This window comes from Mytilus californianus, unplaced genomic scaffold (assembly GCF_021869535.1).
Source record: "Mytilus californianus isolate M0D057914Y unplaced genomic scaffold, xbMytCali1.0.p SCAF_5, whole genome shotgun sequence".
In the NCBI taxonomy this organism is placed as follows: domain Eukaryota; kingdom Metazoa; phylum Mollusca; class Bivalvia; order Mytilida; family Mytilidae; genus Mytilus; species Mytilus californianus.
In genome coordinates this window covers 85794764-85866852 of record NW_026262701.1, presented here as the reverse complement: position 1 = coordinate 85866852, position 72089 = coordinate 85794764, and the positions used below count along the sequence as shown (strand labels likewise).

Below are 72089 nucleotides of genomic sequence, written 5' to 3'. Positions count from 1 at the left end.
ACAAATTAAACGATTATTCTTGTGTCTATAGGTCTATGGATCGCAAAAACTTGTCGTTAGTCAGTTGAGACATCGACGCTTTTTATCAGTAAAACCGAGACGGCGACTACAAAATTTATGTACAAAAGGATAACTAAAATACCAATTTCCAAGGACAATTTAAAATGTGAGGTCAATAAAACTGACAAAATCAAATGTTATCAATCAACGGAACAAGTGAAAACCAACAGTCATATTCCTGATATGCTACAGGCATTTTCCGAAAACAAAATGGTGGGTTAAACCTAGTTTTGTAGCTAGCTAAACCTACAACTATACCCAAGGGTATCATCAGTACTTCGACAATGACATGGTTTATATCAAATCCTTCTATTAATTTTAAAATTATAAAGAAACTAAGATTTCAAACCGCTCAAGTAAACGTTTGATTTCATTTGTTTGCAAAGTAGTAAAATCTTTAAGTGTATTATTTTGCAGTACTTAACTTGATTTTGCTTTTGGAAAATTAATAAAAAGATAACAGTAATGGGAAATCATGATCCCATATCCTGTCGATAGACACTGTGTACTTATATTATGGCATTGCACAAGGACATGGGTTTCTCAGGCTAGGCTTTTAAATTTAAACTAAATCCGTTGGAGATGCACTGATTGATACTTTAGTCTGTGAGAACATAAATTGTTTATAGGTTGTAATTGGCTTTGAACTAGCTTACAGTATCTGCGAATACTCGGTGCTTTGTGTCTTTCATCTGTTGTAAGTGGCTTCTGAATTTCTGAATGTTTTTAGTTAAGCCAAATTGTAACTCATTGCAACTGATTTTTTTTCGTTATTATGTTTAAGTTGTGTTATCCCTTTCCCTGGTTAGGAGAGAGTTGAAAGCTCACGAACATGTTTAACCCGACCACTCTCTTTATGTGCCTGTCCCTAGTCTCAAGAGCATATAGTTCAGTGGTTGTAGTTGGTTCATGTAGGTCAAGTTTATATTTCGTAAAATGTCTTTTTAAATTTAGGACGTCAGTTTTCCCGTTTCAATGGTTTCACATTTTTCATGTCGGGGCCTTTTGTAGCCGAGTATACGGTATTCATTTGGCTCATTGTTGAATGTCATTCGGTGACATATTATTGGTAAAAACCACTTCGTTTAACTCTGGTTGATAGTTTTTTATCATTGGCTGTCCTTCCACATCCCTTTATTTAATATCATAAATTGAAAACAAATTACTGAATAAAGCAACTGTATCAGCGAATAAAAGATAAGTATCTGTATAAATTGGACACTTGTGAATTTACCTCTAAGTTCTTGCGCCGATTGTATATATTTTTGTTTTACTATTTCCAATTTGATATGGATACTGTTAGGAGACTGATTTTGATACTCATTTACCTACCTAAAAATCTCTTACAAAGGTTATATTTTAATATTTACCACTTAAACACATCATTACGCAAGGTTTAATCACTTTATTTATCATGCTTATGAAAAAAAAATCTAGTTTTCAATTAAATCATTTACTTTGATATGTATGTGTTTAATACTGTTCAAATATGTGTTTTCCATATGAAAGCATATATATGTATACACTTCTAGACAGTTGTTTATAGTTCTCTTTTATTGAAACACTGGACGTTAAGCAACCAACAATCAATCAAACATGTTGTATTGAAAAAGATTATTATATTTGAAAAGAAGAAACATAAAGATGTCTACATGCGTTCTCTTCCACTTTATTTTTACATTTAACATACATTCGTACTATCGCAATGACATCGTAAATATAATTTAAACCGGCCTACTTCACGCGTATTGTTGCATATTGTAGAAGATATAAAACCAGTTTAATCCACCATTTTCCACATAAGAAAATGCCTGAACCAAGTCAGGAATATGACAATTGTTATCCGTTCGTTTGTTGTATTTGAGCTTTTGATTTTACCATTTGATTGAAGACTTTCCGTTTTGAATTTTCCTCGGAGTTCGGTATTTTTGTAATTTTAATTTATAATCTGTGTTTTGGAAATTTTTAAATCCCTTTATAACAGCATTCATTTATCAAATATTCTACTCCGGATTCTATTTTACACATTATCTTTCAATAAAATATCTATATATTTGTGCATTAGGCCAAAAACAGTATAACAAACATACTGAATTAAAAACAAACCATTAGGTACTGATGATCAAAGACTTTTAATAAGTCGATGTAATGGATAGACAGAATCATGTACTTTGTTATGTTTGTTTTAATCCAAGATTAATTTCTTTTGCTGCAAATTTTCATAAAGGATTGTTAATGATTTATTTTATATGATCTTTTTTTCAGTTTTGAAAATTAGATAAGTACATTCATATCATTTCTTAGATCATTTGTTTCACGCCTGCAAGATAAAACATATTGCAAAACAGGCATCGTAGGAATGGATGTCATACATAACTACACACATTGGTACATGTACTACAGTATTCTATTTGTCTTCTACAATTTACAAAGAGCCATTGTGGAATAATGACAGTTTTATCGTTAATAAGTCAAAGGGTCAGATAAAACTGACGTATGTACATATGACCAATTTTAGATATAGCTCTAATCGAAGGAGAAAATAAAAAAATCATATTGAGGTGTTGTATCCCATTTTATTCTACATATTTGCTTATTTGAATTCATATCCATTCGCAAGTTAATTCATGCCCAATTAAAACGTTTTTCTCCAACTTAATAATAATAATAATAATAATAATAATAATAATAATAATAATGATGATGATGATGATGATGAATTAGTTTTATTATAATAATGATAGTAATGGTAATAATAATAATGATAATAAAAATAATAATAATATTCTAATATGACGACCTATTATCGTCAACCAGTATAATCACAATATATCTACCTTTAGCGCAAAAGCAGTTGTACACATAAACGGCTGTTCCGCGTTACAACCAATTTATTTATACTGCCAGATATTCTCAATTTTCGACATCAAAATCCCCAGTTTACGAAGGTCAAGCTTCAGATACAATATATTTATCTCTATTCTACAGCAAAATAAACAAATCAGTCAATCTCAATTTATTGTTCATGGTAAAATTTCATAAAACGAAAATTCCGCGAAATGATGTTATTGTCTTGACATGGTAACGAAACAAGGTGACGTCACAAATATGTTTCCGTAAACAATAAATCAAATTTAAATTCCGGGCGTTTTAAAGCTTCTTGTACGTCTCAGAATGAATAAAATTACATTGGAAGAAAATATATAAGTGAAAATTGCAATTAAAAACAAATAATCATTGAATAATATAATATTACTAATATTATCAAAATTGGGTAAAACGGAACAGCCAAAACAGTATCGTATGTATAGGACTTTCACGGTTAACAAAATTATTTTAAAATAATCGGATATAAATGCCCAATCCATAGTTAAATGAAAACAAATCTACGGCTGCCATGAATTATTTCTCAAATAATCATAATCCTAATAAGATTAATGAAAATAATCATAATCATAATCATAATCATAATAAAATTAATAATAATAATAATAATTATAATAATATATTGTTGAAAAACAAAGGATAATAAAATATAAACAACACCAGTATTAAACAAAACAGGTTTCACTTAATGTTTTCATACCAATGGTTTATTCTAAGACATTTTGATGTTCATCAACTTTGAACTAGTGTGAAATTGAGATCTTCGAATTTTGTTTTTACTTGTAATCCTGCACCACTAAAAGGATTAACGGAAACATGTTGTGTCAATGTGGACATTTGTTTCATCCTCTGTACGAGTAAATATTGTATCTTGTAGACCTGTAAGGATTTTCATAATTAATGAAACACCAAAACGGTAACTAGTTTAAAAATCTGACAATGCTATAGATTATTGCATTTGACAAGGTATCATGTTGAATGACTATTTTGTTTTGTGTTTGCAAATACAGGAAGAGCTTATTATCAGCAGTCGTTTTACAGAATTGATCATACTTGTATATAAATATATGAATGGAACAGCACACTTTAATCTAGATAACCTTTGATAATGTTTTTTTTTTTTTATTTTATAGGTAAATTACTCACCCCACTTACCATATCATCAAACATTTTCCTACTTTATACAATATTTCTAGATGTAAGTCAAGATATATGAGGCAGCTGTTTTATCCTTTATTAATAATTCAATGGGATAGATGCGTTCAACATAGTTACCAAACTTTGAATTATTTAGTGAGAGAGAAAAAAATAAAAACAACAGAATGAAAATGAGAGGATATCCTATTTCTAAATGAACATGAAGCTAAGGGATAATCTTTTTCTCGTTCCTCCTAATAAGCCCCTGTATAAAGTCAGCTTCATAAGAAAAGAGGAACAGACAGCAAGATGAGGAGCACACTTACTTATCATGTGTGCCACATGTGGAGCAGGATCTGCTTATCCTTCCGGAGCACCTGAGATCATCCCCAGTTTTTGGTGGGGTTCGTGTTGCTCAGTCTAGTTTTCTATGTTGTGTTTTTTGTACTATTGTTTGTCTATTGGTTTTTTTCTTTTTTAGCCATGTCGTTGTCTGTTTATTCTCGACATGTCCCTCTGGTATCTTTTGCACCTCATTTATCATGGAAATGTTGATTGTTTGTTGAATAACACGACCTCACGTAACATATATGTTGTCAATAAAGAAATCACGCATCTTTCTAATGTCAGTTTCAGAGAATTTGTTGTTTGAATCAGAGTTATTTTTTACAAAGTACGATTTATATCTCCCTACGACAATATACATTTATCTACGTTGGCTTTTTTAAAAGACAACAAAACAGGTAAAATTATTTCAATTTGTCTTCAAGTTTAAATTGGAAATACTTAGGTAGAGGGTAGAAAAGACGAATGTTTTGATAGGATTGCAAAATTAAAATGAGACTTAGATTTTATGCTCTCTACAGATCATTAGAATTTGTATTTCCCATATCGTACTGATGAGCATTTTTCTGGATCTACTTTCATCGGGAACGCTCACAACTATATATTTGAAAGACAGGAATGCATAAACCAGATTTTCTACCTAAGGAAAATATTACCTTGGCTGTATATGGCAAACCCTTTTGAATTTTGGATCTCCAATGCTCTTTGACGTCGTACTATATTTTACCTTTTTAACTTTTCCCATATACCTCCATCAAGTATTTTAATCCTGATTTTTTCAACAACCGCAAAACCCTAGCCCATACAGAGAACCTATTAACGTATTTTTTTTCACGTTTACCGTATTGTCTGGCATAATTCAGGACTGAATCAGTAACTACATGTATTGTAACGTTCTGTTTCAAGTTATGATTTCTAGGTATTTTGCCTGCTTGTTTGAAAGTGTTGTTGACAATGTTTATACCACCAGTTATATATGATTTAATTTAAATTTGGAACTTGCAAACATGCAACTAGGTGCTTTAGACCCAAAGTCGTAAAAAATAAGAGATGATTGGTGCAGACGATCTTTGAAATTTTACTGTTTGATATTGAAATATATTGACCAATCCACTGAGTAATTCGTATCTTTAGTTTGATGTCTCATTGTTGAATACAATGCAACCGCTTTTATTCATACTAGGATATTCTAAAATAACAGAGATATACATGTATTCCGATTTTTTCATAAAAACTGACATATTTAAGAAATTCATTAAGATAGTATCTGTCAAGGTAACGAACACAAAGGAGAGGCTAAAGATACCAAAGGGACATTAAAACTCATTCAAGTCTCAAATTAACTACAGGAATTGCATGAACACCATAAGGTGAGACTATTTTAAAAGGACTGCTGAATCCAGATTTTTGTTTTTTGTTTTAATAAATATACTGAATGTTATATTGTTTATATTCATATAGATTTGACCCATCGAATTTAGAGTTACGACAGACATCTTATCATTAATTTTGGAACGACCGAAAACAAACAATATTTGATATTTTTTTTCAAAAACTGAAGCTACATCCCAGCAAACACAAAAACATCTTTAAAATGTTTTTAAAATGTTGTGTCTAATGTCATGAAAATATCACAAAAAAATGTGAGAAAAACATTAAATGTATGGTAGAATATATATCGCTAAAACGTTTTCTAATATATTTTCTAAAATATTTGCATAATATAATTAAAATGTTGTAAAGAAATATCATGATAATGTGAAAAACAATGGCGTATAAAACATTTTGATAATCTTTTAATAAATATTTTCTAGAAATATTTTTTGAACGTTTGAAAAACATCATGAACATCAAATAATGTTATAAAAATGTTTTTTGGATGTTTTCTTGCAAGTGAGACTGTGCCTAAAAAATGTTTTCAAAATGTTTTAGGTTGATATCTAGATCATATCAATATAAAAATTTCTGTACTTTTGATTGAGTTTCCTGCTTTTTTAAATAACAAATCATTAGTTAAATTAATTTATACACAGTGATTAATTCTATATACAAACAAGAATAAATCAGTTGTTTTGCTAAGCATATGAAATTCACAATTCAAAGTCTCTAAAAACAAGAAGTATCTACAAATTTTGACACATCTAAAATGGCAGACACAACTCATCATGGTCAAGCCACTTACCAAATATGAAGTCATTCTGTTCATCAGCATTACTAATTAAAGTAATGAAAAATTTGAGAACATTCAACATTTTGAAATACAATGTATAAGCAAACAGGAAACAGGTGCCAGATACAAAAATGTTCACACATCACAGTTCATCACTATCAAGCAGCTCATTAAATATGAACTCATCTTTATCAGCAGTTTTGGGAAAAACAGTGATGAAAATATTTGTTGAACAAAATCCGACAAATATAGGTGGACAGACGACAGACAGTGCAAGAAAGCCCACATTCCAACCACAATGGTATAATGTTTAGTTTTTCACTCTAAACTTTTATTACCTATCTTATACACATCATGCATATGTCAACCTGAACATGCATGACATATATGCCATTGGACATTATGCAAACATTATACACATTTTTAAGTTCAAGTTACATTGACTAAAACTTGTGTCCCAAATTCAGATTTTTCAATACAACTTCTCTTTCTAAACTCAAACGCTACACTTCTAATAGGGTTACATCTTTAGTCAATTATCATTGATAATTGGCTGACGAGATGAGAACAAAACACCATTTTACATCAACTATTTGATTTATTTAAGAATACATTGAAAAAGTCAATCAATTGTCTTATTCAGAATCACTTGGAATGTCTTGTAGTGTCTTATATCTTTTTCTTGCTGTGCCATGCTTCTGAAAAAAAAAATAATCTTACATTCATATATAAACTTCTTGCACATTCCTTTATTATAGAACGATTCACGTTGCCTGAAGGATATACATCCCCTCCCCTTTAAAGTTTTGAAACAAATAACGATGATAGTCTGTCAGAAGGGGACGATAAATGGCTGACCGTGTTAAGAGAGAGCAATATGCCACGCTGAACTTCATTCAGTTATTAAAAAAAAACACATAAAAAACTTTAGACTAGATATGTGTCCAGTCAAGAGTCTTATTTTATTATACTCGTTGATTGTTGTCTATCATATTTTTTTTCTTTTATTGTTTTGTATAAATCAGGCTGTTGTTTTTCTTGTTTTTTTTTTAGTTTTCAATAAATGCATTGTATCATGTAGGGGCCTTTAAAAGCCCTGCTACATAATGTCATTAAACATCTTATTGTCCTTTTTAAGTGTTAAACTCTGTAGAGTGACATAGTTTATAACTTGTCATTTGTATCTAAGGGCATATGATACAGTCCTAGAAGTATACTATAGGCACATAAATAACTTATCGAAGTGTTATGCATTGTTTTCGCAATGATGATAATAATATAACTTAACTTCCGAGAAACACACAGATGTCATTAAATGAGTTGTTTATATGTATTTGAAATACTTCAAAGGAAAGCAAATATGTTGTAAATGAAAGCACACTGTTGGACTAAAAGATTGATTTAAATAAACAACTTGTTTCTATTTTGTCACAAAAAAAATTAATTTATTCAAATATCCAGATATCTTTTCTGTATTGTATGCCCTAAATCTTGAATGTAATGCATTGTTTAGGCTAAATATTTGAATTAAATATGGAATAACAGTAATTCTGTATGAAAATCTTACTTCAAATAAAATTCTCCTGAAAGGTTGTAGACATTCCAAAGAACCTGCGCCACTTCCAAATTGTAAACCTGCATATTGAACTTGACCTTTTCTTTTAGCTCCTGTTAAAAAATAAAAGATGCATCGTATGTACATTGTGTGTATGAAGCAATAAATATAATTTTAAGCAACAGTTTATATTATCTTGCTTGTACTGAAGTCTTACATAGTCTTTGTAATGTTCATTAAGCTGTTAAGGGAAATTTAATTTACTGTTTTGCAAATACATACATACACTGATTTTACTAGAAAAAAAATTCTCCATATTCAAATGGTGCTTATATTAGTGTTATTTTAACTTGTTTGTGTGCCTCGGAAACAAGGTATTGAGTCATGCTTATTGCAATAGTTGTTGTTGGTTTAAGTCTGTCAAATTTCTTTTTCATAATGTGTATTTAATGTAGGCAGTTAGTTGTTTTGTTTCAATTGTGTTGAGAAAAATTTAACATTTGTTTGTCAAGGCTTCAAAGTGGACTATATGGCATTGGTTTTCTCAGTTTTGAAAGCCGTACAGTGACCTATAATTTCTTTTATCCAAGTCATTTAAATTCTGGTGGATAGCTGTCTCATTCACCTTATCTCTATTTCAGTATTTGGAAATCTGTCCTGCTTGAACTTTTTACGTCAGCATACGTCATACAATAATACACCTTATCGCTATTCCCACTTGACCCGAGAATCTATCCTGCTTGAACTTTTGACGTCAAACAACAATCACTTTTCCATTGTGGCATCAGATATTTTTTATGATGACGTCAAAATTTTAAGGGAACTTGTGACAGTTGTGAGATGTCCAGTAATGGCGGACAAATAGCGATAAGGTGTATTACTTCAATTGTGGTGTCAAATATTTTCTAATATGACGTCAATATTTTATGGGAACTTTTGTGATGTCCATGGCCAGTAATGGCGGACAAATAGCGATAAGGTGTATTGGCAATCAAACACACAAGCCACATATCCTTATAATTTTTTTATATCAATGAACAAATTCATAATTGGTGTACGTAGATGCTTGAACAGTGGCGGATTTAGGGGCCCCGACCCCCTTATGGAGCTACTTATAAGATAAATGTATAAGACTATTTACAAGTATCACTCCAAACGTTTGCTTGCCTTGGGCAGGGGCCTCCCTTTTTTCAAAACCTTGATCCGCACCTCCAGAAACAGATGTAATTTGGTTCCGATTATGATTGAACACACACAATGAATGCACAAGTTTCATCTTAACAGATTAATCATTCTTACAAAGTGAGTATATATCGCGTAGCAAACAATTTTCTTGGCTCTCTTTGTTGATATCCTGTCTTCGTTTCGAAATTCAAATTTCAAAATCATTTCCGGTGATAAAACAAAAGTCGATTCCGGAAATGGTCGGTTTTCCGTAAGTCATATAAACGATACGAAAATTGAACTTAGTACAGTTACAGTTTTCATTTCTTAATTTCTAAAATATACACGAACGAAATGAATAAACATTAAAGAAAGGTGATTGTTTATTAATACATTATTGCTTAATTTAATGTTGACTCTTTTGAATTTTAATATAAGAATGAATAAAATCTGACTTCAAGGATCTTCAAGATATCAATTAAGGATTTCAACCATAGTATCTTGCTTGTCATGATATTGATGAAATGTAGTACTATATCTCATCCTAAAAAAAACGAGCTAATTCCACAAAACGTTGTTTGTGGGGTTTTGAATAAAGTTTAAATAAAATGTTATATTTATATCCGTAAAATGTTGAATAAAATATCAGTAAGACTATTAAGTAATGTGTATGTCAGAACATTTTATAGAAAACATTTAACTGATATTTTTCAGATGTTTTATGTAAAACATTTTAATTTTACGTTATAAAACATTTTATGCAAATAGCAAAACTACATTTTCTGTAAAACATTTTTTTGCAGAATGTTTTTTGGATATTTGGAAAATATTTACTTTAAATGTTGTTAAAATATAAAATACCAATTGAAGAAAATATTATTTTTTTATATTATAAAATATCTACGGGATATTTTAGAACAATGTTTGAGAACATGAATAAAAGATATTTGCAAATAATATTTAGCTAATGTTGTAAAACATTTTACTTAAATGTTAGATGTAAACATTTCAAAAACAATAAAATAAACATTTTTTTTATGTTTAAATGATATCTTATTGAAATATTTTGTGAGAGACGTCCATATGACATTTAAAAAATGTTTTTAAAATGTTGTGTGTTTACTGGGATGTTGTGATACGGTATATTATATGAAACAATCAACTGACAAAACATATTAAATCATTAAACATAAAACACTGTTTGAAAAATTCAACACATTATATGTATTGTAATTTATATTCTTCTCCATGCCTCAGTGTGTGTCATGGAGTGCGTGTTAAATCTATAAGGCTATTGAAAAACAAAAAATATTGTTTCGAACAAAATCAATAATCAATTAAAAGAAGACTACTAATAAAATAAGTATCCTAACGAGATTGGAGATTATATATTTCTGCATAAGCTTTTAAACCTTCATTATCAAATGCATACGCAAACAAAAGAGGCGGAGTATACCAAAGTAACATTCATAGCTGTCACGTCCAAGAAACCTATCAGTATAAAGACACCGTATAATAAAATTGAATATTGATTGTTTAAATTTCACTTGTCCAGAGACGTTTTATTTTAAACTTTATAGTGAAAAACACTAGGTGATCATGTTGTACGAAGATGTTTTAGGAGTTTTATATTACTTACTACATGTACTTGCGGTATTTTTTTCCTAATGCATATTGATTGTTTATGACTACTTAATTGAGCTCTTTTAACTTCAACCTTCCTTTGTAACAAAATGTATATTAAAAAAGAAGCGAAAGATTCCACCGGGACGTTGATATCCCAACGAGACATTTGTAACTCATAATTCGTTTTAACAATAACAATCCCATGGCAAAAACGAATAACGACGAAAACATTCGACAAAAAAATAGCAACACGAACACCACCAAAACTTGGGATGAACTCAGGGGAACTCAGGAAGGGAAGCTATTCTTCCATTAACTAGTATGATGCAATTTCATCACGAATGAATTGAAAGATGGATCGAAATTTTTCCCATGTGCCCTACCTCAACTTTCGACACAGATATAAGGATATGACCAATTAATCGTTTTAATTAGTTTCTTGTTGAATATATATTTTGTTTTATTATCTTTTATTTTTATCTGAAAAACCCCAAGCATAGATGTATACATAATTTATAATGTAAGTATTAATATTAAATTTTTCAATAGCAGTTTTTAGCTAAAGTGTTACGCTAATCCTATGCATATATATGGTAATTATTTACTAAATCTTACTTATCTGTTATCACTTTGGAATAAAATACGTCTAAAACGTTAATGATGGCGCTGGCCTTCCCCTCTTACCACATGCATCCCTGTCAATACTATGTATCGAAAATGGGAGGCACCAGGAGAGGCCACCAGATATCATTAACATACAATGACGTCTTCCACACATCTTAGATGAAGAGTATGAAAAATAAATGAATCATAATCCATTTGCAAACAGTATCATCTTATAGAATGTTTCTTTTGGTATAATTTTTAAATTACAGCTATCGGGATTTAAATTATTTGTAGTTGATGTAAATTGCCAGGGAAAAATGACATCAATCAGAATTTAAATTTTTTTATAGTAGCTGTAAATTGCCGTAACTGGTAAATGACAAAACATAAAGGATGAAGTTTTCATGTCTTCGCAAAGTGTTCTTACTTAATAATTCCCTCTGAAAAATATATTATTTTTCAAGCAGAACCAATGATGATTTCATTAAGGAAATCCATAACTCTTGAAAATAATAAAGGTTATTTATATACTGCTAACACTATTCAGTACATCACTATCAACCAATAAAAATTGAAAAGCTGTATGATTAAAAATATATTAAACAAACCCAGAACTCCAAGGCAAATTCAAAAAGGGGTTGTTCATGGAAACTGACAAAATCAATGCAAGCTTTCAATAAACGGAATAAATAATAAACAATTATACATAGACTTAATTTATACTCTTCGACGTTTTGTTTTGTCAACTATGTAGTGGATACAGCTAGGAATTATGTTAGACAAAAATATTTTAGGATTGTCATATCTTTTTATGTCGTGGGGTAATGTATTATTTTTATAACGTACATATTTTTTTAAGATGGCTGTATTCTGTTTTGGTAGTCTATCAGTATAGTTATAGCACCATTCTGTACCTAAACATGTATGCAGAACATTAATCGAGATTTAATTGTGATACAATATTCATCGAAACATCACAAAAATACTTCGAATGAAGAAATTTACCCATTAAACTTGTATCGGTATTGTTTTTTAAAATCAGCGCAGTATTCAAATCCCTTTTCTAAAACGTCTATTAGATAACATCAAGATGGGTATTAAATTCGAAGATTTATTTCAGGAAAATACGTTACAACACCTATTTATGCACAAAAAAAACATTTGTTTGGGTTTTTTTTCACTCTACAAGTCCACTAGAAAATATTTTTTTTTAGAATATTTTCTTGCCATCGTATTTTTGAAAATGAAGAACATAAATGAAATTAAGGTATCTTCGAATACTAAAATTCGTAATTAACCATCATTTCAGAAGATATTTCTAGTTTCACAGTGTTCAGCTGGCCCCTAAACAAATATGTATACTAGTTCAGTGATAATGGACGTCATACCAAACTCCAAATTATACATAGGAAACTAAAATTAAAAATGATACAAGACTAACAAAGGCCAGAGGTTCCTTACTTGGGACAGGCGCAAAAATGCGGCGGGGTTAAACAGGTTTTTTGAGATCTCAACCCTCCCCCTATACCTCTAGCAAATGTAGAAAAACAAACGCACAACAGTACGCACAGTAAAACTCAGCATAAGAGAAGTCCGAGTCCGATGTCAGAATGGGAAACAAAAGAAAATAAACAAAATGACAATAATACATAAATAACAACAGACTACTAGCAGTTACTGACATGCCAGCTCCAGACCTCAATTAAACTGATTGAATGATTATGTCTTCATCATATGAATATCAGGCACAATCCCTCCTGTTAGGGGTTTAGTATTATACCGTCATAAAATATATGAGAAGAACATAACCCGTGTCTTGCCAACAACTGGTTTTAAAATAAATGTGTTTAATTCCGATTCAAAGACCCTATAAGTGAATCAATATTTAAGCCAAAATATGCAATCTTTAATGACCTGACAACAGTATCGTAACTATATCCCTTCTTAATAAGTCTGTTTAAAGGTTTTGTTAGCTTTTGAGGTGAATACTAACATTTTTGTGCTTTGTAAAGAATATTACCATAAAAGATTTGATGTGAAATACCCAAACGTATAAGATGTCTGCATGTTGAGTCATATTTACGAATGATGTCCTTATACCGATGAAAAAATTTAGTAAATGTTTTGACTAGTTTATGATATCGAAAACCCTGGTGTAATAATTTTTCAGTAATACATAAATTTCTCTCGCTAAAATCTAATATGTTGTTACATACACGAGTGAATCGTACAAGTTGAGATATATAAACACCATAAGATGGTGACAAGGGAACGTCACCATTTAAAAATGGATAATTAACGATAGGAAATGAAAAATCATCTCTTTTATCATAAATTTTTGTATTAAGCTTCCCGTTAATGATATAGATATCAAGATCGAGGAAAGGACAGTGGTCATTGTTAGTATTAGCTTTATTTAAAGTAAGTTTAACAGGATTAATTTCTTTAGTATACATACTGAAGTCGTCATTATTGAGAGCCAATATATCATCCAAATATCTAAAAGTATTGTTAAATTTTTTTATCAGATGTTGTTTCGATTGGTCTTTGCTGATTTTAGTCATAAATTGTAACTCATAACAATACAAAAACAGGTCCGCAATAAGTGGTGCATAATTAGTCTCCATTGGAATTCCGATAACTTGACGATATACGGAATCTCCAAAGCGAACAAAAATGTTATCAAGTAAAATTCAAGGGCAGATATCGTATCAAAGCATGTCCAATTGACATAGTTCTTTTGTTTGTTGCTACTAAAAAATGACCTAAAAGAGTTTGAACATATGTATTTGCATTCCGACTTTTTAAATGCCCATTTAATTAGGTGTGTGAATTTTTTCTTAATAAGAATATGAGGCAAAGTGGTATATAGGGTAGAAAAATCAAAACTTTGAACAGATTCAAAATCTCCAATATATGCATGCAATTTATCAAGTACTTCCAACGAGTTTTTGACACTCCAAAAGTAATTAATTCCACTATTTTCAAAGGCCTTATTTGAACAATTTATTATCAGGTTTTTGATTGTACCAAGTGTACTAGTAAGTAGAATAGACAATTAAGTACTGGAACAATGACTTGAAGACGAAATGAATCTATTTTTATAAGGTGATTTGTGTAGCTTCGGAAGCCAGTACATAGTTGGGACTTTCATTGTATTTGGTTCTGCTTTTAAAGAAGTAGCTAATAGTTTATTTTTGTTACAGATATCGTTTTCTGAAAATGAATTCAGTTGGAATGTTGGTGAATTGGTGATTTCCTTTTGCAGAACCTCAATGTAAAATTTACGTCAAACTATAATGATATGTTTAGCAGCTTTATCAGCCGGGACAAAAACAAATCCCTTGGCTAGTTCTTTTAGTTTATGTTTGATACGAGATATAGGATTTTTATGGTTGTTGTTAAAAGAGTAAAATGTTCTTTAAAATGTTGTATACGTATATCAACTATCTTCATTACTGAATTAAAAAAAGAGTCCAAAGATTTTTTGTCAGCTTTTTCCCGTTTAATCCATTTCAAACAGTAAGCACGAAGTGAGTCGTGGATGATATTACGACACTCATTCCAATTAATAATTGACGGGGGACGATATTTAGGTCCTTTACTGAGGAATGATTTTAACTCTCGGTCGCGAACGATGTTAAGGTCTCCTGTTATAACATGGGAAATGGGGCGATAAGTGTATTTGGAATTACTACAATTACATGACGTAGGTGTATTTTCACTGACATTTACATCTTTACAGACTTGGCTATAATTAAACACAAATTTACTAAGTATCTATGATATAAAACAGACGTGTTTCAATGGTTATTTTTCTCTGCAAAATACCATTTTACTTTTTAAAAGACATACCATCAGTGACATGAAATCATAAATAGTACCAATATTCCAAGCATAATCCATGACCTGAAAAAGGTCAGAAAGTATACAATACTGCTACAAAATTGGGACGTCTGTAATTGATTGGTTGACTTTCTATGACAGTCATTGTTTTACAGCGACAAAGTATAACTTCATTCATTTTTATCGCGAGAACGATATTTAAAGATACAATTTTCTCTGTAAACTTTATACTGCTTGTAAACTAAACAACGAATTAAGAAGTCCGAAAATATATCAATAGTGAAATACAGATAAGTAATACTAAAAGTACAGAAAAAGATAAACATTCAACGACTGATTTATAAATTTGAATAGCAGAATTTATTTTGTTTTTGTTCATCGGTTTCGTGTACATTTTGTATTTCGAAAACACATCAGAAACTTTATAAAGAGCAAGACAAAAGATACAAAAGAATCATACATTTTGAATGAGTTTTATTGGAAAGTATGAGAAATAAAGAAATAAAAACTGTTTGCAAATAGTATCATCTTATAGAATATTTCGATTTAAAATAATTTTTAAATGAAATCTATCGGAATTTAAATTCCTTATTAGACTGTAACATGCCGTAACTAGTACATTCTAAAACATAAAGGTTACAGGTTGCATGTCTGGGCAATGTTTTCCTACTTAATAATTCCCTCTGAAAAAATATATTATTATTTTCTAAGCAGAATCAATGAGGAATTTATAACGTCATTATCGAAATAATAAAAACTTGAAAATAATAAAGGATTCTTTCTATACTGTTAACACTATTTATTACACCACTAGCAACCAATCAAAATAAGAATGCTGCATGATAAAAAAAAACGTATAAAAAACAGATCTCAAGACAAATTCAAAAAAGGGTTAGTTCATGAATAAAGACAACAGTAGTATAACGCTGTTCGAAATTCATAAATCGATTGAGAAAAAAAAACAAATCCGGGTTACAAACTAAAACTGAGGGAAACACATCAAATATAAGAGGAGAACTACGACACAACAGAAAAACAACATTAAAATGTAACACACGCAGAAACGAACTATAATATAACAATGGCCGTTTTCCTGACTTGGTACAGGACATTTTAAGAAAAAAATAGTGGGTTGAACCTGGTTTTGTGGCTAGCCAAACCAGCCGCTTTTATGGCAATGTTAAATATAACATTAAAATGACAACATTACATGACAGGACTACAATACAAACAAATGGGAGAACATATAGGACAGAGAAACATACGAATAATAGCTAACAAAAGGTACCAGGTTTAAAATTTAATACGCAAGACGCGCGTTTCGTCCACACAAGACTAACCAGTGACGCTCAGATCAAAAAAGTACGAAAGCCAAAACAAGTACAAAGTTGAAGAGCATTGAAGACCAAAAGTTCCAAAAAGTTTTGCCAAATACGGCTAAGGTTATATGTCTGGGATAAGAAAATCCTTAGTATTTAGAATAATTCATACTTTTGTAAACAGTAAATTTATAAAAACGATTATATAATAGATATACATGATAACACCGAAGTGGTGACTAACTACAGAATAAAAACGGATACATAAAACAACATAAACCAGCACATAAAAATTCACAGCCGAGTTAGCCAAAGAGATCAACGCTAAAAAAAAGGTGACGTCACATTTGAATTTCTGAAATTTCCCCAAAATAGGATAGAATTCAAGATTTGGTTTATAATACTCATATAACATTTATCAATAACAATGAAAATTACAATACTAATTAATATAAAATGTGGTAGTAAAAAAGATAGTTGATAGTATTATCTAGCTATGTCGGTGCTCTTCTAAATCAAACTGTAAACCAAATATATCGTATAAATTTAGTTGACCCAAACTAAAATCTAATTAACGAACAGGGTGATTAATAATCTTTAATAACACACGAGTACAACAGAAAAAAATAAAATTTACAACTACAAACGATAAGACATTTGACAAAATCCGATGAGAATAACAAATAAAACATCAAAACTAAATACATGAATTTGGGATAGAAAGGTCCCGTGACACGTCTCATAGCAATGCGAATTCACACTCAGCAAAACAGTCACAATCGGGAATAAGTCACGTTCGGTAATTAAAAGATCAGACGACGTAATGTCAAACCACAATCTAACACGTGGTAAAAATGTCATGAGTTAGTTTGGACAAAGACACATCGTATGGATCGACCAATTCGTGATGGTGTCCGTAAAATTTACGGAGTGTCATTTTTAATCTGTCCTCTTCATAACTTTGTTGGAGCAGTTTCTGCGTTAGGAGCACACTCCTGTATATGAAGTCCGTATGAAAACTGACAAAATCAAGCGCTGTCAATAAACGGAACAAGTGAAAAACAATTATACATATACTTTACTTATACTCTTCGACGTTTTGTTTTGTCAACTATGCAGTGGATACAGCTAGATATTATATAAGACAAAAATGTTTTAGGATTGATATATCTTTTATGTCGTGGGGTAATGTATATTTTAATAACGTACATTTTATAGAATGGCTATATTCTGTTTTGGTAGTCTATCATTATAGTTATAGCATCATTCTGTACCTAAATATATATGCAGAACATTAATCGAGATTTTATTGTGATACAATATTCTTCGAAACATCACAAAAAATACTTTCGAAAGAAGTTATTTACTCATTATAAGGTTAATGTGGATTTCAATATACAAGGTTTATGACATATAGATAGCATTAGGTACATTATGTCTGTTTTAAAATAGATTTTGTTTCTTTTAACACTTCGTCAAATTTTCTAGGCAGACTTTGTTGTTTCTAGTTTTACCCTTACAACTTAAAATTTCAAGGCACCAGTTGAAAGATGTTTTGGTTTAGACATGAATTAAATGATTCATTGTCATCCTAAATTTCCAGTAGTTGTTTTAAAATTTCATGACAACTTTATTCTAACGACTTTATTACTCCTGTGCTGTTTCGATTATGAAGCTGTCAATTGTTTAATGCATTTGGCTAAACTGTAAAATAGCCTTAAATCAATTTTCAATACACGTAAAAATGCAATATCTTATTAAAATTTGGAAGATACCTTATGTCAAACCTACCTCAGGTAGGTGAATTCAGAATAATCTGTCCAGCACGGGATGGGGTGTAAGACAAAAAGTAAAATAACAAAAATACCGACCCTCAAGGAAAATCAAAACGGAAAGACCTATATCAAATGGTAAATTCAAAGTTCAAACGATGTGAAAACAACTGTCATATTCCCGACTTGGTAAAGGCATTTAATGCAGTTTAAAATAATTCGAATGAGTATGTACGAAAATTAAAATATATTACCAACGGAACAAGATCTCAGAATTCCAATTAAATATGTATGTATTGTAGGATTGAAGTCTGCATTGAATTCCAATTTTAAAAGCAAATTAAAGACTAATAATCTTATTTTGATACACCACGGTTTTTTCTACCCCTGGTGTACAAAGAGTATTTTGCACACACTGTTGCAAGGTTGATTTTTCACGCTTTTCAACTTTGAATTTGGTCTCAAATATTTTGATTTGGTCGTCTCTGATGAAATGACAGTGTGACGTACTTTACTATACAATTGGTATCTCTGATGAGTTTTGCCTGTTCTGATAAAAATCTGTTCAACATAGTATTCAATTAGCAAATACTATTAAGCGTTTTCAATCTAGTCAATCAAACGGATTACCAGATGTATCAAAATGGATCTTAATTATTAATTTAATACCAAACAGAAAACAATGAACTTGTGGAAAAGATGTTATACCGCAAACAAAAGGTGCAAACATTAGTACACCATATCCGGATTTCGACAATTAATGTCTCTTCAGTGATCTTAGGAATCGAAACGGTATTTGGAAGGCCATATAATTTACCTCAATTTAGGATAGACTCTTGAGTTTTGAAGAGTCATATATATATATATACAAAGAACAAAAAATACATATAATATGTATGTGCATGTGTTAGTTTAAGCTTATGCAGGTGCCAATAGTGCATTAAAGAGACACACATAGTTTTCTATATATTTGATCTGAAAATTAGTCAAGGGAGGAGTTATTATATGTTGTAACTCTACATTTGCTGTTTTTGATGGAGACAAATCAGATTTATTAGTTTTTACATCGGATGACCGTGAGAGCATTCCGGTGTATTGTTGCCACAGACATTTCTACCCACGTGACTTTCGTTTTTGACTGATAACCGAACGCAAAATAACATTCCTTATCGCTTGTTATATATCAATTTCATTAATAAATATTCATAAAAATATTTTTTTAATAACAGAGATACATGATATGAAACTGTTTTGTTGTGAGAAATATATATATCAATAACAAATCAATAATACCGAAAATGTGTGTTAACGCATGCGGAAGAATATGTCAAGAACGTTTTGCGGGAAAATATGAATGCCTACTCAAATCCAATCTATGAGAAATTCGAATAATTACAGAAGAGTGTCCACCATGCACTTGCACTGCACTATTATTAGAATAGTAGAATAGAATAATATACAAATGGATGAAAATTATGTAACTGTTATATACATATATTAATATAATATATAACAACAAACCAGATTTGTATCACTACAATATAATAATTATTACGGTGAGGTTGAACCCCTTGTCACTTACTTAGTATTCATCATCCACGCACGAACTTGTCACAGAAAAAAAATATATCTATGTACCTTTACCTCATTTTCAGGTATTGAGATGTGATTTTTTTCTGAGACAAGTGCTTGTGACCATCCACAAGAACTTGCGGTCATCCGATGTTCAGTACTTCAGTACTTTAATTAATTCTGTCAATCAATATTAATAATAATTGAATATATATATACGTATAATATTTATGTGCAAATTTATGTTTAAGCTTTTGCAGATGCAAATATTGCATTAAAGAAACCCACCAAGCTTTCCTCTGTATTTGAGCAATATAACTCTACATATGCCCTTGATGGAGATAGGTCAGATAGATCAATTCATGGGGATTTTATCTGCGCGCAGTCAGACAGTGTAGCTAATCAGCAGTCATGGTGGGCAGTCGACCTTCAAAATGTTTATGTCATTAATGATGTAGATATTTTTGGACGTACAGATTGTTGCTGTGAGTTGTATTCTGTTCTCAGGTTTACTATATTATACAAATAAAGCACGTAATATTAATATATAAATATTACAAATGCATGTCTGTATCTCGTTGAAGTTTTAAATAAAGGTAATAGAAGTATACCGCTATTAAAAACGTGAAAATCAACTAAAACCTCCGAAATCAGATAAAATCTTTGATAATTGTATGATTATATATTAACCATGTGATATGCATAAGTGCCGATAACTGATTGCTCGTTTAGCGTAATAGGATTTTCAGCAATCTAGTATTTACCCTAACATTACATTCTCTGCCAAATTATTATGAAACATAATATTTTGAAGTCAGACAAATCTGAGAATGATATATTTACAGGCCATGTGTAAATTGACAAAAAAACTATGGACTTTGACTCCCTGCTAGATAAAGCTTAAACTTTCTAATAAATCTGTAGCTTGCATGAATTATTGCGTAAATAACCTCCAGAAAAAATGTTTTTTCTCGTAAGCTACCGTCAAATCCAAAGTTGACATTTTGTAACTAAGGAGCCGCCATGTTGACTTGCTGAAATCAGTAAATATGCAAATAATGCATTAGAATAGAAAATACAACAACACCTACCCCAAAGAATCATTTTAATGTAATAGTATACGAATTTCAATGGTTTACGTAACGGAAAAACCTTCAGCTTTAGCGTTTTCATTTGTATGACGTCATGTTTTGAAATGACTCAAATGAGCCAAAAGCATTCATGAACTTTCGCGGAATTTTATTTTATTTTGATTTGTAGATTTCTCCGATCTCTTGTGCATTAATTCTTTCTGTTATGCATTCGAATAAGAATAAAAGTTCTGTAGTCTTATTTCAATTTCAGTTTTTAAAACAAAATATCGGCATAGCGTTTGTAAATAGGTTCTGATACATGTGGATTTACGTGGGAGGTATATTGTAACATCCATTATTATGTATATCTCTGAGTCTGCGCTAAGAATAGATATATCGAGAATTTTAACACGGTGTTGTTTACAAAGCAAAAGAAGCACGTCATATTAGAATAGCTTAATAAATTTTTTCAATATTCATACCTAAAGTAAATTTCCACCAATAGATTTGACGTTAAATGTTTATGATATGCCCCATATATAAAATTTAAGAAATATTTCATGCTAGCCATATATTTGTTGGAAATTTTCACATGGCCTTGGTTGTTATATTCGAATTTTATCTCGAGCGTTATCGAGGGATAAAATGAACGAATATAACGGCCCTGGCCTAGTGAAAATTTCCTACAAATCTATGGCTTGCATGAATTATTTCGATTCTAGTAGGACAAATACGATAATTTGGAAAAAATAAAAACAAAGGTAAGATTGCTGGGTGTATGTCTGTTATGTTTTACCCCTGTATGATACAAGCTACACATTTCAAATAAATGTAATGCTTGTTTGAATTATTCCTTAAATAGCCGCTATAAAACATTGGTCAATTCTTATAATTCTAAACCCAATTATAATAATAATTCGTTGTCCACTATTTACATTCAAATCCACAGATGGCATATCGTAACTAAGGAGTGTGTCGCCATGTTGACTTGCTGCAATCGATGAATGTGCGAATAATGCAATTGAATAGAAAATGAAACAACACTTACCCCAGAATTCCATTTTAATGCGATATTATCCGAATTTAGAGAGTACACGAAACGGAATAATCTTCATCTTGAGAGTTTTCATTCGTATGTCGTCATGTTTGACCTGACGTTAATGCGCCATGATAGTGCATTTTATTTTGATCTTGTATATTTTTCAAGATCTTATGCATTACTTCTTTTTGTTATGCATTAGAATGGAAATAACGGTTATGTAGTTTCTTTTTCAATTTCAATTTGAACTCAACGAAAGCCACATAGTGTTTGCATGGTTACGATACATGTGGATTTACGTGGAAGGTAAATAGTAACAGCCATTATTATGTACATCTCTGAGTCTGTGCTAAGTATAGATATATCGAGAATTTTATCATGCTATTGTTTACAAAGCATAGAATCAGTAATTCAAGAGGGGACCATGTATAATACGAAAATTATTTTTATATTCTAGGAATAAATGTAAAACAAAACCGAGGCGAAAGATAACAAAGTGACGTTCAAACTTATAAGTCAAAAATAAACTATTCTAAATAATACAACATCATGGCAAAAATAAAAGACAAAAAAGACAAACTATTGTTTTAGAAAAGAGAGAACGTTTGGTACCATTAAAACGTTTAATCCCGCTGCAAATGTTTGCACCTGTCCTAAGTCAGGAATCTGATTACAGTAGTTGTCGTCTGTTTATGTAGTTCATACGTGTTTCTCGTTTCTCGTATTTATATAGATTTGACCATTGGTTTTTCAGTTTGAATGGTTTTACACTAGTAATTTTTTGGGGCCCTTTATAGCTTGCTGTTCGGTGTGAGCCAATTTATACGTGTTGAAGGCCGTACCTTGACCTATAATGGTTTATTTTTATAAATTGTAACTTGGATGGAGAGTTGTCTCATTGACACTCATACCACATCTTCCTATATCTATAAACAACAGTATACAAAAACTTCATAGAAAACTTAAGATTGAGCAACTGTACCATATGCAACTATTCCAGTCATAGTTACGTTCGATAACTCTGCATGTTACTGGTTTAATAAGAATTATGTCAAAATTACCGGCTACCCGTGTGATGATTAGAAAATTGAAAAATATAGATATTTCACCTCGGTTACCATCCATTCGAGATTTTCTTTTATTGATATAAAATAATAGCATAAATTAATTTCATTAAGAATCGAACAATACTAATCTACATGTACACAGGTCTTGTCAAAACTTACATCGTGATTAGGTGCCATGTTTGTTTTCTTTGATCACGTTGATGACTTAATATCTGCTTAATCTAGCTATGTCCTTGGGTATTATTAAAGTGACAATAACGTGTGATACTTAATTGCAATATCAACAGTGAAATCAAATTGAATCATTTGCATGGGTAAAATTAATGTCGAACATCTTCTACGTTTTGAAGCAAGAAATCATATATCTGAACTGATATTTAAAACATTTTTAATTGTAAAAATGAATGTACTGTAAAACGCGGGGTTGGGAGGTAAAATACACAATGCAACAAAAAAGTTATGACCGTTTAATCTATGTACCCCGTTCATTTTCATTGATAATCAATCGGCCATTAATGATATACAAAAGTGTAAAAGTTACGTGATGACCGCGATAGTGTTAAGTTCACAGCTAGCCTAAATGAAAAACTTTATTTCGCATTATTTAACAAATGAGTAATTATAGAAATTAAAAATGCAGGGTATTCAGACATTGTCAGAAGCCTTTGTATGCTAAATGATGGTCCTCGTTAATGAAAACAATCAAATAAAAGGCGTAGGAAATATTGAAAACAAATCGTCATCTCCACCCATTTGAAAAATAAGATAAAAGAAGAAATGTACACCTCCAGCATCTTTCCGTATTTACGCCCCGTGGAATGCAAAATGATGGTAACTGCATGTATATCTACAACAAGTGTCTCAAAATCATTTGATAGATTTAAATAAAACAGCCTAGATACTTTTACGGATACGTCCTTTTTCACAAGTCTTTTACTTGCCTTATATGTTATGGGTAATTTGTTTGGGCGTTTTAGTTACTTTTTTTTAATTTTTCGAAAAATTCATAATGTTTCTAAGGGAAAAACAATACCACATTTTTATTAAGTTGTTATAGTTTAAAAAATAGTGTCAGAACTCTTTATCTGCTTATTTCATAAATATTGTTTAATATTCAATATCCGTTAAAGTTTTGATGAAAGTTTCATATGTTAAACGTAATTCTGTTGGATGTTTTTTACTTTTAAATATCTGCGTAACTCATAATTAAAAAAAAGACCATAACATGAAGATAAATGATAACATGAACAGTACAAATTTTCCCGCACCAGATTTTCATTTCGACAATTTTAGTATCTTCAGTGATGATTGAAGAGCGGATAAAACCAAAAAGAACCAAAAAATAGAGCCAAACCCTGATAAACAATCAGAGCTATTCACGATCAAGACACATCAATATCAAACAAAATCCGCATTTCCATTTCATGGCTACTGGGCTCGGTATACCTTTAGGGGTAACAGTCCAACAGAAGAATTATCGACCCATTGGTAGTAATTTACCTGCATCAGATGCACACTTCGACAACTAATGTCTCACCAGTGATGCTCTAGTCAAAACTATTTGAGATTCCAAAACCTTAACAAACGTTGAGGAGCTTATAAAACGAAAAAAGCACTAGAAGTAAAGCCAAATCCTTATATTTGTAACACTTCACCGAAAACTGGAAATTGATCAAGACTATTCCCATACGTACCGTCTTGTGTGAATACTTGGCTAGTATTGAGGAATTCATAGCGTAGCATTTCAGTTACAATTACATACTCAATTTTGTTATTTATTTTATTCTCAGATGACGCTTTCGCTAACTTTGATGTTGAAATTATTTTGCCAACATGTACATGCAATCATTGGAATAATCTAGAGGAAGGAGATAAAATTAATTGTCACTACCAGGAAACAGAAAGTCAGAAAATCACGGTTACCTGCCCTTCTAACACTATAGGAAGGTATGTCAGGATTAAACGCCGTGATACGGTATACTTAATCATTTGTGAAGTAGAAGTGTATGGAAATCCATTAAACAGCCTTCGTGAATCAGGTATAATAATTGACTTTATTTATAGTTAAAGCTTTTTTATTTTTGTAAGTAGGTGGAAGAATATCATCTACTTAAAGCATGCACCTTTCAGGAGTATGTCCAATGACAAGTATAAATAAAAAGTCCGAGGCACAAAGGGTTTAACACATAAAACATGAACATTGGTGTATGATAAAAGTTAAAGGTTTTGATCATCACAGGTATTCAAATATCCGTGTTAATGAGATTTTTTTTACAGTATATGCAAAATTTTCGGGTTGTGACACCAATCAATAGAGCGTCGCTAATTAACATTTTTTAACATGTTACTGATTGCTATGTTGTCAAAATGTGTGGCATGTAGGAATAATCAATTTATTTATGTGAAAACAGAGATCGTAATCAATCATGCATATTCTTGTGATCTGTCGAACAACACAAAAAGACTCGATAAATAACAGTAAAATGTATAAAGCTTTCAAACAACGATAAATTTTGGAATATGCAGGGAAATTTACGCGGGGTCGAATTTACGCGTTTCTTTGGCTGCCGCGAACAAAGCAAAAATTAAACACACGCGAAAAAAAATCGATATTCAGTATACGAAAGAGGGACAGTCAAACTCATAGATCGAAAACAAACTGACAACGCCATGGCCAAAAATAAAAAGACAAACAGACAAATAATAGTACAGATGACACAACATAGAAAACTAAAGACTAAGCAACACGAACCCCACCAAAAACTGGGGGTGATCTCAGGTGCTCCGGAAGGGTAAGCAGATCCTGCTCCACATGTGGCACCCGTCGTGTTGCTCATATGCATGTTATTACAAATTCGGTAAATAGTCTAATTCGGTAAGTCACATTCGTGAAAAGGGAAGGGTATTGTAGTTACGACATAAGGAACATATCCGATATCATCTGTGAAACGGTTATTCCATAACGGTCAACCAACTCGTGATGGCGTCCGTAGCTATCTCGCTGTCATTATTATTATTATTATTATTATTATTTTATTTTTACATTACTTTTTCTGTACCTGCCCTCCTAACACTATAGGAAGGTATATCAGGATTAAACGCCGTGATACGGTATACTTAATCAATTGTGAAGTAGAAGTGTATGGAAATCCATTAAACAGTCTCCGTGAATCATGTATAATAATTGACTTTATTTATAGTTAATGCTTTTTTATTTTTGTAAGAAGATGGAAGAATATCATTTACTTAAAGCATGCACCTTTAAGGAGTATGTCCAATGACAAGTATAAATAAAAAGTCCTAAGCACAAAGGGTTTAACACATAACGACGGTTGTCCCATGTAGAGCAGGATATGATGTATTTTATTGAATTGATGTCACCTGTAGCATTTGTTTTCGTTTTATGTTGCTCTATGCATAAATTTTGACTTGATGTCCAAGCATGTCTAAAAGCCTAGTTTATAGTTTTTTACTTTTTTTTACATTTTACATTTTCTTATATTTTATTGAGAACTAATAAATCCTTCTTAATAACTCAATAATCCATAAATGCAATTAAGTTTGCAAAGTTATATAATCATATGATTTACACGTAACAACATATTAGTATAGTGATTTTTGAAGAAAGTTCCAAGGCTTCAAGTAGTAAATCATTTCCTATTTCAAATACAATTGCTTTCTCTCATATTAAAAACCTTGTTTCGTTTGTTTTGTTTCTTTTTATTTTGTCTTTTTTGAAGTTATGTGTGATGATGTGTGTTGCTGTGGTGATTAATATATCTCGTTTTGCTGCCTGATGATATGTGTTATGATTTCTATGATGAAACCCAATGGGTAGTTGTATAGAACAATATAGGGCAGCTATTGGGTTATTTAACGTATGTAGATGCACATTTAGACTTCCGAAACGCTTTGCCAAATACAGATAAGGTAACCTAATCTTTGGGTACAAACTCCTTGGTATCATGAAAGACCGAAAATTCCCTAAAACAGCAATCAATGACTTGAGTTAAAACAAAACATTAAAATTAGTGTTTCCAATTCTTCAACATTTTGTAAAACACTCGAAATATAATTCAATAGTTTTCTAACGATTTAATTTATGCCAAAATAAACACGAAAAGATATATAACTATATACTTATATATCGGACGTTATTTACAACCCCTGAAAATTCCTGGTTTTTGATTTTAATTGCGTATTCTAAGTAGATATTTAACATATATATCTTCGTCAATAGTTAGAAAAAGATTGTCGTAGTATGCAAGATATAGGTACTACGGCTGCGGCGACGGCGTCGATATCAACTATTTATATAAAGCTTCATATTTCAGAAGGTAGAAGACCTTGAGGTTTCATACCTTGTATGCAGATACCTTATGCTACGAAATTTCCGTCTGTCACATGGCCATTGTCCTTGACCTCATTTGTATGGTTCAACGATTGCTTGGAAAAAAATAACAGGTTTTTTTTGTCATGTCAATTTCTTACTTATTTTGAGTAGTAGGATAACTATATTTGGTATATTGGTTCCTTGCAACACCTACATTTCCGTCAGACAGGGTTCACCTGACATCGACCTCGTTTCATGGAACAATTGTAAGGGGTAAATGTCATTCAGGCAGGTTTCATCTGATCTTGACATCATTTTCATTGGCCTTTTGTCAAAGTTATGTTTTTGTGTTTTTGGTCTGTTTTCACGTACTATAAGAAATTGCAATAGGTCAACGACATTTGATGTATGGAATGAATGAAATATGTACAAGTCTGTCAGGCAGGTATTATTTGACCTTTGCCTCATTTTGATGGTTCATTGACCAATGATAAGTTTTCTCAACTTTGTCAGCCTATCAGATACTATAAGCAACAGGTCAACTATTGTTGGTGTATGGAATTATTGTAAGGGTAACTTGTCTGACCGGCATATTTCATCTGACCATGACCTCATTATCATAGAACAATTTTATATGCTACGTGTAGTGAAACCTTCATTTCACAGTCTATCCAAATACATTTTATAATAATTAAAACACGCGAGACATTTCAGTGTGTGAACTCTTGTTCTATTTAAGGTTTGGCAAATATTGTTACTACCTATGCATGTGGACATATTGGTTACGGATATGCCGGTCCAGTTATAGGAACATCTGTAGCGCAAAGTAACATTCAGTGCACAAGTACGTGCATGAGGAAGACTGAATGTTTTGTAGCAGAGTATGACAAGAACACATATGTTTGTACACTGAAAGGAGAATGTTCAAATGGAACGCAGTCATATTTGTACCCAGACAACAACAAACACGTATTTTTTATTTAATAGGATGGAGACAAGTATGAATTGATTTTAGACGTAAATAAGGAAATATAGAATCACCAATTAATGATATATCAACAGAAAATTATATCGCAACACTGTTTTACAGTACAACTGATAACCAACAACTATACTTTTAGTGTTAATATAATTTTTCTGCCAAGATATGTCCAGGTTATTGGATCCAAAACCAAATAAAGTCTTAGAATCTAAAAGTAAAGATTGGGACACAAAAGTCTAGCAGACATCGTGAACTGATATGAAAGAAAAAATGACGTTGACTAACATTGATTTTGATAACTTTTGATTTGTTTTTCTTACAATCAAAGGAATCAAAGAAAACTCCAATATTATATTGATGTACACATATGTCGTTGAATTGATGGATCTTTTTATTTCTTATTTCATTTTGTCTTCCAATTGACGAAGGGAGACATTATTTTTTATTCATTATAATGTTTTGTTTACATTTTTGCGTTTGAAACATAACTTTTTCTTCGTTTAGTATAAGTGTTTGATATTTGGGACATGGATGAAGAACACAAGACATTTTCAATGCAGATAAGGATTGTTCCAGGCTTGATATCCCACCCCTAATATACTACATAGTTAATATCTCTGAAACAGTCCAGATCTCAGCATTAAACCATTTGTATACCTAATTGCCTTGAGTTCTACACCATTACCAGATATTATTGTCATTGCAGTACTTTCTAGCTCTAGTATGTGTTTTTGTGCCTATTTCTTTGCCTGTGTGACATGTATACATTCATGCTATAGATGATAGGTAGACATACATTGTATTTTAGTCCTCTACAATAATTTCACCTAATTCATAATGAGGTACACATATTTTGTATGATGGCTGTATTTCAATTGCATTTATTATATGTTGTAATTTAAATTAATTCTGTTGAAGTTCGGTTTATGTTAGGAAATCATTGTAATATTTTGTATCCTTTCTAATAATCATGTAATGTGAACACAGAAAAACAATACATTTGTGATTATAAAGATTAAAGTACATTCAATACGCCGATGATTCCGTTAAGAAACAGTTCTTATGTGTGAATCAAAGCAAGACTTAATAGACAAGGATCATCACATGACCTGACTTGTACATGTTGTAAGTAGCAGGTAGCAGATAGTATAGAAAGATAGATAATATCTTTGTCACTTTTTGTTTTCTTTCAAATTTCTTTCAATTGTCATTTAAACATTGCAACCTCCCTATTTCAATCTCATCTAACATTTATCGTTGTGACAGCATGAGATACCCTGTGATGCGTTTTTATCATACGTTTAGTTTGGCTATTGTTTTTCAATTTTTCAAACTAAATATTTTGAATACATTGACGAGTTAAAAAAATACATAGAACCTGAAACATGTTTTTTTTTCTAAGTGCGTATGAAGAATGTTTCAGATGTTAATTTTTAAGAATAAAGTTGTTTGCATTGTAACTTGTTTATTGTTTGATTCGTGAGATTTCCATAAGCAAATACAATATTTCAAAATTAAGAATGGAAATGGGAAATGTGTAAAAGAGACAAAAACCCGACCAAAGAGCAGAAAACAACCCAAGGCCACCATTGGTTCTTCAACACAGCGGGAAGGCAGGCTTCAGCTGGCCCTTAGAAATAATGTTAACTAGTTAAGCGAAAAAAGACGTCACACTAAACTCCGATTTAACTATTTACACAATTTACAAAAGTGAGTTGTTACTCTCATTTAACTTATGTGCCAGTAATTTCTGTGAACATTCTACAAAACACACAATAGGTAAGTATAAGCTTTCTCATACATGTAGAAAATCTTGTAAACAAATCTTTATATCACAATTGTTGATAAAGACAGTATTTCACGGCATCCTCATCAGTTTTTGTTTATATCAGTCAAACAGTTCTTTCAAGATCTTTACAACCAACAAAAACACATTATGTTTGTCATGCAATTGATGTTAAGGTTCCATGTAAATCCTGCAATGTCAGTCTCATCCCCACTTTTACTTCTTTTTGATCAGATTGATCCTCGTTCTTATCTGCCTTATTGTTTGGTGCTGTTTTACTGCAGAGTTTGTCATTCTTTTGCTTTATGCCTTTCTTTTTCGCCTTGATTACACATCCAATTGCTTTGGCATTTTTCATGTTTTGTCCTTTTTCAGATATTTCTGGCAAGTTATGCAGTTTTGCAGATTTTTGCATTTATGCAGATTTGCCCTTTATAATATATTTTGGCATTGTATTTCATAATTCTAGTGAATCTTGGCAATGTACCTTTGAATGACTGGACATAGAAGATTCTCTCTCCAGATTGGCAGTCATTGAGAAATCCGTCTATTCTCAATCTTTCTCTGAAATAACTCGTTATAACCACGCCAATAGGCTGACTGGAAGAACTCAAAAATCTGATCGTCATCAGCCTATAGTGGAATGTTGGACACACGTACTTTGAGATATTCTTGATTCTGATTGACAGTTATTCTTGGATTTTTGTTATAGACTGTTAAAAGTTAATTTTCTTAGATATGAATATTTCAGATATCACAGGAGGAAACTAATTACAAAAATGTATGAGAAAAGATATGATTATGTATTCCCTGTTGTCAATTTTCCCTTTTAGGGACCTTACTCCCTTTCCGAAACAAAGTTTATATGAAAAGCTGACGTGCTTCATACTTAAAATGAACGCACGATCAATGTTGTTACTATCATATAACTACATCACATGTATATTTTATCAGAATCCGTGATTCTGATTGGCTGACAACAGTCGCATGGATTCCAATATCATATTTTGTTTCAGTATAAAATACAACAGATATGACTGCATGTGATTTCCGTGACATTTTCAAAACAATGCATAGATAGATAAACAAAAAAGATTGATATAACTCTTAATTTCATGGTCGTAGCATAAAATGTAATCATAGGAATTGAATGCTTCTTTTTATAATTCTAAAGAGTTCCACAAGTTTTGATCGTATGCACATTTTTGATATGAAGCGCTTCCGCGCTTCATGAAGCTCTTCATACAAAATATATATATGCTTCGGTCAACGCTTTTACACAATAATAAAATGATCAAATGAATAATTCAATTCTAAAATAATTAAACAGGAAGAAATGCTCGATTTCTATTATTACATTTATATGCTACAACTTTGAAATTACGAGTTATTTCAAGCTGTTTGTTTGTTTCCAATGAAATTCAGTGACGTTTCAATGGAAATAACGCGCAGTCTTGAACATGTTGAATGTTTTCATCCAATCAAAAGTACGAATTCTAATAAAACATACTTGTAAAGTAATAATATTGTAATAAATGCCATTAAATGTTAAGCAAGTCAAGTTGGTTTAATGTAATTCCTTTCCTTTAATTTGTCGTACTTTGATTTATATTTTTATCATGATGCAGTTTAATTATGAAACAGACATTGTCAAACCTGGCTATATAAAAAAGAATAAAAATAGACGACTTATTATTGAATGATCTTTCTTATAACGAGTAGGGTCACTTTTTTAACTCATCCATGCCTTTGTTTTCAAAAACTACATTCAAGATAGAAATTTTGCATATTTCTCAGGTACTAAGAAATGTCCTTAAAAGAAAGAGTTTTCATTTTGTACATATAATGTATTTTAAGTCACAAATATCTCTGATGCAAGTGTTTTCACAAATTATTTTTACTACAGTTGACATCTACAAGAGCTTCTTTATCGTGTTTTGACAATAGTTTGGAGGGCACTTTGGTATAATCAAACACATGTTACCCGTTCGACGTATAGCATATCAAAGATTGACATCCCTACAAAAGTCTCTCACTTAGGCATTCGCCCTCAGAGAAATTATCCTGTATTGTTGATAATTGTGGATATTCACACTTTCTACTATCTATAGCTGTATATACTCAAAGAAAAAATGAGTATCGCATATGAAAAATAACAACAACTCTAACATCAAACATGTTGAAATCTAATATTTCGCGTCATTTACACATCCACTTTCTGACATCCTTTTGAACCAAAAACCGGAAGTTAAAATCCTATATTAAGACCAATACAACTCTGTATTAACCGACTTTTCTGTATTAAACCTGTATTACCGACAAGCTCTCAGACACATTAAATCCTATGAAATGGACAATTTATTATGGTATACCAAAGTCCGTCCGTCCATCCGTATGTCAATACTTCGAACGATAACTCAAAATTGCTTCAAAGTTATTGGTGGCGTGAATCAGGTGTGGATACTAAAAAATCCAAAAAACGATCTTTTGGAGTACGTTCAATCTAAGACTCTTTCATCTTGCAATATTATTAAAACATTTGACTTTTCTACACTTTACAAAAGTATTCCCCATTCCAAACTAAAAGACAAATTGAAAGATTGGTATTGCTTTTTTTCATAAAAAATAATGGCAAACGTAGATACAAGTATCTTGTCTTAGGGAGGGATAAATCTAACATTGTAAAAAATCACTCTGATTCAAACAAAAAATTCTTTGAAACTGACAATATCAAAATGCTTGATTTCTTGATTGACAATATATTTGTTACGTTTGGAGGACGTGTTTTTCAACAAACTATCGGCATTCCCATGGAAACCAACTGTGGCCCTCTTCTTGTCGACTTGTTCCTTTATTCTTATTAGGCTGACTTCATTCAGGAACTTTTTAGAAAGAAAGAAAAGAAGTTAGCAGTATCCTTTAATTTTACTTTCCGCTATATGGATGATGTTCTCATACTAAATAATTCAAAATTTGATGACTATGTTGAAAGTATCTATCCCATCGAACTAGAGATAAAGAATACAACAGATACAGTTAATACTGCCTCATATCTTGACTTACATCTAGAAATTGACAATGAGGGTCAGTTGAAAACAAAACTTTACGACAAAAAAGATGATTCCATCTTCCCAATTGTGAATTTTCCATTTCTATGTAGCAACATTCCAGCAGCGCCAGCATACGGAGTAAATATTTCCCAATTGATACGATATTCTCGGGATTGTATTTCTTATCATGATTTTCTTGATAGAGGGTTGATGCTCACAAGGAAGCTATTAAACCAAGAGTTCCAAATGATGAAGAAGAAATCATCCCTTCGTAAATTTTACGGACGCCATCACGATTTGACCGTTAATGAATATCCGTTTCACAGATGATAGCGGATATGTTCCTTATGTCTCGAGTAATATTGCTGCTGACGGAAAGTATCTTGCGCAGCTCCTCAGTTGATACTGTCCTCGGTATATCTTCTGACCTTTTCTCAGTATATCGTAGTTAATCGTTGTGACTATAATAATCTTTTATTTCTTTTAATGCTAAATATTAACATATAGCACAAAACATTCCTTTTCACGTTAATCCGTAACGTTAGAACCATTAGAAAATTGTTCAAAAAATTTCTATCCTTCAAATGTCAACCCTAATTGCTAAATGAACAGTTGAATCACATGTCAATGAATTTAATTGCAGGTAACATCACTTTTTCATCCTGTACGGTTTCATTGTTTGCTTTAAATTATATGATAGCTAGAATATGGAATTGTTGCATTATTTGCATTTGCGACAGTCTGTGAGTGGTTGTGTGTTTAATATTCAAATTAACTTGTGGCAAATTGTGTTGTATGACAGAAATGTATATATTGTCATATATATATCGGTATATATTGAGAATTAAACACAACAGAGTTTTCTTTTAAATGCAAGAACCTATAATTTAATTAAAGCTGTGTTGATTGATGAAGTAAAAAAATCACATGTATTTCCGCCATGGACAAATGAAATATATGCGTTTTCCACTGACCTACCGACCCTATTCTTTGTGCATACCTATAGTTTGTTTTTTGCTACTTTGTTAACAATATCACAACTAAAGACAAGATGTGTCCCTTGTATAACTAGGTCTAAAAAAAGTAACATAGCAAAAATACCGAGCTCCGATGAAATTCAAAACGGAAAGTCCCTATTCAAACGGCAAAACCAAAAGTTCAAACACATCAAACGGATGGACAACAACTGTCATATTTCTGACTTATACTGACATTATCTTATGTAGAAAATTGTGGATTAAACCTGGTTTTATAGCTAGCCAAACCTCTCACTTGTATGACAGTCGCATAAAATTCCATTATATTGACAACGATGTGTGATCAAAACAAACAGACATTATAGGTAAAAATGTCAAAATAGGGGTACAACAGTCAACGTTGTGTTATAATTTTAATCACTACTAGTATAAAAACAAACAAATATGTAACAAAGAAATTCAAAAAGGCATATAGACAAAGCACATAAGCAAAAAAGAAAGACAAGAATACGAAAATTTACCATAGCACAATAACACAATGACGGGATGTATAAGTACCGAGCCACGTCAAATTGATATCACCATAAATAGACTAAACAGTAAATGTAATATTCAAAAAGACAAATAAAAAAGAATAAAATAACACGTTATTAAGATGATAAACAACGTCAGTACCCAGAATCTATACTTCATGACCATCATGTATTATTTGTGAAGTTGATACGGAATATTTATCAACAAGGTCTTGGTACATTCCGATGAATATTTAAGAAAAAGGACGAGACGTTCTTTTACATACCCCTGGTTCATCAACTTTCTGCGCAGGCACTGGTGACGTTTTACAAAGTCTGAGTAGCAGCTGAAAACTCTTGAATACCGAATAATTTGGGAAATGTATATCCCATATGCAGGTGAAGTTGGTATATTGCTACTAAGGTGGGGGAAATTGATCATTTCAAAATTAAAATCGTCTCGTTTGTCATAGATTCTGGTACAGAGATGAGCGTGTATGTCAAATTCGAGGTATAAGTCTAAAAATGAGGCGGAGAGAGCCGTGTCTGTTAGTTCTTTATTTTCTTGTTCTTGGGGATATACTAATTGAACCCAATCAGAAAAGTTTTGATTGTTAATGGAAAGAACATCATCAATATATCTGAATGTGAAATTAAATGACCTGGCTTCTTTGATCTTCTTGTTTTTGACAAGTGTCTGAAAGAACTCCGACTCGTACGAAAATGAGAAGAGGTCGGCAAGGAGAAGCGCACAGTTCGTTTCCATAGGAATGCCGACATTTTGTTGAAGTCTACCTCCAAATTCAACTCAAAGTGAATTATTGAGTGTTTACCAATATGAAAAACTGGAACATATACTAGATTTTCCATAAAATATATGGGTGGTAACTTTAGGTAAAAGACGCTGCTGGGATTTTAACACCCCCGCCCCATTCATATTTATATTGATACAGGGATAGAAAATCTTATTCATTTTAAATTTATGCATGAAATTGTTCACCCAATTATATATGGGTCATTTTCAAAAAATGTCGAATTTAAAATTTTGAAATTGATTTAAAGTTACATATTCAAACATCCCTCGTCAGAAGCATATCAAAACAAACAGTACTAATAGAACACCATATAAAAAGATGCAATCTTGATAATGTCATACAAGAATATATTGAAACATTTTTGGATAGGTGATGCAATATTTTGTCTCTCCTGTTACCATGTTCAAAAGAAATTTCGGGTTATTTAGAAAAGGTTTCGATAAAATTTTAAGCTTGTTTTTCGTAGCCAATAAGATGGTTTTCAAGAGTAAAAACTTCTATATATATTCATTCTTTGAATAATAGATTATTTGCCAATTTTCCATGTTGTACTGAAAAATGCATATAAAAATTGGTTTTCAAAGGTTATAAAAATAACCACCAGTTATGCAAGTCTAAGGTAGCAATTCATAATGTTCAGCTTTTTTCTCTCTTTCAAATAAATCCAACATCAAGTAAATCCCTCGCACGTTGGTTTACTTTTGTCTTTATTTTATTGGTAACAGGAACGTAAATTAATGATATTTCACTATATTAAGTTCTATCCTGTTACCGTTTTGTCTATCTTGTTACCGATAGCAGTATTGCACATGCAAATGCTAAATTGCGAAGATTAAGACGTTATAACCTTTAGATAAGTTCAACGAAACATTTCATTATGTGTGCAACTATATGTTATTATAAACTTTTTAAAGGCGTTTCTGTCTATTATTGTCTATCCTGTTAATGTAACTATAGCAACCATAGTAACAGGATAGACATAACAGGATAGACCAATTTCTCCATTTTTGAATGCTGTTGTGAAATAACTACTCCCTCTGATGAAGTGATAATGTTTTTTTCACTAAATGTCTTGAAATTTCTTTTCTCTACACTGTTATACAAGAAACGTGCTGTGTTAAATGTTTAGGTTACTTTGCGCTTTTGAAATCAACACTGATCAGTTTAATATTCATAGGGAGAAAAATTTAACGGCTGATTTAAGTAGCGGTAACAGGATGGACATGAACTTCATGTACGCTGATTGAATTTAGTTTGTAGAAAAAATGTTACATATAATAATAAAGAAGCTACGATTTTTCGTTAAAGTTATTATTTACGTTCTACAAAAAGTCCCATTTGCAGATATCAAGGAGATCAGAAAATAGGAAAAAATCATTTGAAATGTGTTACTCGGACACTGTACGCACATAAATTACGCCAAAATCGGATTTAAAAGAGGGACGAAAGATACCAGAGGGACAGTCAAACTCATAGATCGAAAACAAACTGACAACGCCATGGCCAAAAATAAAAAGACAAACAGACAAATAATAGTACAGATGACACAACATAGAAAACTAAAGACTAAGCAACACGAACCCCACCAAAAACTGGGGGTGATCTCAGGTGCTCCGGAAGGGTAAGCAGATCCTGCTCCACATGTGGCACCCGTCGTGTTGCTTATGTTATTACAAATCCGGTAAATAGTCTAATTCGGTAAGTCACATTCGTGAAAAGGGAAGGGTATTGTAGTTACGACATAAGGAACATATCCGATATCATCTGTGAAACGGTTATTCCATAACGGTCAACCAACTCGTGATGGCGTCCGTAAAATTTACGAAGGGATGATTTCAACTTCACCATTTGGAACTCTTGGTTTAATAGCTTCCTTGTGAGCAGCAATCCTCTATCAAGGAAATCATGATAGGAAACACAAGCCCGGGAATATTGTATCAATTGGGAGATATATACTCCGTCTGCAGGCGCTGCTGAAATGTTGCTACATAGAAATGGAAAGTTCACAATTGGGAAGCTGAAATCATCTCTTTTGTCGTAAAGTTTTGTTTTCAACCGACCCTCATTGTCAATTTCTAGATGTAAGTCAAGATATTAGGCAGCCTTAACTGTATATGTAGTATCCTTTATCTCTAGTGCGATGGGATAGAGTTCAACATAGTCACCAAATTTTGTATTATTAAGTGAGAGAACATCATCTATATAGCGGAACGTAGAGTTAAATGATGTTGCTTACTTCTTATCTTTCTTCCTAAGAAGTTCCTGTATGAAGTCAGCCTCATAATAATAAAGAAACAAGTCGGCAAGAAGAGGGGCACAATTGGTTCCAATTAGAATTCCGACAGTATGTTGAAAAACACGCCCTCCAAACGTAACAAATATGTTGTCAATCAAGGAATCAAGCATCTTGATAATGTCAGTTTCAGAGAATTTTTTGTTTGAATCAGAGTGATTTTTACAAAGTAAGATTTATCCCTCCCCAAGACAAGATACTTGTATCTACGTTCGCCATTCTTTTTAATGAAACAAATTAATACCAACTCTTTCAATTTGTCTTTTAGTTTGGAATGGGGAATACTTTTGTAAAGTGTGGAAAAGTCAAATGTTTTAATACTTTGGCAAGATGAAAGAGTCTTAGATTGTATGTACTCTAAAAGACCTTTGGAATTTTTTAGTATCCAAATCTGATTCACGCCACCTCTAGAATAGGCAGTTTCACAATAACTTTGGAACCCGGCTTTGATTGCTGATAAAGTAGATGTTAATAATTTAGAAAGAGGTTTCGTGGAGCACTTGGAAGACCCAGCAATATACTGTTGTTTGTAAGGACACTTGTGTAGTTTAGGTATCCAATACAGTGATGGAAGATCCAGTTCTTCATCTTTGGTTGAAATTCCAAAGGAACATAGAACAGACCTTTGATTATCCAGGTTTCCTCTTTGGTAAGTGTCGTGAGGGGTTATTTTAATCTTATCAAAATAGATCGAAGTCGTGTTTATTATTAATGTTCCGACTCATAAATCCTACAACTGCATTTTCCATTAGAAATAAAAATTTTAGCATGGGTGTACTGAAAATTCGACATTTTTTTAAAATGACCCATATTTCCACACATGCAGAAACATTGGTACCGTTTATGTTATGCAGCAGAGGATACTAATATTTAAAAAGTTATTATAGAAAAATGTGTAGAAGATATTTTGAAGAAACGGATGTTTTGTACAAATTATAAACGATATTGTCAATTAGAAGACAAAAATACACGATTCGCATGCACAATACAAGGAACGAGGGAGTTGAATCATGATGACATCTCAGAATATGAGACTTACATTTACTGAAAAAAATACTGTCGATCTGAAACACAAAAGGGGGGGGGGGGGTGGGGGGGGGGGGGGGGGGGGTCGTGTCGAAATGGGTATTTTTTTTAAGCTGTCACTTAATAAAGGATTTGATCGTAAATTACCAATTGAAATATATGTGTTGTGAGATATCAATCAGATACATGTAACATATATCAAATGAAACTGGTAATAAAATGTGTTAAAAGAACACATCTGTAAATCATAAAGTTTCAAGTTTTGTGCAGAATCACTGTAGGTTATAAGGTTATTGCTTTCATTATGAAAATATACCGGCAGACAAATCGGCAGTTATCGATTTGAATGAAGAAAACTGCTTTATTTTCAACAAAATGAGCTCTAACGTCAGCTATAACCAAACGAAACTAAGTAGTGTAATACCTTAAAAACAGTAGGATACCGGTGTTCAATAGTCATAAATCGATTAAGCGAAAACAAATTTGGGTCACAAACCAAAACCGAGGGAAACACATAAACTATAAGAGGAAAACAACGGAACAAAAGAAACACTGAACTGCTACAAAAACAAAGGCCAACAAACATAGAAACATACTATTTGATAACAACTGCCATATTCCTGACTTGGTACAAATATGTATTCTAGATTTTCCAATAAAATATATAGTTTTTCTGATTTTACCGGTTATATATGCATATTAGGCCGACTTTTACAACAACAAAAAACACTTAAGATCTTATGCTCAGAAACCACTTGGCCAATTGAAACCAAAGGTTGAATGGATGATCCTCAATGTTTCTATTCTAAAAGTAAACCAGATAGCCTCGCCTTCTATCAACATGATCAAAGATTGCCGCCATTACTAAAAACAAATATTTCTTTAAAATTGCTAAATCAGCTTTGTTTTTCAGTAAATGGGCTCGAATTTGGATTGTAGCCTCATAAAAAAGAAATGTTAGACAATCAGAAGTGACGTTTTGGATTTCAGTGAACCCGAAAACTAGCAAAGTATTAATTTAGGGATTTCGTTACCACACATTACAGAAAACCTTAACTTACTTCTTTTATGAATACAAAGATTTATTTTGAAGTTTGTTGTACCTGTAAAAAACTTATTCTAAACGGGATAGCACATCCTAATTTATGCGGAGGTGTTGTTTACCGAGTCTGAAAATTTAGATACGATCAGGGTCAACAATCGAACCTTTAAATAAATTTATTCTAAAGTTATCAAATTAACACTGTAATTAGATATTTGAATATTGTTTTTATTGGTATAAATACTGGTTTTGTAATCAGAATATTAAAATCTAATTATTATTGTTATATTTATGCACATTTATGTCTCTACAATATGTCGATGTGTGTATCTTTTCATTGCATAATGTCATTTTTTTCTCTGACTTTAACGACTTCTTTACACTCAATCCATTGGATTGTGGATTTGTACTGATAGATATTATAGTCTTAGATGCATGTTTATTTTATTAGTTGTTAAAAGCTTATAAATAGCGTGTAGTAACTGCTAGTACTCACAGATCTGCTCTTTTTTTTTAGGGGATGTATAAATACTCTATCACATCCGGTCTGTTGTTTGTTAGTTGTTGTTCTGCTTTGTATTGATCTGATGAGTTAAGCCATTTTCAACTGATTTTTATAGTTTGTTCTTATGTTGTACTATTACTGTCAGGTTAGGGGAGGGTTTAGCGCCAGCAAACTAGTTTACCTCGCCAGGGCAGGAGTCTGTATATCATATCTGTGTTTCGCTTATTGCTTTGTACATAAAACAGGCCGTCAGTTTTCTCGTTTGATTTGTTTTACATTTATCATTTCGGGACCATTTATAGCTGACAATGAGGTATGAGTTTTGCTCATTGTTCAAGGCCATACATAACCTATAATTTTTAAATTATTATTTACCTTCTGATATTATAACAATATTATAGTTTGTATATATGGTACACATGTTTATTTTCGGCACCTTTAACATGTAGTTAAAATCGCTGATTTTGATATAGCATGGATTCGCGGAACCCTAAAAATTGTTCTAATTATCCTAATTGTTGGTGGAAAAAAAGTAGGATATTGATAGATAATAGTAGGTATATGCTATCTGGATTGGTTTCATGTTTCACTTGGTGTAATTTATTGCCAGTGATGCTAATTTTATTCAAGCTAACCAATTTTCTCCAAGAAAATGTTAACTCAATGATTACAGTAACAATAGCAAGGCTTTTCTTATGTAGCCTTAAACGTTCAAAATGATATTGTGGTGACTGAAGTTGAATGAAACAATGGGTTTCCTTTCAAGGTCAACAAAAGGTCTTTACAATTTGTTTTTTCTAAAGAACATATAGAGATGAAGCCCGCCTCCGGGTGCGGGATTTTCTCGCTGTGTTGAAGACCCATTGGTGGCCTTCGGCTGTTTTCTGCTCTTTGGTCGGGTTATTGTCTCTTTCCTTTCTCAATGTTATTTTATAATGTATATGCAAACTGTATGTCAATGGAATAACAACTGGAAAATTGACAAACGACATGATCGGGTAATTGTCATTTATATCCTTTTCTAGATTCACATGGAGACATTTTTCTATATGTAAAGATTAGGTTTGTTTTGGCATTGTTTGTCTGTAGTACAAAAGAGGACACCAGTAATGATAAAAAAACAAATGAAAAATGACGATGGTGGCTCTGTTATTATACTGGATATGCTAGAAATGTAATGAAGTGCGTGTGCTGTTGAGAACGTCTTGTGCTAAATACTAATGAATTAAACCATTGCCATGCCTTCTTTTTACGCTATGAGTTGTTTTTCAAATAAAAGGCACCGTCAGCTGTTAAGTTTCACTTATAATTTTTCCTTTGTTTCGTTATATAAAAAAGTAATTGTTATATTTTTCTAATTATTGAATGAAGTTAATGTATTTTTTTAATAGTGTACGTGGATCTGTGGGATTTCTATATACAGCATTTGTAAAGCATTATAGACTATAAAATAAGAGAAAGGATGTGGAGTATCAATTCATTACACAAAATTAGTATATGCACAGCAAAAAAACAAAAAGCAAAGAAATAGCGCTTTTATGGCTGTGCTTCATCGTAAGTTGACATATAGATGCATTTTGGGTAAGTAACCATGGGTTGCTCTCATAACTGACGTCTTCACCGCATCTTATTTTATGCAAAGTATGAGAAATAAAGGAACTAGAAAACCGTTTGCAAATAGCATCATCTCGTAGAATATTTCGTTTTGATATAATTTTTAAATGAAATCTATCGGAATTTAAATTCTTTTTGGTGGCTGTAAATTGCCGTAACTAGTACATGCAAAGACATAAAGGTTACAGTTTTCATGTCTGCGCAACATTGTCCTACTTAATAATTCCCTCTGAAAAAATATATCATTTCTTAAAGCAGAATCAATGATGAATTCATAACGTCATTATCGAAATCCATTAAAATCTTGAAACTTATAAAGGATACTTTCTTTGCTGCTAACACTATTTATTACAACACTAACAATCAATCAAAATTAAGATACTGTACAATAAAAACAAATATGACAAAAACACCGAACTCCAAGCCAAATTTAAAACGGGGTAGTTTATGAAAACTGACAAAATTAAGCGCTGTCAATCAACGGAACAAGTGAAAAACAATTATACATTGACTTTTTTTATTCTCTTGAAAGATTTTTTTTGTCAACTATGCAGTGGATACAGCTAGGCATTATGTTAGACAAAAATGTTTTAGAATTGATATATCTAATTATGTCGTGGGGTAATGTATTATTTTAATAACGTACACATATTTCATAGAATGGCTATATTCTGTTTTGGTAGTCTATCATTATAGTTATATCATCCTTCTGTACCTTAATATATATGCAGAACATTAATCGAGATTTTATTGTTATACAATATTCTTTGAAACCTCACAAAAAATATTTTCGAATTGAGTAATTTACACATTATAGGTTTTAATGGATTTCAATATACCAGGTTTATAATATATAGATAGCATTAGGTACATTATTTCTGTTTCTTTTCTTTTCTATTTTAATAACGTACACATATTTAATAGAATGGCTATATTCTGTTTTGGTAGTCTATCATTATAGTTATATCATCCTTCTGTACCTAAATATATATGCAGAACATTAATCGAGATTTTATTGTTATACAATATTCTTTGAAACCTCACAACTGTCCACCATGACTGCTGATTATCAACGTATTCAATTGCCCTTGATGGAGATAGGTCAGATTGGTCAAATGGGTATTTTATCTGCGCCCATTCAGACAGTCTTGATAATCAGCAGTCATGGTGGGCAGTTGTGAGGTTTCAAAGAATATTGTATAACAATAAAATCTCGATTAATGTTCTGCATATATATTTAGGTACAGAAGGATGATATAACTATAATGATAGACTACCAAAACAGAATATAGCCATTCTATTAAATATGTGTACGTTATTAAAATAGAAAAGAAAAGAAACAGAAATAATGTACCTTAAGTGAATGTCCATACTTTTTAAGAGCAAGATTGGTTTTTAACGCTTTGCAACTTTGAATTTTATTTGGTCGTCTCTGATGAAACGCCAGTGTGCCGTACTTTACTATACAATTGGTATCTCTGGTGAGTTTTGCTTGTTAAATTCTTCGTTAAATTTTCTTAGCAGACATTGATGTTTCAAGGTTTATCCTAATAACTTATAATATCAAGGTACAAGTAGAATGATGAATTCATAATTATCTGTCTAGCGCTGGATGTGGTGTAAGACAAAAAGTAAAATAACAAAAATACCGATCACCAAGGAGAATTCAAAACGGAAAGACCTTTATCAAATGGTAAATTCAAAGTTAAAACGATGTGAAACAGTTGTCATATTCCTGACTTGGTAAAGGCATTTAATGCAGTTCTAAAATAATTCGAATGGATATATACGAAAAAGGAAAATATATTTCCAACGGACCAAGATCTCAGAATTCAAGTTTAAAAAGTATGTATTGAAGGATTGAAATCTGCAGTGAATGTCCTTTTTAAAAGCAAATTAAAGACCTCAATTACAGAATGATTATCTTAGTTTGAAACACCGCGGTTTTTCTTCTCCCAGGCGTACATAGAGTTTTTGGCACACACTGTTGCAAGATTGGTTTTTAACGCTTTTCAACTTTGAATTTGATTTGGTCTTCCCTGATGAAACGCCAGTGTGCCTTACTTTACTATACAATTGGTATCTCTGGTGAGTTTTGCCTGTTCTGATAACATTCTGTTCAACATATTATTCAATTAGCATATACTATTAAGAGTTCTTGATTTGGTTGGTCAATATTAATAATAATTAAATATATATATTCGTATAATATTTATGTACAATTTTTTTGTTTAAGCTTTTACGGATGCAAACATTGCGTTAAAGAAACCCACAAAGCTTTCTTCTATATTTGAGCAATATAACTCTACATATGCCCTTGATGGAGATAGGTCAGATAGGTCAAATGGATATTTTATCTGCGCGCATTCAGACAGTCTTCATAATCAGCAGTCATGGTGGGCAGTCGACCTTCTGAATGTTTATGTCATTAATGATATATATATTTTTGGACGTACAGACTGTTGCAGTAAGTGTTAATCTGTTCTCAGTTTTACTATTTTATACAAATAAAACTCGTTATATTAATATTACAAGTGCCTGTCTGTATCTGGTTGAAGTTGTAAATACGTGTAAAGCATAAGTAAAACCTCCGAAATCAGATAAAATCTTTAGATTGTATGCTTATAAATTTACAATGAGAGATTCATAAGTGCCAATAACTGTTCGCTCATTGAGCGTAATTGGATTTTCAGAATTTTGGTATTTATACTAACATTGCATCCTCTCCCCAATAATAATGAAACATGATATTTTGAAGTCAGACACATCTGAGAATGATCTTTTCATAAGTAGTACATTCCAAGGTAGGAGAGCTGGTTTCAAGGCGGGAACATTTTAAAAGTAACGTCTGCCTAAATACACTTTCTCAATAAATATAACTGATAGTAAATTTCTACCAGTAGTGTTGACTTCAAATGTTTGAATAACGATATGCCCCATATATATAATTTAGCAATTTAGGAGGGGGCCATGTATAATACGAAAATTATTTGTATATTTTAGGGAAAAAACGTAAACAAAGAGGAACGAAAGATAGCAAAGGGACATTCAAACCCATAAGTCGAAAAATAATCAAATCTAAATAAGACAAAACCATGGCAAAAAAAAACCGAAAGACAAACAGTATACACAAACAGTATACACAGACAGTATACACAGACAGTATACACAAACAGTATACACAGACAGTATACACAAACAGTATACACAGACAGTATACACAGACAGTATACACAAACAGTATACACAAACAGTATACACAGACAGTATACACAAACAGTATACACAAACAGTATACACAGACAGTATACACAGACAGTATACACAGACAGTATACACAAACAGTATACACAAACAGTATACACAAACAGTATACACAAACAGTATACACAGACAGTATACACAAACAGTATACACAAACAGTATACACAAACAGTATACACAAACAGTATACACAGACAGTATACACAAACAGTATACACAAACATCATAGAAAACTAAAGACTGAGCAACTGTACTTATGTACACAGCTAGCCTCAATTAAAACTTATTTCGCATTATTTAACAAATAAGATATTATAAAATAAAATATGCAGGGTATTAATGAAAACAATAATATAAAAAGCATAGGATATATTGTAAAAAAATAGATTTCAGGAAAATTCCAGTCGACATCGTTTTTCCCACCCACTCCAAAAATTAAAAAAAAGAAATATACGCCTCCAGCATATTTCCGTGTTTAAGACCCGCGTTCATTGTAGCATAGCATGCAAAGTGATAGTAACTGTATGTATATCTACGCAAGGTGTCTAAAATCATTTGATCAATTTGAATAAAAAATACAAGCATAGATACTTATACGTATATGTCCTTTTTCACAAGTTTTAAACTCGTATTTTATGTTATTTGTATAATTTGTTTATGCGTTTTAGTTTCTTTTTGAATTTATCGAAAAATACATGATGTTTGTAAGGGAAAGACAATTCAAAATATTGCTTGCTTGATAAATAATATTACTGTACTATACTAGTCTTTTATTGAATTGTAATAGTTTAAACAATATTGTCTCAACTCTTTACCTGTGCATTTGATACATACTGTATAATGTTCAATATTCCGTTTAAGTTTTTGATAAAGTATTACATGCTAAACATTAAACATACTAATGTTGGATGTTTTACCTTTATTTTATCTGCGTTAATCATAAGTCGAAAAAAGACCATGAAATGAAGGTAAATTATAACATGAACAGTACAAACTTTTGGCACCAGAATCGCATTTCGACAACTTTAGTATCTTCAGTGATGCCTATATGGCGGATAAAACCAAAAACAACCAACAGTTAAACCACACCAAGACAAGGAATCAGAGCTATGCACAAGGACAGTACATCAAATCAAACAAAATCCGTATTGCCGGGCCAGGTATACCTTAAGGACTAACAGTCCAACAGCATAGGTATCGACACGGAGGTAGTTATAACATTAATGGGACCAATTAAACTGCACCAGATGCGTATTCCGACAACTAATGTCTCATCAGTGATGCTCGAGGCAAAACCTTTTGAAATTCCAAAAACTCACCGAAAGTTTGAATTCTGCTAAAACAAAACACAAAACAATAGAAGTAAGGCAAAATCCTTTTATAAGAAAACTTCACCGAAAACTGGAAATTGATAAAGACGACCCACATACGTACCTGCTTATGTGAATATTTGGCTAGCGTTGAAGCAATCATATCGTAGTATTTCAATTTCAATTAAATACTGAATTCTAATATTTTATCCTCAGTTGACTTTCTCACTAACTTTGATGTTGAAGTTATTTTGCCAACATGTACATGTAATCATTGGAATGATTTAGAGGAAGGAGATACAATTAATTGTCACTACCAGGCAATAGGAAGTCAGAGAATCACGGTTACATGCCCTCCTAACACTAAAGGAAGGTATGTCAGGATTAAACGCCGGGATACGGCATACTTAGTCATTTGTGAAGTAGAAATGTATGGAAATCCAGTAAACAGCCTCCATGAATCAGGTATAACCATTGACTTAATTCATAGTTAAACCTTTTTTTTTTGGATAGGTGGAAGAATGTCATCTACTTTAAGCATGCACCTTGATGAGTATGTCCAATGACAAGTCTAAGTAAAAAGTCCAAGTAAGGTCAAACGAGTTTATGTAATTGAACAATCTTTCAACCAATTGAGCAAAAGATGTTAAGTTAGATGAAAAATAGTAAAATAATAAAAAACTCCAAGGACAAATCAAAACGGAAAGTCCCTTATCAAATGGCAAAATTAAACACATCAAACGAATGGATAACAACTGTCATATTCCTGACTTGGTACAGGCATTTTCTTATGTAGAAAATGGTGGATTAAACCTGGTTTTATAGCTAGCTAAACCTCTCACTTGTATGACAGTCGTATAACATTGCATTATATTGACAACAATGTGTGAACAAAACAAACAGACATAATTGGTAAAAAGGGCAAAACTAGTGGTACAGCAGTCAACATTGTGTTATATTCTAAATTACTATAAAAACAAACAAATATATCAACAATGAAAAACGAAAATGCATATAGACAAAGCACATAAGCAAAAACGACAAGAATAGAAACATTGACTATAGAACAATAACACAATGACGGGATGTTTAAGTACCGAGCCACATCAAATGGATATTACCAAAAATATACTAAACAGTAAAAGAAAAAATTTACAAAGACAAATAAACAATATTATAACACATTCTTAAGATGACAAACAACGTCAGTACCTAGAATCTAAGATTCAAGACCATCGTGTATTATTTGTGAAGTTGATACTGAATGTATATCAACAAGGTCTTGGTATCTTCCGATGAACTTTTTTTGAAAAAAGACGAGACGTTCTTTGACATACCCCTGGTTCATCAACTTTCTGCTTAGACATTGATGAATTTTTACAAAGTCTGAGTACAAGCTGCAAGATTTTGAATACCGAATGAGTTGGGAAATATATATCCCATTGCAGGTAAAGTTAGTATATTGCAACTAAAATGTGGAAAATTGATGATTTCAAAATTAAAATCGTCTCGTTTGTCATAGATTCTGGTACTAAGATGACCGCTTATGTCAAATTCGAGGTATAAGTCTAAATATTAGGCAGATGAAGCCGTGTCTGTTGTTTATTTAATATCTAGTTCTGGAGGATATATTAATGAAACGCAATCAGAAAAGCTTAGATTGTTAATGGAAAGAACATCGTCAATATATCTGAATGCGAAATGAAATGATCTGGCTTCTTTGATCTTCTTGTTTCTGTCAAGTGTCTAAAGGAACTCCGACTCATATGAAAATAAGAAGAGGTAGGCAAAGGGAGGCGCACAGTTCGTTCCCATAGGAATGCCGACATTTTGTTGAAAAAGTCTATCTCTAACTTTGACAAATATGTTGTCAATAAGAAACTCAAGCTTACTGATCACTTGTTCCTCTGTGTAGCATGTTTTGCATTTTTGTTCACTATTAATAAAATATGCCGTAGGGTATCCCAAAGTAATAAATTCATAGCGTATGCTACCATTGTCATGTTGAAAAGCATTGTGGATTATTTTTTTTAGACGATTTTTAAATTTTACATGATGAATGGTGGTAGACAGGGTTGAAAAATCAAAAGTTTTGATAGAACTAATTTCAGAGAAAGATCGAGATTTAAATTATCCAAAAGTTCTTTAGAGTTTTTTATAATCCAAACATGGTTAATACCACTACGCTATTAAACAGTTTCACAGTATTTCTGAAGACCCTCCTTCACTGCGGACAGAGTTTTGGGACAGGTTACCAATACAAACGAGGTAAGTCCTCCGATTTGCTGTTCAGTGTAATGTTCATTGAAGCAGAGAAGGACTTATAATTCAACAAAATGTTATCCTTGTCAAATGATATGTTTACCTGAGTGCTCATATATTCCTAATTCTTTCGCAAGACACTCATAGTAGTAAGATTTACATACAACAAAGAAGTTTTGTCCACAGGAAGATAATACTTATCTTGATGAAATTATAAGACATTTCACATCTTCTTTGTCTCTGAAAACGGACTTTTGTTCATCATTCACACAGTTTTTTTAACTAATGAATTCGGCGTTTTATCAGAAGCCTGATTGTTTTTACCCATTCTGACAAAGTGTCCAGTTCAACTTCTTCTCAATTAGCCCACGCTCTGAAGTAGTCCTCAATGGAATCCATAATTTTTTTAGAAGTTCTAATTGGTGTGTTGGGGTTCTCTAAACTTAGGACCATTAGATATCAACTTTCGGAGGTGTTTATGTTGAAATTTTTTTAAATCCCCAGTAATAAGATGGCGAGAGGGATTGTAAATATAAGGCGCGTGGGAACAGTCACATGTCAGAGGGTTTTTGAGGTATTGTGCTAAATTAAGGTCCTGCAATGCTTGCTTATTGTTAAATACTTTAGGTGCAATGGTTTTGGTGTAACTGTAGGATACATTAGGAACAGACTGATTTTGAAAATAAAGTGGAATTTTAAATGTTACCTCCTTGTGATGTAGAACGTTGCTGAGGTTGATTTGCATCAATTCCTTTATTGGTAAACTGAACAGAATTGAATTTCCTCTTTTCATTATGTAAAGGTTTTGATCTTACTGGTTTGAAAAGACGAAAAAGAACTACATCACAAATAGTACTGACCACAAAGCGATTCGAAAGCACGAAATTTATAAAATGCAATTTTCATTTATTTATTACAATCAAACTACAAAGTAGGATCGTCCGTTACACACATGGGTAGTCAAAATCGTATTCGTTGGTATGTAATTTCCTTTTCAACAGAACCTACCGACCAGCAACAACCAAAACCTAAAATCTAAACATATGAAGAGAAAAAGCCAAATACAACAAAACATATTGTTGGTTTAAACACATATCGACGGTTGTCCCATGTAGAGCAGGATCTGAAGATCCTTTCGGACCATATAAGATTACAGTCAATTTTTGTTGGGTAAGTGTTGTTCAGTCGTTTGTTTCCTATTTTGTTTTTTATAGACTATTGTTTGTCTTTTCGTCGTTTTTTTTATGATATGCCATGGCTTTGTCAGTTTGTCTTCGACATATGCGTTTCAATACTAGTATCCCAAAGGTATCTTCTCCATTTTGTTATGAACAGAAAATATAATATTCGTGTTGCTTAAACTTTTGTTTGATGTTTAGTTAAATACTGTACCCCTTTTGATATCATATATTTGTTAACTTTCTGACTTCATCTTACCAAAAATTAAGACAAACACTCCCTAAGTATTATAGGATAAAATCGTAACCAATGCAGACAAGATAGGGTTTTCTTTTTGAGCTCTCTAATTATCTTGCATTAATTCATATATATATTTGTTTTTGATTGCTTTACGTACATTGGCAAATATTTCATGAATGGTCAGGATGAGAACAAATTAACAATAAATGCAGTAGGTAGATCTTGTAAAAAGGGGTCGTAGACCGGGATGGTTGAAGGAAATTTTTGAATACCACTGGAAAATGGTGGCGGACCGAAAAGGGACAGAGATTTAGCCTCGTAACAGGCAGGCCTCAAACGAGTTGTTGCAAGGGTTTTTCACGTGAAGAGATGCTGGAACTCTATCTACACTAGGCATCGTATGAAAAGTTTCATTCAGACTCGACATGGCTATGAATGTATACATTCCAAACAGTCATAGGAACGCCCCATTTCGGCAAGGGTTTTACTGCAAATCGAAAAAGACCTAGAGATGACCATATTTCTATACCCAGTCAACCATTGGGGTCAGTCTAGTACTAAACAAAAATGAATAGTTTAAGGAGGTGTAGGTAAGGTTTCATGAAACAGCAACTCTACGACATAAACCCAACTACATCAAACACTACAAACATTAAATTGAATATGAACATTTCGCTTCGTTTATCTGATATTGTGCTGTTACACCAATGTCTAATGTTAGTACATGCATAGTAAGAGACGATTACCCTTTTCGAAGCATCAGGTCTCTAGCCTTTGAAAATTCGTGTTATTTCCTCTTTGTTTTCTTGCCTTGATTTGTATATTCTTAACTGATTTAATAGATTTGATCATCGTTGAACCACTGTTGCCTCTAAATAGTCAATGGATGACATGTAGATACATATAAATCATGAACTTTTGACGAAGTCAATACGTTATACGTGGACCTTTTCAGAATATATTGACCGAAGACGAAGTTTGAACTTCAATATAATCTAACAGGGCCATATATAATTTATTGACTAAGAGAAATTCTTTACATATATAAATAGTGTAAGTTTGGAAATGATATTGAGTCGATGTTACTATTATTTGAAATGATATAGACTCGATGTTACTATTTTTATTATTAATTTTAGTAACATGGAGTCAATATCATTTTTTCAATTTGTCAAAATAGTGAAAAAATAGAAAATATATATTGGGAAACACGTGACCAAATAAACCAATGAGAAACAAGAAACATCAAACCATATGTAATATATTTAAACATTATCCTATGGTATAAGGAAATGAAGGTATACCACTGTTTCGGTACTTATACATCCCTCGGATTTCAAATGTTTGGCTTTGAGCATTCCTGATGAAGGTAAATCTAGAAAAGCGCTTCAGACGCATGAAATTATTAAACGTGTTGTTTTCAATTTTTTTACATCACTGGGTCGATACCTCTGCTGGTGGACTATCAGTCCTCGAGGGTATCATCAGTTCAGTAGTCAGTACTTCGGTACTGACATGATTTATAACAAACCTTTCTAAATTTGTCTTTTTATAAATTTTGAAATTATAAAGAAACTAAGTTTTCAACTCCCTCAGGCAAAGTTGACCATAGATAAATTTGGCTATTTGTTTAAGGTATTTTTGTCATATAGCTCTTCAACTGTTTCGGTACTTATACATCACTCGGATTTCAAATGTTTGGCTTTCAGCATTCCTGATGAAGGTAAATCTAGAAATGCGCTTCGGACGCATGAAATAATTAAACGTGTTGTTTTCAATTTTTTAAATTACTGGGTCGATACCTCTGCTGGTGGACTATCAGTCCCCGAGTGTATCATCAGCTCAGTAGTCAGTACTTCGGTACTGACATGTTTTATAACAAATCTTTCTAAATTTGTCTGTACATAAATTTTGAAATTATAAAGAAACTAAGTTTTCAACTCCCTCAGGCAAAGTTGACTTTAGATGAATTTGGCTATTTGTTTTAGGTATTTTTGTCATAAAGCTCTTCAACTGTTTCGGTACTAATACATCCCTCGGATTTCAAATGTTTGGCTTTGAGCGTTCCTGACGAAGGTAAATCCAGAAAAGCGCTTCGGACGCATGAAATAATTAAACGTGTTGTTTTCAATTTTTTACATCACTGGGTCGATACCTCTGCTGGTGGACTATCAGTCCCCGAGGGTATCATCAGCTCAGTAGTCAGTACTTCGGTACTGACATGATTTATAACAAACCTTTCTAAATTTGTCTTTTTATAGATTTTGAAATTATAAAGAAACTAAGGTTTCAACTCCCTCAGGCAAAGTTGACTTTAGATGAATTTGGCTATTTTTTTAGGTATTTTTTGTAAATCAGCTCTTCAACTGTTTCGGTACTTATACATCCCTCGGATTTCAAATGTTTGGCTTTGAGCGTTCCTGATGAAGGTAAATCCAGAAAAGCGCTTCCGACACGTGAAATTATTAAACGTGTTGTTTTCAATTTTTTGAACGGTTGATTAGATTAAATATACTTGGATCAAACCTATTTTTAGGTGTTTTAATTTGAGAAAAATCCTTTTATGATCCATCATAAATGTAAAGCCATTACTTTTTGGTCTTTGGTAAATTGTTGCCCCATTCGCAACAAAGGTATGCTCCTTATTATTTTATGGTGACTAACAGCTGTATGTAATAACTGATGTATTTGTATAGAGTGGACTGAAAACCAATATTGTAACAAACGTTTGGAAATATTATGTAAATATATAACTTACTTATTTATATATCACCAGTTTACATAACCCGTCACTTCTACCATCGTTCTTAAATAAATATTAAAGATCATCAAGTGCAAAAATAGTTCGCTGTTAACAAACACACTTTGAAACCTTATTCAGGAAATTCCTCCTTAGTCACTTATTTGTTACAGTGCTGAAAAAATGTGGACTGAATATAAAAAAAATAAGTTACTATACAAATATCAATATAAATATAAAATTCGACAGTGCTGAATTTATAAAAAGTACAACATTACAATTCTATCATGTATCAGATCAATACTGATTTACAAGAGGATAGAAAAGTACAAGAAAAGTGTCAGTACATTCTTGGTAGTGTAGTCTTTCAGAGAGTTTTTCAGAAAAATCCAAATAAGTGACAGAATATCATACTTGCTTATTTGATTTAAATCATTTAGTTTCAAAAGCTCATTAAAGATACCATGCTTATAAAAACTCATCAAAGATACCATGCTTATAAAAACTCATCAAAGATACCATGCTTATAAAAACTCATTAAAGATACAATGCTTATAAAAACTCATTAAAGATACCATGCTTATAAAAACTCATCAAAGATACCATGCTTATAAAAACTCATTAAAGATACAATGCTTATAAAAACTCATCAAAGATACCATGCTTATAAAAACTAATTAAAGATACAATGCTTATAAAAACTCATCAAAGATACCATGCTTATAAAAACTCATTAAAGATACAATGCTTATAAAAACTCATTAAAGATACCATGCTTATAAAAACTCATCAAAGATACCATGCTAATAAAAACTCATTAAAGATACAATGCTTATAAAAACTCATCAAAGATACCATGCTTATAAAAACTCATTAAAGATACCATGCTTATAAAAACTCATCAAAGATACCATGCTTATAAAAACTCATCAAAGATACCATGCTTATAAAAACTCATTAAAGATACCATGCTTATAAAAACTCATCAAAGATACCATGCTTATAAAAACTCATTAAAGATACCATGTTTATAAAAACTCATCAAAGATACAATGCTTATAAAAACTCATCAAAGATACCATGCTTATAAAAACTCATTAAAGATACCATGCTTATAAAAACTCATCAAAGATACCATGCTTATAAAAACTCATCAAAGATACCATGCTTATAAAAACTCATTAAAGATACCATGCTTATAAAAACTCATCAAAGATACCATGCTTATAAAAACTCATTAAAGATACCATGCTTATAAAAACTCATTAAAGATACCATGCTTATAAAAACTCATCAAAGATACCATGCTTATAAAAACTCATTAAAGATACCATGCTTATAAAAACTCATCAAAGATACCATGCTTATAAAAACTCATCAAAGATACCATGCTTATAAAAACTCATTAAAGATACCATGCTTATAAAAACTCATCAAAGATACCATGCTTATAAAAACTCATCAAAGATACCATGCTTATAATTAAGTTCACCAAACGCTTGTAACGTCAATACAAGACTAGTCAATGGAATCATTACAGGTGAAAGAACAAATCAAGTGGCATACAAGTGAGAGGTTAAGCTAGCTATAAAACCAGGTTTAATCTACTATACTCTACACAAGGAAATGCCTGTACCAACTCAGGAATATGTCAGTTGTTATTCATTCGTTTGATGTGTATGAGCTTTTGATTTTGACATTTGATTGGGATCGACTTTTCGTTTAGAATTTTCCTCGGAATTCGGTATGTTTGTTATTTTACTTTTTTCAAATACGAAATATTGAGTATTAAAAACCGAAAATTTTGAAATATGATGTCAAAACGGCATTAATTTTCATTAGGTAGAAAACAATGTGTTTCGCATACTTTAACATTTTAAAAGACACTCGAAATAACTTTTAACAGTTCACTAACAATCTCATTCAAGCAAAAATATAAACGAAAACACACATGTATATATATACCGAAAGATATTGATAACCACTGCAGATTCTTGTTTTTTATTTTTTTTTTTTTTTTTTTTTTACTGTCAGACACTAATGATACATTACTTCGTCAATAGTTTAAACACAAAGTTCAATTTCTATTTAAGGTTTTGGAAGCACTGATACTATCTATGTATGTGGAAAGATCGGGTACGGATATTTCGGTCCTGTTATAAGTTCATCTGTAATGCAAAGTAACATTCAGTGTACAAGTACGTGCATCACGAAGACTGCATGTTCCGCTGCAGAGTATGACAACAACACAAACGTCTGTACACTGAAAGGAGAATGTTTTAATGGAACGCAGTCATCTTTGTACCCAGACAACGACAAACAAGTATTTCTTATTCAATAGGATTTTGGGGTGGAGACAATTATATGTTAATGTTAGGCGTAAATAAGGAAATACAGAATCAGCAATTATTGACAAGTCATGTTAACATAAGACTTATATCGCAACAATCTTTTGTAGGACAACTGATAAAAAAAACTCTAATTTCAGTGTTAATATAACTTTTCTTTAAATACCAAGATATTTTCAGGTTATTGGATCTTAGTATCCAAACGTAAATAAAGTCTTCGAATCTCAATATAAGCTTCGGACAGAAAAATATAGCAGACATCGTGAAGTAATATGAAAGAAAAAATACCCTACGTGCAATAGGAAAATCGTGTTTGACATTGAGGTTATCTTACCTTTGTGAAGATATCGATTAAAAAGCTAGGTAGATAAATGATATATAAAAGTTTTGAAATGTCTATATCATATTTTTTTTTTTATTTCTTGTGGAAATATTTTATTTTCTTTCCCAATTACCGAAGGGATATATTATTTTTTGTAGTATTTGCTCTTCTTCTTGTTCCTCGTACAACCTTGTCATGTCCCAAACCTTTTGACATTGACATTGACATCATGTCTGACAGAAAGATGTTTAAGCATACGACGGTGTGTCGCATATCATCGGGACCTTTATTTGACATTGACATTGACATTTGATCTTAATTGGGTTTTTTTTTACATTTTTGCGATTGGAACATAATATTTTATTCGTTTACTTTAGGCGTTTGATATTTGGGACAAGGATGATGAACAGAAGACATTTTCAATGCACCTAATGATTGCTCAAGCTGTCATATCTGCCTCACATATACTACACCGTTAGTATCTCCAAAACAGTCCAGATCTCACCTATTCAGTTCAGCTAATGTTTATCTCAGCGCTCTATGTATATCTTTAACCTTTACTGTATAGTCCATTTTTTGTGACATCCTTTTGGCTCGGTATTTATATATCTCGCCATTGTGTTATTGTGCTATCTTCATTTTTGTTGTATTCTTGTCTCTCATTTTTTTTTTTTTTTTTTTTTTTTTTTGCTTATGTGCCTTGTCTATTGATATGCCATTTTTTGTTTTTCTTTGATGACATAGTTGTTTTTTATAGAGATTAGGATTATAACACAATGTTGACTGCTGTACACCAATTTTTTATGTCTGTTTTCATCACATAGTTGCCAGTATAATGGAAATCTATGCGAAAAAAGTTAAATAACAAAAATACCGAACTCCGAGGAAAATTCAAAACGGAAAGTCCATAGTCAAATGACAAAATCAAAAGCTCAAACACATCAAACGAATGGATAACAACTTTCATATTCCTGACTTGGTACAGGCATTTTCTTATGTAAAAAATGGTTACTTAAACCTGGTTTTATAGCTAGCTAGGTACACATGTCAAAAATAGGGGTACAGCAGTCAACATTGTGTTATAATCTTAATCGTATAAAAACAAACAAATATGTAACAAAAAAAAACACAAAAAGGCATATAGACAAAGCATATTAGCAAAAATGAAAGACAAGAATATAAAAATTTACTATAGCACAATAACACAATGACGGGATTTATAAGTACAGAGCCACGTCATATGTAACAAAGAAACACAAAAAAGGCATATAGACAAAGCACATTAGCAAAAATGGAAGACAAGATTACAATTTTTTTTACCATAGAACAATAACACAATGACGGGATGTATAAGTACAGAGCCACGTCAAATGGATATCATCAAAGCAGACTAAACAGTAAAAGTAACATTCATAAAGACAAATAAAAGAATACTATAACACGTTATTAAGATGATAAACAACGTCAGTACCCATAATCTATACTTCAAGACCATCGAGTATTATTTGTGAAGTTGATACGGAATATTTATCAACAAGGTCTTGGTACCTTCCGAAGAACGTTTTTAGAAAAAGGTCGAGACTTCTTTGACATACCACTGGTTCATCAACTTTTTACTCAGACACTGATGACGTTTTACAAAGTCTGAGTAGCAGCTGCAAGCTCTTGAATACCGAATAAGTTGGGAAATATATATCCCATATGCAGGTGAAGTTGGTATATCGCTACTAAGGTGGGCGAAATCGATAATTTCAAAATTAAAATCGTCTCGTTTGTCATAGATGCTGGTAATGAAATGATCGCGTATGTCAAATTCGAGGCATAAGACTAGTCTAAAAATGAGGCGGAGGAAGCCGTGTATCTTGTTTCTGTAATTTTTAGTTCTGGGGATATATTAATGGGATCCAATCGGAAAAGTTTGGATTGTTATTGGAAAGAACATCATCAACATATCTGAATGTGAAATTGAATGATCTGGCTTCCTTGATCTTTTTGTTTTTGACAAGTGTCTGAAGGAACTCCGACTCCTATGAAAATAAAAAGAGGTCGACAAGGAGAGGTGCACAGTTCGTTCCAATAGAAATGCCGACAATTTGTTAAAAGAGTCTTTCTCCAAATTCAACAAATATGTTGTCAATAAAAAAACTTCAGCAAACTGATCACCTGTTCCTCTGTGTAGCATATTTTACCTTTTTGTTCACTATTTACAAAATATGCCGTAGGGTATCCCAAAGTTATAAATTTATAGCGTATGCTACCATATTTATGTTGAAAAGCATTGTGAATTATTTCTTCTAAACGATTTTTCAATTTTACATGGGGAATGGTGGTATACAGTATTGAAAAATCAAAAGTTTTGACTGTCACACAAGTGGGAGGTTTAGCTAGATATAAATTAGGTTTAATCCACTATTTTGTTTTTTGTTATTTTTCCTTTTAACATGTCATACAACAAAAATGTTTTTTTTTTTAATAATGATTGTTTTAAGCAAAGGAATATGATGACAATTTAATCGTTAGTTTGTTGAAAGCTTCCTTAGTGAGAACAAGTGCAGATCTACTGGCAATTTGGGGTTATAAGGGTTTTACTATATTTCGATCAGACATAAAAGAAAATCAAGTGAATAGCAAAGCAATAAAAAGAAGGAAAAACAACCAGAATAAACAAAAATGGTGTAAGTTTTCCTATCATATTCATGTTCTGAGAAATTCATGAATTATAAAAGAGTATCGGGATTTTATTTTTTTGTTTCGAAATGAAATATTAGAACATTTAGCAAATAAATCATATATCAAAATGCACGATTTTCTTAAACCTCGGACGGATATGAATTTTGCATTAAAGACAGATAGATTGTTGATTTGCAATTTTCATAAAGGCTATCTATAATGATTATTGTTGATGAATGATGCATTTTGTATGCACGTACAGAAAGAGCTGACAAACAGCAGTCGACCTGATGAATTTTCACACACATATATGTATGAATAGAATAGCGCAAAATAAAAACAAAATTGTTTTCCGTTTTCATCGGAATAAGTTTCAATACATAAGCATTTTATATGAATTGTTAATTGATTACATAAACAACACATTAACAGTGAATTATGTGATCCTACTACACAAATGAGATACACTTTCCTTTTTATATTTTACGTTCAAGTTGGCTATGGTTTGTTAATTTTTTATACTTAATATATTGAATGGATTGATGAGTAAAATTTACCTAAATACCTGAAACATGTTGATATTCCTCAGTACGTATGAATAATGTGTTAGATGTTGTCAATAAAAAAAACTTCAGCAAACTGATCACCTGTTCCTATGTGTAGCATATTATACTTTTTTGTTCACTATTTACAAAATATGCCGTATGGTATTCCAAAGTTATAAATTTATAGCGTATGCTACCATATTTATGTTGAAAAGCATTGTGAATTATTTCTTATTACCGATTTTTCAATTTCATATGTGTGGTATACAGTATTGAAAAATCTAAAGTTTTGACTGTCACACAAGTAGGAGGTTTAGCTAGATATAAATTAGGTTTAATCCACTATTTTGTTTTTTGTTATTTTTCCTTTTAACATGTTATACAAAAAAATGGGTTTTTTTAATATAAAGTGTTTTAAGCAAAGGAAAATGATGACAATTTAATCGTTAGTTTGTTGAAAGCTTCCTTAGTGAGAACAAGTGAAGATCTACTGGGAATTTGGGGTTATAAGGGTTTTACTATATTTCGATCCAACATAAAAGAAAATCAAGTGAATAGCAAAGCAATAAAAAGAAGGAAAAACAACCAGAATAAACAAAAATGGTGTAAGTTTTCCTATCATATTATTGTTCTGAGAAATTCATGAATTATAAAAGAGTATCGGGATTTATTATTTTCTTTCGAAATGTAATATTAGAACATTTAGCAAATAAATCATATATCAAAATGCACGATTTTCTTAAACCTCGGACGGATATGAATTTTGCATTAAAGACAGATAGATTGTTGATTTGCAATTTTCATAAAGGCTATCTATAATGATTATTGTTGATGAATGATGCATTTTGTATGCACATACAGAAAGAGCTGACAAATAGCAGTCGACCTGATGAATTTTCACACACATATATGTATGAATAGAATGGCGCAAAATAAAAACAAAATTGTTTTCCGTTTTCATCGGAATAAGTTTCAATACATAAGCATTTTATATGAATTGTTAATTGATTACATAAACAACACATTAACAGTGAATTATGTGATCCTACTACACAAAAATGAGATACACTTTCCTTTTTATATTATACGTTCAAGTTGGCTATGGTTTGTTGATTTTTTATACTAAATTTATTGAATGGATTGATGAGTAAAATTTACCTAAATACCTGAAACATGTTGATATTCCTCAGTACGTATGAATAATATGTTAGATGTTGTCAATAAAAAAACTTCAGCACACTGATCACCTGTTCTTCTGTGTAGCATATTTTACCTTTTTGTTCACTATTTACAAAATATGCCGTATGGTATCCCAAAGTTATAAATTTATAGCGTATGCTACCATATTTATGTTGAAAAGCATTGTGAATTATTTCTTCTAAACGATTTTTCAATTTCACAGGGGGAATGATGGTATACAGTATTGAAAAATCAAAAGTTTTGACTGTCACACAAGTGGGAGGTTTAGCTAGATATAAATTAGGTTTAATCCACTATTTTGTTTTTTGTTATTTTTCCTTTTAACATGTTATACAAAAAAATGTTTTTTTTTAATAATGATTGTTTTTAACAAAGGAATATGATGACAATTTAATCGTTAGTTTGTTGAAAGCTTCCTTAGTGAGAACAAGTGAAGACCTACTGGTAATTTGGGGTTATAAGGGTTTTACTATATTTCGATCCGACATAAAAGAAAATCAAGTGAACAGCAAAGCAATCAAAAGAAGGAAAAACAACCAGAATAAACAAAAATGGTGTAAGTTTTCCTATCAAATTCATGTTCTGAGAAATTCATGAATTATAAAATAGTATCGGGATTTTATTTTTTTGTTTCGAAATGAAATATTAGAACATTTAGCAAATAAATCATATATCAAAATGCACGATTTTCTTAAACCTCGGACGGATATGAATTTTGCATTAAAGACAGATAGATTGTTGATTTGCAATTTTCATAAAGGCTATCTATAATGATTATTGTTGATGAATGATGCATTTTGTATGCAAGTACAGAAAGAGCTGACAAACAGCAGTCGACCTGATGAATTTTCACACACATATATGTATGAATAGAATAGCGCAAAATAAAAACAAAATTGTTTTCCGTTTTCATCGGAATAAGTTTCAATACATAAGCATTTTATATGAATTATTAATTGATTACATAAACAACACATTAACAGTGAATTATGTGATCCTACTACACAAATGAGATACACTTTCCTTTTTATATTTTACGTTCAAGTTGGCTATGGTTTGTTAATTTTTTATACTTAATATATTGAATGGATTGATGAGTAAAATTTACCTAAATACCTGAAACATGTTGATATTCCTCAGTACGTATGAATAATGTGTTAGATGTTGTCAATAAAAAAAACTTCAGCAAAGTGATCATCTGTTCCTCTGTGTAGCATATTTTACCTTTTTGTTCACTATTTACAAAATATGCCGTATGGTATCCCAAAGTTATAAATTTATAGCGTATGCTACCATATTTATGTTGAAAAGCATTGTGAATTATTTCTTATTACCGACTTTTCAATTTCACATGGGAAATGGTGGTATACAGTATTGAAAAATCAAAAGTTTTGACTGTCACACAAGTAGGAGGTTTAGCTAGATATAAATTAGGTTTAATCCACTATTTTGTTTTTTGTTATTTTTCCTTTTAACATGTTATACAAAAAAATGTTTTTTTTTAATAATGATTGTTTTAAGCAAAGGAAAATGATTACAATTTAATCGTTAGTTTGTTGAAAGCTTCCTTAGTGAGAACAAGTGAAGATCTACTGGCAATTTGGGGTTATAAGGGTTTTACTATATTTCGATCCGACATAAAAGAAAATCAAGTGAATAGCAAAGCAATAAAAAGAAAGAAAAACAACCAGAATAAACAAAAATGGTGTAAGTTTTCCTATCAAATTCATGTTCTGAGAAATTCATGAATTATAAAATAGTATCGGGATTTTATTATTTTGTTTCGAAATGTAATATTAGAACACTTAGCAAATAAATCATATATCAACATGCACGATTATCTTAAACATCGGATGGATATGAATTTTGCATTAAAGACAGATAGATTGTTGATTTGCAATTTTCATAAAGGCTATCTATAATGATTATTGTTGATGAATGTATGCACATACAGATAGAGCTGAAAAACAGCTGTCGACCTGATGAATTTTCACACACATATATGTATGAATAGAATAGCGCAAAATAAAAACAAAATTGTTTTCCGTTTTCATCGGAATAAGTTTCAATACATAAGCATTTTATATGAACTATTAATTGATTACATAAACAACACATTAACAGTGAATTATGTGATCCTACTACACAAATGAGATACACTTTCCTTTTTTATATTATACGTTCAAGTTGGCTATGGTTTGTTAATTTTTTATACTAATTATATTGAATGGATTGATGAGTAAAATTTACCTAAATACCTGAAACATGTTGATATTCCTCAGTACGTATGAATAATGTGTAAGATGTTCATTTTTAAAGAATAAATTTTCTAATGTGTTTGTTTTGTGACTTTATTGTCTTTTTTTCTGCATATGAGATTCCCATCAGCAAATACTATACATTTATTTCCCTTGATTAAGGGAAATATGACTTTTCGAGGGTGATCAAATCTTCATATTTCCCGAAGGCAAGGAAAATGAATGTTTTATTCCACTATCTATACTTTATTTGTCTTCCTGAAATGGAATATGAAAACAATGAAATAGTACAACAATAAAAGATAACTGCAACTTTTTAATTCAACAATGATAACAACATAACACAATACAAAATTATAACAAATACATATTTATGATTGTCATGTAATAAAGTGTGTGAATACTAGAGTATTAAATGCTTTTGCTACATGTACATGTCCATGTAATGGGGGAAAAAAGATAAGGTTCAAAAGATTAATTTTGTTTTGTTTTTAACAATTTTCGAACTTTTCCATGGATAAGCTTCACTTAATTGGTTTGATAATTGTTCACTGTAACACTAACAGAACAGTTTTCAAATTTTGGAACGAAGGAAAAAAATCCTCTTGACCCACCACGCTCAACCTGATTGGTTTTGTTCATTTGCACATTCATGCATCTTTCTTGCAATGGTTGTGTACGATTGTCATTCATATCACATGATTTATTAATTGTGTTCAAACCCTGCATTAGATTCAAGTCACTCAAGACATTTTCATTAACATGATTAACTTCTTCCAGTTCCATATCATTTAAAAATAGTTCTAAAAGTTCCTGTGGAGGAATAGGCTGTACTTCAGAAGTTTTTTCAACAACTACATTTTTAATTTCTGATGAATGCTCCGGTTTATTTGTACAGATTGCCTTGCTCAAAATATCAGATATTTCCCTCTTTTTTTATCACTAACACGGTTTGAGTAGGATTTTAATGAATTTTCACTTCTGTAACCAGACACCTTCATTATGTGACGACCTGTTACCCCTCCTACATCCATTACAGTGATGCTGGTAGCTCTAATTGAATGGTTGGTATATGTCATAGACAACAAAGCAATATGAGATATTTCAGACATCATACAAGCTAGAGTGTTTTCCCAAGCGGAGATTTGCAACCCACATCAAAGAATGCTTTTGGTCTTTGCCATAAATCGTCAAGATCTGGACACAATTTTTAAATATAATTTTCAAAAGAAGCTACTGGACATTTCAAATCACCTGAAAAATTTAATAAAAATATTTATTACTAGATATTGTTTTTTTTTTTCTCTCTCTTAAAACAATAGAATAAAGCATATTATACACTAAAACTACAATGAATGCAATTTCATTAGAAACCATCTGACAAACTTTCTTTGTAATTTCACTGATTCTGTATGTTTATCTTTTGACGGTTATATTTATTAAAATTTTCTGTAATTTCTTTATTTTTAAATATCTTAATTGAGCTGAATTTATAAACTATGTGAAGAAAAACAGCAGTAAAAGATCTGTTTTAATGGGGTTTTTTTAATATTCTTGTGCGCGTATGGTAATTTTTCTTCAGCAATAATACATGTTTTTTATGCCATGCAAATGCCAATCCATATACTTTCTTTTTCATTTGTTTTTTATTCTATTCATAGATTTATACTTTTTGTAACGTAAAAATATATATACCAAGCAAGGATTACTCTGTGGTATGGGTTTTGCACATCGTTGAAGGTCGTACGGTGACCTATAGTTGTAAACTTCTATTTCGTTTGGTCTATAGTGGAGAGTTGTCTCATTGGACATACCACATCTTCTTATGTAAAAAATTATAAGAATTACCTTTCTTCTCGTACATCCTTCCTTCAGTAACTGAGTCAGATGGATCTGTGTTGGCCCTATGATTTTTGTCTAGTTCATCATTGTTTTAGTAAACATATTTCATACGAAATATGTCTTTGGTCATTGTGCGGAAATTCTCCTGACCTCTTCTACACAGAAACAGCAGTAACTCAAACCAAACTTTAAACTGGAGACCATAAGGAGTATTGACGTCGAAAACTAGAGTATCACCACTGTAAAGTTTCTGCAAATCCTCCTCAGAAATATCAGGATAATGGTCAACTTTTGTATAGCCCTTGCGTTTTAAATCAACCTTTACTGCTAGCAATAATAAATTGATTTGAGTGAATTCATTTACCTTGTTGATGTCAGTGATTCTTTTTTCATGTAGGCATCTTTTTAATCCATATTTAACATTCTGAATTGCAAACTACCGTCAGATTTACGAGCACCGGCATAGAAACTTTTCAGTGCAGAGTCGAGTTCTAAAAGTTCATACTCCTCAAATTTGGTGTTTTTCCTCCCACTCTCCTCGAAAAACTGTCAGAAACATTTAACTGCAACTGCAGTACTTTTTTTGTGTTCAATGAGTCTTTGTTTTGCAAGAATTCTTCAATGTCATCGTCGTCTGCCACATGAAACCGTTTTGCCATTTTTGTTTATAAACAAAAAATATTCGGAAGCTCTCTAGACTTTTCTAATCCTTAACTAATTTATTATTTTTTTTCAAAGAAGGAGAACTCTAGTATAATCTTGAGAAATTCGAATAAGGGGAATATGACAGTGGATTATTGTGTTCAAAGGGTAATATGATGTTTTGTTAAATATCACGTGGGACAGTCTCGACCAATGAAATGTTCGATTAGCTATCAATATTTACATATAGTGGAATGATATATTTTGAACTATCTAGACCATTTACAAAGCTGAGATGTAACTGTCATTAAACTTATGTTGAAAGTATTTCTGTAAACATTCTGCAAATTAATCGTTCAAATCAATAAGGCCAGTATAAGCCTTTTTGTACATGTAGAAACATATCTTTATATAACCATGTTTATCTAGACAGGATTTCGTTTGCAACTACACGGCATCCTAGTCAGTTTTTAATTATATCAATCGAGCAGTTTTTACAAAATCTTGGCAACCAAAAATAAACATTATTCTTTTTGTCATTTAACTGATATAAAGTCGACATGTATTTCCTTCGAATAACTTTAGATTTGTGGTTTCGAGTCCTTGTTTCGTGTGGCTGATCTATCAAAAATAATTCTCAATCATCATTCTCTCAATTTGTGTATGTTGAGGCATTAGAATAAGAGCTGCTGGCACAAAATATGGAATTACTGCATATAGCATGACTTAAATGGTAAACATTTGTATTTTCGTAATGACCCGATGAAATTAGTTTTATTTCAGGACCAGATGAATTCTATTAATCTTCATGCATCATTATTTATTGTATTGGTCAAGTCTCTCTGCATAGGTTTTGCATTGAAAGAGTATAAGTGCACCAATAAGCATGTTATACTGTAAAGAAATTGTAAAGACGGAAGTCTACAAATTACGAACTTAGGTATGTTTTTGAAAGCGAGCGAAATTTTACACGTAATGATCTTCTATCTATATCAAAAACAATAGTAGACATCAATTATAATGGGTCAAATACCAATTTGTAAAATTACACGATATTTTCAAGAAGTGTGACACAATTTCGTTCTTAAGCCCACTTTGTGAATATTCGCGTATAAGTACAGATTTTAGCCATCATAGGCTGTTTCCGTGTATCTATAAACCTGAAGATCATAAACGTCCTTTTCTGAAAATAAAATATATTAACAGAGGTATTGATTTCACTAACCTATCAAGTATATTTAATGACTCTACCATTCAAACCTTTATACCTCCCTATTTTAATTACACAGAACCAACTATTATTTCGTATAGATAAAAAACAGCAGAAGTTTATTTTTGAAATACGTCAGTAACATCAGACGTCAGTACGATCCCTATGGCCATGTTATTAAGGGCACCTCATTATCGTTCAAGACCGAGAGGTTAAAAACATTTTGAAAAAGGACCAAAATATAGTCCTCCATCGAGAATAAATTGGAAGCAGAGTCGTCAGGTCACAAAAGCCGCTCTTTCATCTTTTTGAAAAATTTTGTGTAGACGGAAAATATGTGAAAAAAAAATATCTTGATTCGTATTTCAATAAATGTATGAATATTGTCGATATTCGAATATCACATTCTAAAAATAATTTAGAAATAAATAAAAGAGAACATCATATGCCTATTTCTAGAATAAGAAACAAAAGAGGGACGAAAGATACCAGAGGGACAGTCAAACTCATAGATCGAAAACAAACTGACAACACCATGGCCAAAAATAAAAAGACAAACAGACAAATAATAGTACAGATGACACAACATAGAAAACTAAAGACTAAGCAACACAAACCCCACCAAAAACTGGGGGTGATCTCAGGTGCTCCAGAAGGGTAAGCAGATCCTGATTCACATGTGGCACCCGTCGTGTTGCTTATGTTATTACAAATCCGGTAAATAGTCTAATTCGGTAAGTCACATTCGTGAAAAGGGAAGGGATTGTAGTTACGACATAAGGAACATATCCGATATCATCTGTGAAACGGTTATTCCATAACGGTCAACCAACTCGTGATGGCGTCCGTAAAATTTACGAAGGGATGATTTCAACTTCACCATTTGGAACTCTTGGCTTAATAGCTTCCTTGTGAACAGCAATTCTCTATCAAGGAAATCATGATAGGAAACACAAGCCCGGGAATATTGTATCATTTGAGAGATATATACTCCGTATGCAGGCGGTGCTGGAATGTTGCTACATAGAAATGGAAAGTTCACAATTGGGAAGCTGAAATCATCTCTTTTGTCGTAAAGTTTTGTTTTCAACCGACCCTCATTATCAATTTCTAGATGTAAGTCAAGATATGAGGCAGACTTAACTGTATCTGTAGTATCCTTTATCTCTAGTTCGATGGGATAGATTCGTTCAACATAGTCACCAAATGTTGTATTATCTAGTGAGAGAACATCATCTATATAGCGGAACGTAGAGTTAAAGGATATTGCTAACTTCTTATCTTTCTTCCTAAGAAATTCCTGTATGAAGTCAGCCTCAAAATAATAAAGAAACAAGTCGGCAAGAAGAGGGGCACAATTGGTTCCCATTGGAATTCCGACAGTCTGTTGAAAAACACGTCCTCCAAACGTAACAAATATGTTGTCAAACAAGAAATCAAGCATCTTGATAATATCAGTTTCAGAGAATTTTTTGTTTTAATCAGAGTGATTCTTTACAAAGTAGGATTTATCCCTCCCCAAGACAACATACTTATATCTACTTTCGCCATTCTTTTTAATGAAACAAAGTAATACCAACTCTTTCAATTTGTCTTTTAGTTTGGAATGGGGAATACTTGTGTAAAGTGTCAATACCTAATTCATTTATCAAGCAGTTTATGTAATGATATTTACACACAAAAACGATGTTGTTTGGGGCTTTATCTGCGGGGACAACAACATATTTGTCATGGAGGTAGGACAAGTGTTTTGCAACATTTGGGTCTTTAAAAACTGATGTAGCGTGGGTATTGATATGCCCATTTAGTTTCTTAATTCGGATTTGTATCAACGACCTCACAGCCTTAATCCATTCGGAAAGAGTATCTACGTCTTCTTTCTCGCGTTTAGCCCATTGCCTGGCATAATCCTCGACTGAATCCATCAGTATTTTGAAGTTGTATTTCCAATTGATGGATTTAGGCTGACGATATTTCGGACCTTTGGATAACAAATTTCGCAGGGAAGTGTTATTGACAATGTTGAGGTCTCCGATAATAACGTGGCCAGCCGGATTATTTGTGAATTGGGAACTAGCACAGGTGCAATCAGGAGGTTTAGACTTGACGTCGTCAATGTTGAGATCCTGCAAAACGTGTTTGTAATAGAAAATTTTAGTTGCAATTGGTTTGGTATAGGTATAAGAAATTATTGGTACAGACTGATCTTTAAAATAAGGAGGTATTTTCGACTGAACTAATTTATGATGAAGGATATTGCCTAAGTTGACGCCATCGAGACCTTTGTTGGCAAAGGAAAGTTTAAGAAAAGATCTTTTCTCTTTTTCATCTTTTCCAATGCGAACTGGTTTGAAAATTGAGACCATTTTGGTTCCTTTTATAAGCGACACTAAATGATTTTCCGTGCAGAAAAAAAAGATATGATAAAAGTGCTGATTGGTAACTGTTTAGATTTTTTGTTTTGTTTGAAGGATTGATAAGTTTCTAAATTTCCGAGCTCGGTAAAAAAACAACTCCGTTAAAACAAGGATGTGCTATCCTGTTAGAAATAAGTTTTCTACAGGTACAATCAAACTTCCAAACCAAATCTTTATATATAGATAACGTTTATTGAAATCCAAAACGTCACATCAGACACGGGTATAGCGAACGAGTTGTGATATATAAATACCGTTCGATGGTGCCAAAGGCACATCACCGTCCAAAACAAACTTCAAGTACTCACAAAGCAGTTTGTATTTGTACCGGCCGACAAAGCAGCCAGCATTGTGGTGGTGCTATGCCGTAAATACTACACGGACGTTCTTACGAATGACATTTTAAATTCTTTTATACATTCAAGTCCGTGCGCTCAACAGAAAGTCATATACTAGTAGTAAATAATCATATCATAACCACATCACAGCTTAGCTTAATACCTCTTCTTAACATATTTAAGGTCCCTACTATGTGTCAGTTACCCAAACTGCACCAAAAAAAACAGAAACATATCGTTTCATTTGTGCCTCGTGTAAGTGTTTTACAACTTATATTTCAGTGTGTTTAACTAGTTCCTTAACTACTTTCAAAGAACTAATCATTAACGTTTTTGATAAAACATATAACTATTTTAGAGTGTAAAAAATTCTTTGAATGTTTGATATAAATAACGTGCTTTTTAATGGTCCTTTGATTTTGTTGACAGTTTTGAATTTTCAACTCTTTACACTACACGCCCACACAATCTTATCAAACAAACGTTTTTCTATTTAAGTAAATGGTCGTTTGATAATTCTGAATGCAAATATATTTGCTGCAACTCATTTAAAGCACTATTCTCTAATGACAAAGATAAATAAGCTAAATATACTTAATGGAGGTAAGTGAAATGATTAAAGCATTTAATTTTCTCTTTGATAATATTTATGTACGTTTCGGCAAAACAGTATATCGAAAGATTGTAGATGTATGGGCACCAGTGCGTCCCTTTAATAGCAGACTTGTTCTTGTACTGGTATGAATCACAATTTATGACTCAGTAAAGACCCGTCTAAATTGCATTTAACTGATAAATTCAACAACACTTACCATTATCTTGATGTTTTTTTTTTCGTTTTGAATAATCAAGAATTTTATAAATATATTGCCGAAATTTACCCAAAGGAACTTACTTTAAATGAATTAAAAATAAACGGTAATAACTGTCCTTTCCACGATTAAGATATTTCAGTTTTAGACGGAAAACTACACAAAAAGTTAAGACAAAAGTGACAAATTTTCGTTCCCTATTGTTCATTTTCCTTTTTTGGACGGTGATGTGCATTTGGCACCATCGAACGGTATTTATATATCACAACTCGTTCGCTATACCCGTGTCTGATGTGACGTTTTGGATTTCAATGAACGTTATCTATGTATTACTGGTAAATTATCAAGTCAGGAATTTCGTTACCACAAATTACTCAAAACCTTTACTTAATTTTCCCATATATATAAAGATTTGGTTTGGAAGTTTGATTGTACCTGTAGAAAACTTATTTCTAACAGGATAGCACATCCTTGTTTTAACGGAGTTGTTTTCTACCGAGCTCGGAAATTTAGAAACTTATCAATCCTTCAAACAAAACAAAAAATCTAAACAGTTACTAATTCAGCACTTTTATCATATCTTTTTTTTCTGCACGGAAAATCATTTAGTGTCGCTTATAAAAGGAACCAAAATGGTCTCAAATGGAACTTTGGCGTTAATATCTTCAGATACTGATTTAGTATTCTTATATCTAAACACCAGACTCGAGGGATAACAATAATGTAGTTAAATAATTCCTGCTATACATTTTGGATTGACGGTTGCAAAGTTTAACTGGCGACGCGTAGCAACGATGGCCCATCCCAAATTGACGACGGAAACTATTTTGCATATTTTCGATTTAATTTGAGCTTTTTCTGTAGTAATTTGGAGATTTTCTTTACTTTTAATTTGTTGTTCCCTTCAAGATATTGTCAAATACTTTTTTTAACCTTAAAAGTAAAAGTAACAGTAAGAGTAAAATCTTATTTTGAATACACTCCCAAATATACATACTTTTTAAATTAACCAGTTTTATAATTAGATTTCGAAAAAGATGAATAGTTTAATTAGAACAATAAACGGGTCCATAACAGGCCTTATCCGGAATCTTATTCGTTCAGAAGCAACCAGGCAAGTGACAATTGTAATCAGTAATTTTAATCCGCTGTAATCAATTACATTTTGTAATGTAATAACGTGTTATCAGTAATCATGTTATTTCTGATTACAAATAAACGTATCTAAATAGTTTGCATTGCAAACCATCTCAGGTGGAATCACGTTACTTTTCAATTACATTCATATAATTACCTGCTGATTACAAACTTTGTATATGAATTTTTTTTTTTTATATTTAAGCATGCATGCCATTTCAACTTTTTTTATATAGTTTGTTCTTGTATTGTGCTGTTACATGTAAAATAATTTCAATTTTGAAGAAGGGATTGTTAAATGATCTTGGTAACTTTTGTGGTATTGCGCTCGGAGCGACAAGCATGAAATACTCATAAATGCACAGTTTGATTTTCGATCAGGATACGAGAAGACTGACGATATCTTCGATCTTCCGTCATTAAGATCGGGTAAAAAAAATATGTTTTTGTTTTATATATTACATTTTCACTTGAAACTATGGTTAATTTTAGTCTAACTTGGTATAACTGATAAATTATTAAGTGGAATAAAGCCATTTTTTAAATTTTGTCTCAAGTAATGTTTGTCTAATGCGAGATAATTCCCTGTCTCCTCTTTTGACTCATTTTACATCAATGACATGTAAATTGAACTGATAACTCAAGAATGTTAACCTTATGAATTAATAATGTTTAATTTGGTTTTGATTAAGCATGCTGATAATACAGTTTTGATCAATGAAAATATTGCTGATTTACAAAAAACAAATAATTGATTTTATCCCTTTATCAAATGAATATGATTTACATGGATGGAGAGTTGTCTCATTGACACTCATACCACATCTTCTTATTTATAAATGTTGCAAAAACAAAAATTGTATCTTTGAGAAATAGAGGGCTTATGAAAGCCAATGTGGGGTGGTTTTAAAATGGGAAATTAATAGAATCATGTGATCAGTATGTAGATTTTGGTGTTTTGTTCATATTATACCTGAACAAGCGTTCACATTAACAAAAGGTAAGCAAATCAAGCAAAAAGATAGTATTAAGTCTATTTAGTAAAGCATATGATATATAATCACGAAACTTTGCCTTCATTATTTGACACATATATATTTTATATCCTCAATTATGGTTGTTGAGTTTGGGAACACTGCAAAGCAGATGATGTTGAAACGGTATTTAAACTTCTCAAAAAT

At 31.6% G+C, this 72089-nt stretch overlaps 1 protein-coding gene across 1 annotated transcript; it reads left to right on the top strand.

Moving 5' to 3' along the window:
• The first annotated feature begins 18458 nt into the window (after window positions 1-18458).
• LOC127702800 (fucolectin-like) lies at window positions 18459-28574 on the top strand. The gene is made up of 4 exons (XM_052207104.1): window positions 18459-18510; window positions 20310-20543; window positions 25028-25276; window positions 28558-28574. The coding sequence occupies exons 1-4, from the start codon at window positions 18459-18461 to the stop codon at window positions 28572-28574; spliced, it is 552 nt and encodes a 183-aa protein (XP_052063064.1).
• Window positions 28575-72089: the final 43515 nt, after the last annotated feature.

Excerpts from the sequence above, each read along its gene's own strand:
- LOC127702800 (XM_052207104.1), top strand. The coding sequence starts at position 18,459 with ATGCAATATCTTATTAAAATTTGGAAGATACCTTATGTCAAACCTACC. Across the intron at positions 18,511-20,309 it reads TTATGTCAAACCTACCTCAG|CTTTTGCAGATGCAAATATT; the intron begins GTAGGTGAATTC and ends TTTATGTTTAAG. Across the intron at positions 20,544-25,027 it reads TGGACGTACAGATTGTTGCT|ATGACGCTTTCGCTAACTTT; the intron begins GTGAGTTGTATT and ends TTTTATTCTCAG.